The 72089-nt window shown below is 38.7% G+C and overlaps 2 protein-coding genes across 3 annotated transcripts; one reads left to right on the forward strand and one right to left on the reverse strand.

Annotated features, from left to right (window-relative positions):
• Nucleotides 1-18935: 18935 nt before the first annotated feature.
• Nucleotides 18936-31868, forward strand: shha (sonic hedgehog signaling molecule a). Its single transcript, XM_053628501.1, has 3 exons — nt 18936-19442; nt 26869-27130; nt 30807-31868. Exons 1-3 carry the CDS (start codon nt 19152-19154, stop codon nt 31460-31462), a joined length of 1209 nt encoding a protein of 402 aa, XP_053484476.1. The 5' UTR covers nt 18936-19151; the 3' UTR covers nt 31463-31868.
• Nucleotides 31869-36166: 4298 nt separating this feature from the next.
• On the reverse strand, nt 36167-56511 carry rbm33a (RNA binding motif protein 33a). 2 transcript variants are annotated; one of them, XM_053628503.1, is made up of 19 exons: nt 55979-56511; nt 55104-55200; nt 53944-53992; nt 53777-53850; nt 53382-53616; nt 51832-51942; nt 51595-51751; nt 51301-51506; nt 50194-50494; nt 49659-49720; nt 47897-48023; nt 47436-47716; nt 46989-47255; nt 46594-46887; nt 45972-46460; nt 44484-44642; nt 43706-43885; nt 43155-43243; nt 36167-42179 (listed from the first exon to the last, which is right to left on the reverse strand). In XM_053628503.1, the coding sequence occupies exons 1-19, from the start codon at nt 55995-55997 to the stop codon at nt 42131-42133; spliced, it is 3246 nt and encodes a 1081-aa protein (XP_053484478.1). In that variant the 5' UTR covers nt 55998-56511; the 3' UTR covers nt 36167-42130. The 2 variants fall into 2 exon arrangements, with proteins under 2 accessions (XP_053484478.1, XP_053484477.1); XM_053628502.1 differs by having other exon boundaries at nt 51286-51506; nt 55979-56510.
• Nucleotides 56512-72089: the final 15578 nt, after the last annotated feature.

The following is a 72089-nucleotide window of genomic DNA, read 5'->3' on the forward strand; positions in this document are numbered from 1 at the left end:
GTGATGCTGTGTTGAAGCAGTGCATCTCTAAGACAGTGGAAGCAATCTCTATCATTTATGAGGTTTACGGTCTCACTACACCTTAAGCATAAGAGCTCATTCCACTAGGGGGGGTCACCTCCTCAAAGGCTTTGTCCAAAAGGATGTGTGTGCTGAGGTGGGGTGGTCTACACCACACACATTCATTCCATATTACAGCCTTGATATACATTCCACCACCCAGACATTTTGTCTTATGTGGAGAATCTGCTGTAAAAGGAAACAAATGAAAACAAAAACTCTGGATTTATATTGCAATTTCGCATTGTGTTTTTCTAAAAATATGAACAAAACAGCACTTGAAAACACGAAACAATCCAGAACCAATCCCAGAACAAAAGACATCAAACATAACCCACAATACAATTTCAAAATGGTGTAATGTTCACTTCCAAATAATTTACATATTCCTTTTATGTACTTGCTTGCGTTTTCAAACAAATTCTCGTATTGCAGCTTAAAGAAACAAATGAACCATCCACATGAACTGTGATTGGCAATCGTTTCTTCAAATGGACTTCTGAGAGTTAAAAAAAAGACGACCTAACATAATCAAACCTAAGGCTCAATTCATCGTCTAACTCTCAGATGAGCTAATCGAGTGCTTCCTACATTTCACATCTCATAAAACCCTGAAAACGAGATCGTCTGTGCTGAACTTCACTGCACTCAGAAAGCCACAAGAAAGTGCGTCAGTCTGTAATTCCAGGAGGTACCCCTGCATTAGATCCGCTTGGAAATCACATCAAATGCATCTAAAGCTGATTAAAGCACAATGGAAGACAGGCAGAACCAGGAACTCAAATTGTCTCACTGAGCAGTAGGGTCTTCCCAAACTGATCATGGAAGCTGTGTTCACCACTGGAAAAGATACTTTCTGTGTAAATATCATTTATTGGACCATGATGGAACATGACTGGGTCATGATTAGACAATTATTTGGTGATGATCAGGTCATGAATAAACCATGAGTTGATCACAATTAAACCATGACTGTATCATGATTGGGAAATGATTGGACCAATTAGGTACCAGTTGAACTATTATTAAAAATTGATTTAGCCACAATTAAACCATGATTGTACTCTGATTAGACCATGATTGGGCCACGATTGGACCATGATTGTAATTTGACAGAACCATGATTGTACTCTGATTGGACCATGATTGGGCCACGATTGGACCATGATTGTACTCTGATCAGACCATGATTGTACTCTGATTGGACCATGATTGGGCCACGATTGGACCAAGATTGTACTCTGAATTGGACCATGATTGTACTCTGATTGGACCATGATTGGCCACAATTGGTCCAGGTTTGACTAAACTATGATTGGGCCAGTATTAGACCCAGATTAAACCATGATTGAACCATGACTGAATCACAATTGTACTGTTATTGAACCATGATTGGGCCACGATTAGATTTGTGTTAGGGACACATTTGGAGCATGATTGGGCCACAAAAGAAGCATGATTGTATGTTTCGACCATGATTGGGTCAAGACCATCATTGGGCCATAACCAGATTGTGATTGGACCATTTTAGGGCCACATTATGACCATCATTCACAATTGAACCATGATTGGACCATTGGGCCACTTTCCGACTATGATTGGGTTACGATTGCACCATGACTGGACTGTGACTGAACCACAATTGTATCATTATTGAACCATGATTGGAACATGATTGAACCATAATTTAATCTTGATTGGGCTAGGATTAGATTATGGCCATGTTAGGGCCAGGTTTGGGCCATAATTTGACCGTTTTCTGGACCACTCTCAGGCTCAAACGCAGCTTTCAAACTTCATCAAATGTATAGAACTCTCAATGAAAACAATCCCAAATGTGAAAACAACATTAGAGGTTAACTATGTACCAGAAATGAGTCCTGACTATGAGTTCCCTAACTAAAGTTACCTAAAACATACCTTTGTTCCTACCCTGAACCACTACTTCAGTATGCTAGCATAGCATTTTCAACTCAAACTGTTATTTTAAGGACATGCTTCATCCATGTTCCTGCGTCGCTGTTTTTTTCCCCCGAAAAAAGAAAATCCAGAAAATGCAGTGCATCCAGTAGTTTTATTTTTCTTAGCCTTTTCTTTCGTCCTTGCTTGATCTCTCGCTTTTCTTCTCTTTCGTTACATTAAGAGCTTAGCTGCTCCACTGCTTCGTCCGTCCACACCTAGTTCTCTTTCTGCACCGAAGCACAAGAAGCTTCCAGAACATCGTTATGGTCGTGACCCTGACAGTGAAAGTGTGTTACTCCATGGGTCAGCTTTCATTCACACACACACACACACACACACATTCCAATATCAGCATAAAGAACTATGGATTAGTTCTCATAATGCATTTCTGTTGATGGTCAAACCTGTGAACTTGAAGAAGCAGTATGTTTGCAGTGTGTGTGTGTGCGTGTGTGTGTGTGTGTGTGAAGGGGTTAGACTCGGGGAATGTGGAGCCGAGTGTGGTATTTCTGAGAATGCCAGCACCTGCATCAGTCCTGCTCTCTTTTCTGAGATGTGAGGTTTGGACATGACAGCGCCGCTGGGAGTGTGTCTGTTCCAACTCTTGACTCACACACACACACACACACACAAACACACCTTGCACGTGGAAACGCACACTCCCCTTGGTGTTGTACACGCATCCTCATCAACTTTACGTAAAGTGGACAGTTTCCTAACTAGCGTAGGTTTATTAGCAATATTATTAGCAAAATGGCACCTCAGTGTTCGATCTACAACATCATAGGTGCTGTGTGATTGGCTGAAATTACCCACATGACCATGTTCTTAGAGGTCACAAAGCTTTCTGATGAAATATAAATGTAAAAATCATTACAAAATGTTAGCTAAGTAATGATAGATATAGCTAACTAGCTAACAGTGCCATAAGGTATTATACAGTATAATGCTAGCTGAATAGATATAACTTCTGGGTGTTAATGAAGTAAATATAGCTAGGTAAACTGCTAGCTAGCTTGCTTGTTAGCTGCTATGACTCGACAAATAAGTATTAAAATGAAATGTTTAGCAGTAGCTGAGCATTACTTACAGAAACTAGATAGCTATGAGGCTAATGTAGTAAGGGAAGCTCTTAGCATCCAGTTTCGCATAATTTTTTCCCCCTTCAGCACACAGGGGGCGGGGCCTGAAGTTTGTAGGTGAATCTTTACATTCAAATGGTCTTTTTTTGTCACCTTTTCCTTTTCTCTTGCTCTCACTTTTTTCTCTCTTTCTTTTTCTTACTGTCTCTTCCTCTCTCTCTTTCTCTCGCTTCTCCCTTTTTCCCTCTACTTTCCATCATTCTCTTGCTTTTCTAGGTTTGTTCCTTCTTTCTCTCTATCTTTTTCTCTATCTTTCTCCCACCTTTCCCTGTTGTTTTCTCCCTCATCTCCTTTTCCTTTTCTCTCTTCCTTTTCCATCCACCTTCTCCACTATTTTTCTTGTCTTTTTTACTTCATCTCCTTCCATCCATCTATTACTTTTCTTGGTTCATTCTCTCTTGCTCTCTCTCTCTCTCTCTCTCTCTCTCTCTCTCTCTCTCTCTTCTTATCCTAGTTCTCCCACCATTTTTCTCGCCGATCTCCTTTTCATTTTCTAACTGTGTCCTGTCTCTAACGTTCTCTCTCCTTCCTCTCCCTCTATCGCTCTACTTTTCTATCTTTCTCTCTCTCTCTCTCTCTCTCACTCACTCCATCTCTCTTTCTTCCATTCCAGTTATTTCTCCATCATCTCCTTTTTCTTTTCTCTCTCTCTCATTCCTTGGCTGTCTCTTTTTCTTTCTCTCTCTCTCTCTCGCTCTCATTTTTCTTGTTTATTCTTCCTCTCCCTCTTTCTTTCTCCCATCTTCCTCCAAATTTTCATCTCCTTTCATCTTCTTTTCTTTTTCTTTCTCATTCTGATTTTTTTGTCTCTCCCTCTTTCCTTTCTCTTTTGAATTTTCTCTCCCTTTCTTCCTCTTTTTTCCCTTTCTCTGTCTCTGTTCTAAAGTCTTTCTCTAATTCTCCTCTCTCATCTCCTTTTCCTTTTCTGTCTGTCACTCATTTTGAATTTTAACTCGAACCCTGTCTCTCGTACTTCTTTTGCGCCATTTCTTCCTCTCCCTCCATCTCTCTGCATTTGTGTCTCTCTCTTGCGTCTATCTCTCTCAATCTGTCTCTCCATCTCCTTGTATTTGTCCCTTTCTCCCACCTTCCCCTATTTTTCTCCCTCATCTCCTTTTCCTTCTTTTGTTTCTAACCCCCTCTCTCCTTACTCTATTTCATTTTCTCTCCTTTTCTTCCTCTCCCTCCATCCTTTCTTGCTTTTCTTGATTTGATTTTTGTCTCTTTTAAATGGTTTCCTCTCTTTCTCTCTGTTCTTTTCCTCTGATTTTTGTATAATTTTCCCTCCCTCATCTCCCCCCTCTCTCTCTCTGTCTCTGGGTGAAGGGCACTAGTGTCTCTATATTTAGAGCACTTTGGTTTATTTACCTGCTCCCTTCGCTTCACAAGTGTCCTTGCTGAGCGTTCACACTGTCCACCGCCACTGTGTGTGTGTGTGTGTGTGTGTGTGTGTGTGTGCGCGCACGTGTGTGTGGAGCTTCTAGAATTTGCATTTTAATCAGAAATGCACAGAATTCTCCTTCATCAAGGTTTTTTCCCCCTCATCAGCTGGGGTGTATGTGTGTGTGTGTGTGTGTGTGTGTGTGTGTGTGTGTGTGTGTAATATTTGTCCTTTCCTAACACAAAAAGTTACGGGAGAAAAAATTGCAAGAACTTCAACGTCGCTCTTTTCCTCTTTGTCCTTCTCTCCTTTCTGTCTTTCTCTATTGTTCCTCACTTAATTTTCCTCCATGTCTCTTCTTCTTCTCTCTCTCTCTCTTTCTCTCTTTATCTCCTCCTCCATCACTCCCTTATTTCCTACTGTCTCCTTCCCCATCGGTCCTAATTTTACATATTGCTGTTTTCATTCACTCATAAGAAAGAAAGGACAGATGGATCCGAGAAAAAGAAAGAGAGAGAAGTCTTTAGGAGGAAGTCTAAGCTGCCATCTTGGACTTTTCTGGAGCTAAAATAGGGTGTAATGGATTTTGACCAACTTTGTGTGTATGTGTGTGTGTGTATGTGTGTGTGTGTGTCTGTGTGTGTGTGTGTGTGTGTGTGTGTGTGTGTGTGTGTGTGTGTGTGAGAGAGTATAGGAGGGTTTTCTAAGCCAGAACTGGGGGAAACCCACCCGTCGCCCCCTATTGGCCAAAAAGTATGAATAAATAAATATACCATCTATCTATCTATTTATCTACCTATCTATCTATCTATCTATCTATCAATCTATTTGTTTTCTTTTTCCTCTCTCTGTCTCTCTTCTCTCTCTCTCTCTCTTTCTGTATATAAGTCTCTCTCACTCTCTTTCTCTCTATAGGTCTCTCTGTCTCTCTCTTTAGGTCTCTCTGTGTGTGTGTGTCTCTCTGTTCATAGGTCTTTCTATCTCTCTCTCTCTCTCTCTCTCTCTCTCTCTCTCTAGATCTCTCTCACTGTCTCTTTCTCTCTATAGGTCTCTCCTTCTCTCTGTGTGTGTCTCTCTCTGTGTCTTTCTCTCTATAGCACTCTCCTCTGTCTGTCTCTTTCTCTCTATGTGTCTTTACTGTCTCTCTCTCTCTCTCTCTCTCTGTCTATCTCTCTATAAGTGTCTTTCTTGCTGCCCCACTCTCTTTATAGCTCTCTCTCTCACTCTCTTTATGGCCTTCCCTTTATCTCATCCTCATTGAATCATGTCTCTCTCTCTCTCTCTCTCTCTCTCTCTCTCTCTCTCTCTCTCTCTCTTTCTGTCACCACTATTACTCTTCCCGTCTTCATTCACGCTGATGCATGACTGCTGAGATCCCTCGGTCTCATCCCTCCATCTTTTCTGTCCTTTCCATTTTCCCCTGAGCGTTTGGAGTTTAATGTGGCTGTGACTTGTCTACTTTATATCCATTAATTTATCCATCCATTCATCTTCAGTGAATGCGGAGTATATCACGGGAATACTGAGCGTGAGACCAATGGGACTCATCATCTTTTTTTTTTCTTCTCAGGAATGAGTTCTTACTTTCTGGCTATAATGCAGTATATAATAATAATAATAATAATAATAATAATAATAATAATAATAATAATAATAATAATAATTTTCAACACTGCTATTGTATTTCAGTTCTCCTCATAGCTATGAAACATATCTTGGGGAACATTGAGGGGAGCATTTTGCACATTAATTTTTGACCAAACGATTACGTTTGAGTTGCTCAGCTGAGGCTCCGACTCTCCAGACTTCCTCTAAAAACTCGTTAGCTCAGAAACAGAGATTTTTTTTCGACAAATTTACAACTATGTTTAAATTCCTCCATTACGTTTAAAAAAATATATATTTCGATGCCGGCTCTTTTAAGTTAGCTCTGATTTTTTAAAACTATAATTGGCTCGTCATTTCCTCCTGTCCTGCACTGCGTCAACACACACCTTTTCACCATGACCTCAAAAGATGAACCTTCTGACCTCCAGTTTCAGAGACAGGACAAAAGAGAGATACGAACTGTTTAAAAAAATAAAGAGATTTTTTATTTTTCTGTATAATTGGGTCTGTGTATATACTGTATGTATGTGTCTATAATATATATATATATATATATATATATATATATATATATATATATATATTATGTGTGTGTGTGTGTGTGTGTGTGTGTGTGTGTGTGTGTGTGTATGTGTGTGTGTGCATTGTATATTATATTCTGATACCAATACTATAATTTTTAAATGTATCATTTACAGGTTGAAAACATCCACGTTACTAAAGTCGAGCCCATCTATTTATAGCCAAAGCACCAGAGTCAAGAAAAATTCAACACGTCTGTGATTGGCGAGTGTGTGTCTGGCCTTGTCATGTAGCAAGTGAGTGAGTTTTTACACACTGACCTGCTACATCTTTTGGACCCTACTGTATGTGTACAGGAATTCTTCTGAAGTCTGCATGTCTGTATTACCCATAATTCACTGCAGGCATCCTGAGCAAAGACAGGAGATATGGATGGAACACCAGTGACGGCAACGTATTTTCATTAACATTCTTTGCTTTATTCTCCTTCTTTTGAAATTACTCTGACGTGTGTGGTGCTCCACTGGTGACATTCTGACTTAATACTGCATACTGAAATAATGTGTGGCAATGAGTTATTTACACGTGGGAACTTAGTAACGTGAGGGAACAAGATAATTACGTTATAGCAACAACTTAGTAACGTCAAGGAACGAGATAATTAAGGAATGCGATAATAAAGTAATTGCCATGTCTTAATAATGTGAAGGAATTAGACAATTAATTCATTAGATAATTAAGTCATAGCCAGAACTTAGTAATGTGAAGGAATGAGATAATAAAGTCATTGCCATGTCTTAATAATGTGAAGGAATGAGATAATTAAGGAATGAGATAATTCAGTAATGAGATAATTAAGTAATGAGATCATTAAGGAATGAGATTATTAGGTCATTGCTCCAACTTAATAATGTGAAGGAATGAGATAATAAAGTCATTGCCATGTCTTAATAATGTGAAGGAATGAGATAATTAAGGAATGAGATAATTCAGTAATGAGATAATTAAGTAATGAGATAATTAAGTAATGGGATAATTAAGTCATGGCGACAACTTAGTAATGTGAAGGAATGAGATAATAAAGTCATTGCCATGTCTTAATAATGTGAAGGAATGAGATAATTAAGGAATGAGATAATTCAGTAATGAGATAATTAAGTAATGAGATCATTAAGGAATGAGATTATTAGGTCATTGCTCCAACTTAATAATGTGAAGGAATGAGATAATAAAGTCATTGCCATGTCTTAATAATGTGAAGGAATGAGATAATTAAGGAATGAGATAATTAAAGAATGAGATAATTCACTAATGAGATAATTAGGTCATTGCTCCAACTTAGTAATGTGAAGGAATGAGATAATTAAAGAATGAGATCATTAAGGAATAAGATAATTAAAGAATGAGATCATTAAGGAATGAGATCATTAAAGAATGAGATAATTAAGGAATGAGATAGTTAAGGAATGAGATAATTAAGGAATGAGATCATTAGATCATTGCTCCAGCTTAGTAATGTGAAGGAATGCGATAATTAAGTAATGAGATAATTAAGGAATGAGATAATTATGTCATGGTTACAACTTAGTAATGTGAAGGAATGGTTGGAAAAAATGGTTAGAGATGAGTGCATAAGGACATAAAGCTTCATGTTGCTGAGATCGGTTTTAACTGTCGGTTTGGGCCCAGCGAAGTCCAAGCCATAAGCTAAGTAGCTGCTTTTGGCCACGACTCCTGAAGGGAAAAAAATGGCGGAGAGGCATTACATCACCAGAGAGGCCTGGATCAATAAAAGCAATCGATCAGCTGCCAGACTCTCTTCTGCCTCAGTGTGTGTGTGTGTGTGTGTGTGTGTGTGTGTGTGTGTGAGCCTTGGCATTGTGCTAACCCCACACGCTTTTGTTTGACTGCTCTCTGTGAGAGATTGCAAGGTGAAAGGATTTGTCTTTGATAAATGTCGTCTCTAGTTAGCATTTATGTTTGGATGTTAGCTATTAAAACACATACAGTCCATTATTATTACCCATAATTCCCTGGGTATTAGCATAAATATTACATACATACATTTTAGCAGTGTGAAAAAAAATTGGTTCCCAGTGCCACATATATATGTAATACACAGCTACAGTTCATTGTGCTAACTCTTATGCTAACTCTTATTCTAATTAGCATATCAGATAGTAAAATCAAAAGAAAATGAAATTAGCTAGTCATGTTATCTGTAACACAGAACTAGTGGTTTTATGTTGGGATTTTTTTAATGAGCAAATGTGCTAGCCTGCTGTTTCATATTTTTGCTTCCCTGTGTCAAGTTTTAGCTGATCTATTTTAACCGCTAATTAGCATATTAGCTAGTAGGTTATGAATACTGTCACGCATGAAATAAAGTTAGCTATGTAACCTATAACATATCGTTAGTAGTTCTTGCTTATCTTCCTTCTCTCTCAGGGTTTAGCTGTTTTTTTTATGCTAAATACTAATTAGCAGATAAGCTAGTAAGCTAGTTCAAGCTATCACTGCTGAAATAATATATAACTAGCGGTTGTATGTGGTTCCTGTTCCTATACTCTCAGTGAGGCTTTAGCTGAGTGTGATTTCACTACAGCTCTGTCCTGTATGCTAATAGCTCATCAACAAATGTGCTAGCAATCCGTCTCATACCCTACCACATGAAAGAATGTATGAAGTTGATTAGCAATCACACATGAAATAAAGTTAGCTACGTAGCACAGATATCACAGCTTGATGTTTAGCATCTGTCGAGCCCTTTCTTGTGTGCTAATTGCTAATCAACTCTCAAGCTGGCATGCTAATCATACTGTACCTTAAGTTGTAGCTAACCGCTACATACGATGTTCTCCCTTCCAGAACCCCGTCTTTGTAAAAATGTTAACGAATGGTAGCACGTGTTAAAGCTAGCAGCAGTCTCATCAGAATCCATGGATCTTTCACACTTTTTAGCCCTAAAACCTCAACAAACAATATAAAACCAAATCATCAAGGTATCCGTCAGCCATAAAGCGTGTTTCTCTGGAGGATGCCTCTTTTTTTCTTCAGCATCATAAACGAGTGTGTAAGGTCAATACGTCGCTTTTGAAGTTCTCACAGAGCATTGAACCTTAAAAGCCTGTAAAAAATAAAAGGAGGGAAAAAAAGAAGAAAAAAAAGAAAAAGGCTTTTCATTTTGAGCACATTCTGAGGTGTTATTTTGTTTTCCTTTTTCTTTCTCGGCTTCCTACTTTTGATGACAGCATTTTATCTTCTCTATCATCATGACTCCAAATTAGAAACTCCATTACTAAGTGCTGTTTTCCTTTTTTTTTTTTTTTTTACTTCAGTCGCTCAGGTTGCTTGTGCTTAGATCCAAATTGTGGCTAATTCTCATCTCATATGCTAACTGCTAATCAGACGATTAACAAACAGACTGTTAGCTAGCTGCTAAGTTGTGATGCTGCTTGAGAGGAAACATATTTAGCAACTAGTATAGGTGGGAAATCTTTACCAAGTTAAAAACTGAATATTAAATAAGAGCCTAAATAAATCCTGAGGTAAAAGTTAAAGTATATCTTTGTACTCTTTGCTCAAGTTAAAAATGAGAAAAGTATAAATGCTTTCGTTAAATTTAGTAAAGGTATGAAAGTACAGGAAGCACGCTGATTTTAGTTCCTGTACACTTGTGCCTCTTTCACAAAGGGAAAATGTTAGCTAAGGCTAACAAGCAACAACTTTATTCCTAATCTCTAAAATGTTAGGTAGCATGATAATAACTCTGCCCATACAAACTAGCTGAATGCTAATCATGTACAAACTACGGTGATTAATACGAAGTGTACGTAGCAGCAGATAGATTACAGTGTTGTCGCATGCTAAAAAATCTTTTAATGGATGTACAAATATATATGACTATTTTCCAAAAGTATTAGGTGAAAGAAAAACGGTGATGAGATTTTTTTCTGTCCGTTAGCGTTTTCTGTTTCCGTTTCGCCATCACCACTAGCATAGTTGTAGCCATCTTGTGAGTCTGCCGTCACTCACTTTGCCGTCTTCTTGCTGGCAGATCGTAGCAGCGCTCGCACTCTGACAGTTTCTGACAGAACTTTGCCGTCAGCCATCTTTGCTCACAAATCGACTCATAACCAAAGAATTGTTTCGCAATGTGCAATTTTTGTCAGCGTGAAGCCTGGGGAAGTTACTTCACAAATGTCTGGTACTGTAGCTAGCAGAATTATAAAAAAAAGCCCCGGTATGACTAGCGGCTAGCACATAAAATGGCGCTCTACTTCTCTAGATAAGTTCAATGTAGCTGTGAGCAATGATGTGAGCTGCTATTAAGAATTCTTAGTTGAACATTCTTTTTTTTCATTAAAAATGGATAAAGCGAGCACGCTCACTAGACGTAGCACGTCAGCTCTCATCGTAAGGACTTCACTTTGTGCCGGTTTGCTTTTTTTTCCCCCCCTCTCTTGTCACCGCAATTATGTTTTCATCTGTTGCTAAAGTGTCCATCACAACAGCGACTGGCGCTTTGAAGTCTCTCCTTCTTTTTTTTTCATCCTCTCTCTCTCTCTCTCTCTCTCTCTCTGTCTCTCTGTCTTTCACAGGTGAGTCACGGCGTTTTTGTTGGATTTTGTACAGCAGTGTGCGTGACTCGGTATCACTGCCCACACAATACAACGCGGCTAATACCCAAATAAACAAATGACTCTTTGACGGTGGTGCTAAAGGCCCGGACGTTGTACAGCGATTACCCTCGTTACTGAATTAAAGTGAAATACGACCGAAAGTTTCGTTGATACAAAATAGCACGAACAGAAACATGCTAAGGATCGACATATGGCAAATTTAACTCCACGATTCACTCGGAGTTATATATTTAGCATTTCTGTTCTCATTGATAAAACATTTTTTCCCATCCTTTTTTGGGTCATAAATGTTTGTAACGCCCACCTTCATTTTTAATTTTTTTTTTTTTCTCAGGTTTTGACCCCTTTGAAATTTTTATTGTGAGGTTTTAAAATGTCACCTCAGAATTAAAAAAAAAAGGGAGGAGGGAAGTCATGGTGAAGGCAGCACCCTTACAAACCCCACCATACCAAGTGTGTTTAAGTAGAGGGAGCGGCCGAGAGGAGCAAATAAAATGCCTTTGCACACTGCCAGGCTGGGCTGAGCGTCAACTTCAGGTATGATTGTGAAATTCCCCACAACGGAAACATGGCATCATCCCTAACACCACTCCAGGAGTTTTGGTTAAACACCATGCAGCCCTTTAAGAAATAAAAAAAATCACATTGTATGGCATATTGGTATTGCGTAATCTCCAACTGGGCCCACCTGCAGGTTGAAAGCCGTGCCCTCGCTCCTGTTTGTCAGTCAGATGAATAAGAAAAGCTTGGCTGTTCCCAGCAAAACACACCTGACCTGGTTAGGTGCATGTCTGTGTGTTGTGTGTGTGTGTGTTTTGTGTGCACAATTAATCCGCCGCTGTAATTCATCATGAAAGGCTCGCAAAGCTCCAGACAGCAGCGTGGGGAAGAGCCTAAAGCCACAGGTGCTCTTATGCTTTACAATATTCCACCTTTCCGAGTTACCCAGAATGCCATCGGACCGAACACAATCGAAAACAAAAATTAAAAAAATAACAAAACCATGTGACTTGTGACAGAGATTTTCCTCGGAAATGTACCTGGAGGAAATACAGAGGAATTTGAAATGAAATGGAGGTTTCTAATATAGCTTATGTAGCAGCTGTAGAATAGTATTATTATTGTTATTATTATTATTATTATTATTATTATTATTATTATTATTATTATAGTTTTTCAGAAAAAAATTCTCACTCTTGGTACATAACATGTAAAACTTTAATGCATCGTCGACTTCACACCACTTACACATGCTAACCTTGGAGGCCCTGAGTCATAAATATTTCATTAAAGTTGCATTTACATCTTCGCTTTGATCCTCCCGACTCACTGATTCAGTTAGAGTCACCCTGTTCAACACCTTGATTCCGTTTGTGATTGTAAATTAATGTGACACTGTGACTCAGTTTAACACTGTGATTTGATTTAACACTGTGAATCAGTTTAACACTGTGACTCAGTTAAACATTTTGATTTGATTTAATACTGTGACTCAGTTACACATTTTGATTTGATTTAACGCACTGACTCAGTTTAATACTGTGATTTGATTTAACACTGTGACTCAGTTTAACACTGTGATTTGATTTAATACTGTGACTCAGTTTAACACTGTGACTCAGTTAAACATTTTGATTTGATTTAACACTGACTCAGTTTAACACTGTGATTTGATTTAACACTGACTCAGTTTAACACTGACTCAGTTTAACACTGTGATTTGATTTAACACTGTGACTCAGTTTAACACTGACTCAGTTAAACATTTTGATTTGATTTAACACTGAGACTCAGTTTAACACTATGATTTGATCTTCACTGTGACTCAGTTTAACACTGACTCAGTTTAACACTGTGACTCAGTTTAACAATGACTCAGTTTAATGCTGTGACTCAGTTTAACAATGACCCAGTTTAATGCTGTTACTCAGTTTAATGCTGTGACTCAGTTTAATGCTGTGACTCAGTTTAATACTGTTACTCAGTTTAACACTGTGATTTGATTTAATGCTATTACTCAGTTTAGCATTATGACCCAGTTCAGGACTGTGACTCAGTTCAACACTGTGATTTGATTTAACACTGGCTCAGTTTAACACTGTGACTCAGTTTAACGCTGTGACTCAGTTTAACATTGTGATTTGATTTAACACTGTGACTCAGTTTAACATTGACTCAGTTTAACATTGTGATTTGATTTAACACTGGGACTCAGTTTAACACTGTGATTTAATTTATCACTGACTCAGTTTAACACTGTGACTCAATTTAACGCTGTGACTCAGTTTAAGACTGTGATTTGATTTACATTTACATTTACATTTATTCATTTAGCAGACGCTTTTATCCAAAGCGACTTACAAATGAGAAAATACAAGCAAAGTGATTTATCAAGCATAGAGCAATACAAGTAGTGCTACCATACAAGATCTATTAATTGAGTTCCAGAAGAAACAAAGTGTGCAGAATAGAGGTGTAAGTGCAATTTTTATTTATTTATTTATTTATTTATTTATTATGGGTTGGTTAGGTGTTCACAGAAGAGGTGGGTCTTTAGCTGATTTTGAAGATGGTGAGAGATTCTGCGGTCCAGATTGAGGTTGGAAGTTCATTCCACCACTGAGGAACAGTTAGTTTGAATGTTCTGGAAAGGGACCTTGAGCCACTCTGAGTAGGTACTACTAAGCGTCGGTTGATAATCGATAGCAGATTGCGTGAGGGAACGTAAGCCTTCGGCAGAGAGTTGAGGAAGGAGGGTGCTGTTCCAGACAAGTCTTGTAGGTGAGCATCAAGGCCTTGAATTTGATGCGGGCGCCTACAGGAAGCCAGTGGAGGGAGATGAAGAGGGGTGTGACATGGGTTCTCTTGGGCTGGTTGATGATGAGGCGTGCTGCTGCATTCTGCTGATGCTGCATTTAATATTGTGACTCAGCTTAACACTGACTCAATTTAACATTGACTCAGTTTAACAATTTGACTCAGTTTGAATACTGTGATTGATTTAACACTGTGACTCAGTTTAACACTGTGATTTGATTTAACACTGTGACTCAATTTAACACTGTCTCAGTTTAACACTGTGACTCAATTTAACACTGATTCAGTTTAACACTGTGACTCAATTTAACACTGACTCAGTTTAATACTTTGACTCAGTTTAACACTGACTTAGCTTAACACTGTGACTCAATTTAACACTGATTCAGTTTAACACTGTGACTGTTTAATACTTTGACTCAGTTTAACACTGACTTAGTTTAACACTGTGACTCAATTTAACACTGACTCAGTTTAACACTGTGACTCAGTTTAACACTGACTCAGTTTAACACTGTAGCCCAGTTTAACCCTGATTTGATTTAACACTGTGACTCAGTTTAACACTGACTCAGTTTAACACTTTGACTCAGTTTAACACTGACTCAGTTTAACACTGTGATTTGATTTAACACTGTGACCCAGTTTAACACTGACTCAGTTTAACACTTGACTCAGTTTAACACTGACTCAGTTTAACGCTGTGACTCAGTTTAATGCTGTGATTTGATTTAACACTGTGACTGAGTTTAACACTGATTTGATTTAACACTGTGACTCAGTTTAACACTGACTCAGTTTAACACTTTCACTCAGTTTAACACTGTGACTCAGTTTAACACTGACTCAGTTTAACACTTGACTCAGTTTAACACTGACTCAGTTTAACGCTGTGACTCAGTTTAACGCTATGATTTGATTTAACATTGTGACTCTATCACTCTAAAACCACGATTCAGATTACCAATGTGACTCATTTCAACATTGTAACTTGGCTCAACCCTATGACTCGATTTCACCCCGTGACTCAGTTTGCCATTTTGATTCTGCATAAAGTGCATAAACTGAAGTCATTATCTTCTAAAGGAAATCGGTACACGTCTGGAGGGAAAAACCAGAACTGTGAACAGCGTGAATCAAAACAGAATCTGAACTTCAATAGCAGTAACAATCATTTTGCTAATTAGAGGCTCAAAAGCAGATTAATAACACGTTACTCTGTGAGGTTTAAGTGTTTTATTTTTTTTTTCATGTGCGTCCATTACATTTTTATACGTGGAGTAATAACAGGTGGTTGTAACGGCAACAAATGAACTACAAAATTGTCATACTGGTTGCAAATTTTTTAACAGGAAAATTCCTCAACCGCGGCCCAAGACCTTCGTAACATTTCCCACCGTCTCTGAGAAAACACCAGAATGAGACGCATACCTCACCGCTGCCGTTTCCATGGCTTAATCTGTCACTGAAGTGGAGTGTGTGCTGTTTCAGAGCTGATCTCTCACCCAAACAAAACTCTGTGTGTGTGTGTGTGTGTGTGTGTGTGTGTGTGTGTGTGTGTGTGTGTGTGTGCAGGAGCCCATTTGGAAACCTCAAACAGACAACAAGGGGGAAGACACTCAGAAGACACCAATGGGCACACACACACACACACACACACACACACACACACTCACACACACATTGTCCTAAAATGCAAACATTCGCCAAAAGTGTACTTTCTTTTGAGTTCCACTAACGATTTTAAGTCAATTAGATGAAAACGTATCACCATTTTTGGAGACTCATCACTCACTTTTTTATATAATTAAAAAAAAAACTGCATTAATTGATTTAATGCCTGGAATTAATTGCATTAGATGATGTCCTTTAGTGGAAGTTTAATTTATACATAGCATTATATAGCATCATGTTGCACTTTATTAGCATAGCTTAATCAAGGAAATGAAGGCCAATCAGACAAAGTGTCACAAAGGACCACTGTGTGTGTGTGTGTGCGTGTGTGTGTGTGTTTCAAAATTTGTGTCGCCTTCATACAACTCTTTATTCTAATTGGATCTTTTGTGTGTGTGTATGTGTGTGTGTGTGCGCGCACAAATAACTACCATCGAATACATTATTAAACAAACCCTTTAAGTTCCTTAAAGGTTTATGATATGGAGCTGTAAAAAAAAATCTCACTTTTAATGAGTTTGTTCATTGCGAGCTTCTGTGAGTGAGTAAGTAAATGTCAGTTTATGTCTAAGAAATTCAATAATAATAATAATAATAATAATAATAATAATAACAACAACAACAACAATGTTGTAGTAATAAAGATTACTAAGTAATGAATTCTCTAATGAATTTAACAAAACTAATATTAATACTAATAATAAATGTACACATTTTTATTACACGTAAAACACGTATATTTTATTTAAATATTAAACATGATTTATTAAATATTAGTGCATCCTCATATACTAATAAAGTGTAGAAGTTTTGGAGTTTTATTGTGATATTTTCTACTAAGTTTTATTTGTATTTAGACATTCTGGGCTACGTTACAATTCTAACAAATCGAATAAAAATGTCAGATATTATAACGATTTGCAATATAGTAATAATTATAATAATTTGTCTGTAATAAAAACTAAGCTGATACACTACCAAAATTTTTTAAATAGAATTTTTTTTTTCTATTTTTCATTAATATTCAGTAGAGACATTGTATTGTTACTCAATATAATTTTATGTTACATTTATATATTTTAATTTATTTTTTGTTTTTAGAATTTTTTGGGGGATTTATAATAATGATCAATGTTAAAATTCCTATAAAGAAAAATCAATTGAACTTTATCTGTGAGATGTATTTTTAAGTTTTTTGTAATGTTTTGAGTATTATAACAGATTTTATTTTGTCCATAATAAACCATTTTCATAAATATGATGCACAGAAGATTTATTGTGATATTTTATGCTTTTTAAAGGAAATTCTTGAATATATATCTATATCTATCTATCTATCTATCTATCTATCTATATATTATACAATTCTATTAAAAACATAAAATAAAAATGTCATTTCTGTTTTTATTTCATAATAGAATTGGACAGAATTGCTGTATCATTGCGATTTATTTATTTATTTATTTATTTTCGAAAACCTGTGACATCACAACACCGACCCCAGAGGAGTGTGTCATCACTACAGGTTTCTTGTCCCAGTTCCTTGTGTCATATAGTCAAATAAAGTTCGCAGGATTTTATGACACAATAACGTACGTAAAAACTTTGCATAGATTAACAAATGGATAGAAATATAATATTTGGACACCGCATGTGCAACGTGTGGAACTTTCGCAGCTAAAAGAACAGAATTTTGTAACTTTTGCTTATTTCTAAAGATAACGTTATTCAGTAATTCACTTTTTTTCGCCATAGCATGTAACATGATCTATGCTATAAGGATTTTATGATTTTATGAGACTTAAAATATGGATATTTTACAGATTTTTTTATTTAAAGCTACCAATATATAACTAATTTATAGCTTATTTTAAAAAAAAACTTTTCAAACATAATGGAAGCTTACGAATATTTAAAACATTCTGGTTAAAGGTTTACATTAATGTTCTTCTTATTATATTCTAATATTATTTACTACAATATTAATACACAATAATAAATATTAAATATAAACAGCAATTATGTAAGTAGCTGCATTAACTGATGTTTATTCCATCTTTTTTGTTGTTACATTATTTTATGTTCTTTTATTTGGACTTATTGTTATTCCTTGATGACGGGGTGGCTATTACTCAGGTGGTAGAGCGGGTTGTCCACTAATCGTAGGGTTGGCAGTTCGATTCCTGGCCCACATGACTCCACATGCCGAAGTGTCCTTGGGCAAGACACTGAACCCCAATTTGCTCCCGATGGCAAGTTAGTGCCTTGCATGGCAGCTCTGGTACCATTGGTGTGTGAGTGTGTGTGAATGGGTGAATGGGTGAATGAGACACAGTGTAAAATGCTTTAGATAAAAGCGCTATGTAAGTGAAGACCATTTACGTAATCGGTCAATGCACTTATTTGTTATTTTATTAATATTTAAACTAATGTCACTGAATCCAGGTTCTTTAAAGAATATTATTAGCAATATTTAATATTTTTGTCTTAATTTACTCCCAGGTTTTAACATGTGCCTAAAGCTGCAGGCTACATTTATACAACCTGTTTTAAAAAAAATAAAATATCTTAAAATAAGACACCCCACAATTGCCATTTTCTTTAAATTAATGCACTTGCACGCAGTGTGTAACCTGGATGTCTAGCACGTGACCACTGATTTTATTTTAGATTTAACACACTGGAAAGTTGTAACTGGTGTGTGTGTGTGTGTGTGTGTCCCAGTGCAACCCCACCCTCAGGTTTAGGAGTGAGTGGGTGGTTGGAAAAGACACACACACACACACACACACACAAACACACCATGTTTATTCCACACAAACAGCATCTTTTCACATCTGTGTGTGTGTGTGTGTGTGTGTGTGTGTGTGCCTGCGCAGGTCCCTCCCCTCTGCGCTTATAACGCTTCAGAGGCGCGCAGAGGAGCAGCATTACAGCGGAGACTCTGCACCTGTACCGGCGAGGAGAGGGCAAGGACGCGCGAGACAGTCCCGGTGCTTCTCTCTATCTCTCTCTCTCTCTCGTTCTCTCACATACACACATACACACACACACATACACACACATACACACGCACGCACGCACATACACACACGCACACGCACGCACACAAAGACGCATACACGCGTGCGCACGCTACCGGTCCCGAAGCCGGTTGCAAAAAATAAATAATAATAAAAAAATTTTAAAGAAAAGAAAAGGAAAGAAAAAAAGAAAAAGCTCATCCAGGTGCTGCTGATTCTGATGACATTTTTTCCACTTCGGGAGAAAAGAAAGGATTTTTTTTGTATTAAAAAAAATTAAAGGCAAGAAAAAAAGAGAAAGAAAAAAAGAAAGCAAGAAATGCGTGCGCTGTTGGTGAGTCTGTGCCTCGCGCTGCTGGTGCTGCTGCCGGTGCGCGCGTGCGGTCCGGGCCGCGGTTACGGCCGGCGGAAGCACCCGAAGAAGCTGACTCCGCTCGCGTACAAGCAGTTCATCCCCAACGTGGCGGAGAAGACGCTGGGCGCGAGCGGGCGCTACGAGGGCAAGATCACGCGCAACTCGGAGCGCTTCAAGGAGCTCACGCCCAACTACAACCCGGACATCATCTTCAAGGACGAGGAGAACACCGGCGCCGACCGGCTCATGACCCAGGTACACGAGCTCTCTCTCTCTCTCTCTGTCTGTCTCTTTCTTTCACACACACACACACACACTCACACACACACACATAAAACATACATGCGGATCGATCATTCAGCACTCAGCACAGTCCGGAATTAACACGTGCTCAACCCAAGCTTGTTATTTAACGTGCAGGACGCGTTCGCGTTCAGACGCGGCGTCTAAACTCAACACGCCGAGCCCATTATAAAACAAACCTGCTCGTGCAACGCTGAATTAACACGCGAGCGTGGGCACTTGTTCAGTGTTAACGTGACATACGGGACGATTAAACACCGCACGTGCTTCCTTCAGGTCGCTGTTGCGCGCAGTTGTCAGTCAGCTCCATGCTTCATCCAGACCTTCATCTGCTGCGTTCAAATCACACAGGTGCTGAATTAACACCTCGGATGTTAAGGGTCAGGTGTGATGTAGCAAACCGGTTTCGTCCATAATAGTGTTCAATCACGTGTTCTTCTCCTAGAAGCCTTGAAGGATTTGTTGGTTCAGACGGTGTTCAGTTCGGTTCTGCTGTGGGCTACAGGTGTTCGTTCAAGCAGGAAGGATTTAACTCTGATGAAGGTGTTTATTATTATTATGAAGATAAAAAAAAAATCAACAAAAGGAAGGTGGTTAACACCCCAGCACTGTACCTGACCAACCTTACAGTTTTCATGCACCTAACACCTAACAGTGTTTAATCACTTAGTGCTGAGTTGAACGTACGCGGTGTTATCTCTCAGCGGTGTTCACTGTGTTAGTTCACGACGGTGTTATTTCATCCAAAACAAATAAATCACAGTCTTTACAAGAACGCAGCCGATGAAGATCCATTTCATTCTCTCTTCAACTGAGCGTTTACATTAACACTGTGGCATAGGAATTAACACTGGCAGTTTTCAATCAGCTGTAAAAGTCTTCAAATGAACACACACACACATACACACAGTTCTGAGTTATCCCTTCGGTTCAGGTTGTAGATGTTGTAGATGTTAACTGAGCACCGCGTGTGTTAATTCAGCACGGTGTTAGGTTGTTTAATTCAACACCGCACAAGCCTGAGGTGTGTTAAATCACAGCCTGGTGTCGAGCCAGAGCGTTAAGTGAACACTGCGGCACAGGAACGAACACCTTCAGTTTCAGATTAGTAATAGTTGTAATAGTCCTTAACGCTTTCAGGTGTTAATCGAGCACTGCACGTGTTAACTCTACACAGTGCCTCCGATTTAAAAGCCGACGCAAAGCTGGTGCGGATGCAGAGTGACTAACATTGCAGCGTTAAGTGTTTAACTCCCTCAGATTAAATGTTAAACTGCCTCACAAACTAGCACTGCAGCATGGGAATTAACACAGCCAGTGTTAACTGAACAATTACAGTTGTAGATTTGTTGTAGTGGTCTTTAATCATTTGACAGGTTGAAGGTTCAATTAACACACAGAGTGTTGGTTCATCTCTGAACAGTGCACTGTAGTGAACCCAGAGGAGCGTTAATTCGCCGTCACAGATTATTATCAATCTAAAAGAATGGCGCCGATGTGGATTAACACCGCAGGACTGGCTCTGATTGAACTCTGAAGAAGGTGTTTATTCATACACTCCACAAAAGAACGGAGACAATTTAACACCCTGCAGCATGGGAATAAACACCTACAACGTTCCATTAACACCTGAGATAGTCTGAGAATAGTCTTTAACCGTTCGGAACGGTTGTTGAATTAACGTGCACGGTGTTAGTGAGTTATCACGTATTGTGCAGATGTTGCTCCAACGCAGCATGTCTCACTTAACACTACTTCGATTTAACACTGTAAGTGTTGAATTGCATGAAGCCACGTGAACCATGAGGTGTGTTAATTACACAGTCTCTCATCCTGAGCGTTTCGTTGGTGTTTCATTCTCCTAGCTTGGGCGTTAAATCAAAGTGTTAAACACTTAAACACCATTGAGTTAACTTTACAGTGTTGAATTAACACGTAAAGTCATGACTGATCAGTGTCTGTGGTGTTTGTTTAAGCAAACCTGAGGTGTTCATTCAAAACTGCACGCTTTAATGGTACAGCAACGTGTGTAATACCGAATTAACAAAGTGTTAAATGAATTAACGGGTTTGAATGAACAACTGTCAAATTAACCATTTATACAGTGGTGTTTGAAATAATACCAACCACCTGTGTTTGGACACGACTTAACACTTCCAGAGCCAATTTAACACAATTCCACAAGTGCAGGCGATAACCCGAAAGGATAACCGAACACTATTAACCCAGTACGTGTTAATTTCCGTGCTCTAGCTCAATACTTCTTCGGCTCCATTAAACACGGGGACGGGTCGATTCATTCACAACTTATATAGTGTTGAAATAACCCAGTGTTCAATGAAACGCAGGCTGTCCAAGCAGGTCCAGGTGTTAATTAGCCGTTTTCGGATAATTGAAAGGAAACATATCGACTCAACACCGCAGGGTGAACGAAACACTGTAGGAGTTCATCCCAGCTCTGCAGTTTACAAAGCACTGACGTTTGCAATTAACGTTTTGTCTGCAGTGTTGAATCTGCTCGACACGTGTTCGGTGTTAAGTGGTTGTGTGTTGAGAACCTGCGTGCCTTTTGAGTCGCTCGGGTTTAGGAGGTGTTGAACCGCGAGACGTGTTAATAGATAACTCAAACACTCATTAACACTAATTAAACACTACAAATTTTTACAACCACCATCACTGTAGGTGTTAATTCCCATGCCGGTGCATCGCTTTTGACCGGGTAAAAAAACTGAGGCGTGACGCACCAAGCGCGCACTCCATCTCACTCCTTCGTTCTGGCAAGTGTTTTAAAATATTAAACGCACCCCGTGTGCTCGCAGCTATAATGCGAGGAGCAAGGAGCGAGATGGAGATAATCACGCCACGCGTATACATTATACACATATGTATATGTGTATATGCATGTCTCGTTTTTTAATTAACAAATCAGTCGGAGCTCCTTAATATAGCTCCAGAACGAAGAGCTGCTGAATTTCTCCAATACTCAAAGCTGCATGGAATTTTCTGGAAATTCTCCACAGGGTGCATTATCTAGGAGGATTTTTTTTATTCCCCCAGGAATTATTCCTAAACAAACTTGGAGGAAGGTCAAGCTTTGATAAATCAGCCTTGCAAGGACACACACACACACACACACACACACACACACACACACACACTCTCTCTCTCTCTGTCTCTCGCCCGTTTTTCTGTCTTTATGAGGACCCACTATTGTGATAATGACGGTATGCTAATTAATCTAACTTAACTTAATCTGTCTAATCTAAATTGGAGTTACACGGATGTTTCATTCTTTTTGGTCCTCATAAAGCAATAAAATACTTGTACACACACACACACACACACACACACACACACATACACACACACGGCACAATTACGAGGCTTAAATCTTCTTCGCTGACACGTAACGCAAATGATAACCATTGTGCGAAACTCTTTTATTGTTTAACTAACAATTACGCAGCTAACGGAGTTAAATTCGTAGCTACCGCAACAGTTACTTAAGCGTTTTACAGATTTTGGCTTAAATTCGAAATGATTGCGAAATGAAACACATATAAATATTAAATTTCTAACTAATGATTGTAAGTAATATTTTTTTCACAAAATACAAATCATTTGTAAATTCAGTTTCATTACCTGCTTAATTTATTACATCGGATTTAATTTGCTTATTTAAGTCACTTAAGTCTTAATTATTTATTTTTGTTTTTTAAATACTACTTACATATACATCATATGCTATGATGTATAAATTGTAAAAACGATGAAATCAAAATGTTTATTCTTTTTCCATTTGGCATGCATTATATTAAAGTTCGACTCCGATTGGTTGCACAACAACCAATCGGCGGGCGCTCCTTTAATTCATGCGTTTCAATTAAGTAAAGTGGACCAACAGGCACTTTGATACAAAACGACACAGTTTTATGCCCATATATGGACATCCTGATACAATTCAACCAAATATGTAATAGCGTATGAATTTAACACCAAAAAAAACAAACAAAACCAGTCATGCTGCAGAATTTCATCCGGACTTTTACGTAGCACACACCGTCGAATATGTTCTAAAACTTTATCGTTTCCATAGTAACAGCTCGTTCACAGGGACTTGCATTCATGGTATGTAATGAAATTTTATTATTAACAACGAAAAAAAACTGTTGATATGGTGAAGTTTCCTGTAAGGAGAAATGTGATAATGTAACGTTCGTGGAAGGAGTCTCCAGCATCAGCGCTTTGTAACACGGTAGCTCGAAGGTTTCCAACATCATCAGGACAGACGAGTTTACACTTCATCGCGGTTTCTCGTTATCATGACAAGCTATTATTTGTTAGCATCATCTCACACGTCTTTTTATGTCTTTCGTGTACAGTTTAGATTCCAGTGTTGAATCGTTTAAAAAAACAAAAAGTTCAACGGTGCAGAAAAGACGTCATTAAAGCGTCCGTGTTAAAGACAGAGAGCTGAACGTATCGCACACTCTGTAATTCACTCACTGCAGGTGCATTTTTAAAGTCTCTCTCTTTTTTTTGGCTCGTTTTTTTCCCTCCTCCTTTATAACTAAGGGATGAAACTAGCGTCAGGTGTGGTTTGGTCTTTTCTCAGATGTCTATCAAACTTCACTTACAGTTATTACGGCGTGTGACGCCTCCAGGCGCTTCCACTCACCTGAACCACGCTGAACACGCCCGGCTACACCATGTCCGCTTTACAAGCTCGCCGCTGTCTTGCGCCGCTCCAGTTCCCTGATCACACACCAGCTCAGTAACACACCCTGCAGGAGATCAAACGAGTGCTTTAGTCAGTCTTACCTGTGTTTTGGCTACAGGGACTAGCTAAGAGTTCCTGTGTGTGAAAATTTTGTTCCTAAATATAATTTTTTTAGTTCAACATAATTGTTTTACGTGAATTTATGAAATGTATTGATTTCAGTTAGAGAGCTAGCTAACAACAGCTAGTTTTCTATTTGCTGTGTAGCTAATACATATTCATTTATATATATATATATTTATATATATATATATATATGAGATTCCAATTATAAAACATTTCATGTCAAAATATCAAACAGCACTTAGGTAATGGTAGCTTGAGCCTAGCTTGCTGGCATAGCTAGCTTTGAGCACAACGGAGCGAAGCAGAAGTGTTCGCCATGTTTTCAAATATTTTCTGACATTAGCAAAACTGAAAGTGTTTAGCTTACCTACTTTGCATGGAAGTAGTGTTGCTAGCAAAGTAACTAGCTAGTTTAAGTAAGTTTTCCAGTACTAAGTTGTTAGCATTTCTAATTTCCAAATCAAATATCAAGTAAACGCTTAACTAATAATTAACTGATAATTAATGAGTAATTATTTATACTAATTGATTCTTTAAATGGTGATGAAACACTGGATTGTGATTTGTTGGTTGGTGGAGATGGTGATAGAACAGTGGATTGTGATTGGTTGGTTGGTGGAGATGGTGATAGAACAGTGGATTGTGATTGGTTGGTTGGTGGAGATGGTGATAGAACAGTGGATTGTGAGTGGTTAGTTGGTGGAGATGGTGATAGAACAGTGGATTGTGATTGGTTGGTTGGTGGAGATGGTGATAGAACAGTGGCTTGTGATTGGTTGGTTGGTGGAGATGGTGATAGAACAGTGGCTTGTGATTGGTTGGTTGGTGGAGATGGTGATAGAACAGTGGCTTGTGATTGTTTAGTTGGTGGAGATGGTGATAGAACAGTGGATTGTGATTGGTTAGTTGGCTGAGATACTGGTACACACTTTCTAACACACACAAAAAGTTCCACTTTTAGGCTGTATTTATCAGGATCCACTACAGTTTGATGATTTTACACACACTCTCACACACACACACACACACATACACACACACACACACACACGTTGAATCAGGTGTGTGTGGTCAGTAAAACTGTATTTTGGCTTTCTGTCACTAAGTGTTTCTTCTGAGGCGATTCTTTGTTAGCAGATTAAGAGGCGACATCCGTAGCGTCCGCGTGTCCTGCTGCGCTTCACGCCCGCTGGCTTGATTTGCGGCACACGACCCGATGAATTAATAACGAGCTCTCGGCTCCCTGCTCTTTTTCTCTTTTCACTCGAGTGCTACAAGTTCTCAGACGAGCTCCGTCTCATCTTCTGCACCACTGTGCGTTTACTGCGTCATTTTAACGACACAGTGGGGGGAAAAAAACAACCCAACCTCCATCGCTGTGCTTGTGTTTCTATGTGTGCCACATTGAGAGGATTCCTTTTTTGTTTGTTTGTTTGTTTAAAAATGATCACTTGATATTAATCACCTGCTGAGTATTTATCCGATAAGGCAAAATTGTTTAACGGAAAAAGAGCTTGTTGCTCAGTTAGAGCTAATCTTGATTATGCTAAAACAATAACTTTAAATGATCTGAAAGGTTTGTCAAATAAAGCAACACAGCGTTAGAGATGTGTGTCGCAGTTTCCAGCTCCTCGGCTGGATCTATATGTTTTAGAGCAGTGAAGCGAACGCGGATGAGTTATCTATATTTAATGGCTGCTTCCTCAGAGTGAGAGAGAGAGAGAGAGAAAGAGAGAGAGAGAGAGCGAGAGAGAGAGAGAGAGATGCTCCTTTTTTCCTGAGGGAATGTTCCTCAAGACAGGAAAATATCCACAGCCCTAAAAACACTATTGGTTTATATCTGTATGTAAGCAAAATCATTTCAAGCAGATTCACAGATCAAGTCTTATTTTCCGAACGTGAGCATACGCTCGATTCTAGGATTTTAACGTGGCTACAATCATTAAAGAGGCGTTACACTCAACACACGTTCCTGTTATGTATGCAAAGAATAAAAAACTCCGCCCACTAGGGGGAAGGTCAGCGCCCAGATATAGCTACAGTTTCGGTGTAAAATGCTCGCAATTTTACACCAATCCTGTTCTAACTAGGATAAGGTGATGCTGGTTTAACGTCCATGGAAGGAGTCTCCGGTGTCAGTGCTTTGCGACAGTCTGAAAGTCTTCAGGAAAGAGGGCGGAGTTTATACTTTATGCAAGCAGCATTTTAACTTCAAGAGAAAGAAAAAAAGAGAGGCCAGTGAGGGAATGAGCATTTATAGCTGCTGTAATGTAAAGAAAACAAACTTGTTGCTCAGATATCAAATGCAACTATAAACTGCACTCATTTTATTCTTTAAATATCAGCTGTATAGTACTTTCTCTGAAAAGAACAATGAGCAAACGTTATATAACATATTACGATATGAAATCTCAGTGAAGCCGAAACACCTCGCAGGATCAAGATGTTTTTTGTGATCGTTCACTATATATATCAGACGCATAACAGTGTCTCATTCATTGATTTGTTCCCGCTTTCCTCTCTCTCTCTCAGAGATGCAAAGACAAGCTGAACTCGCTGGCGATCTCGGTGATGAACCAGTGGCCGGGGGTTAAGCTGCGCGTGACCGAAGGATGGGATGAAGACGGCCACCATTTCGAGGAGTCGCTTCACTACGAGGGCCGAGCCGTGGACATCACCACGTCCGACCGAGACAAGAGCAAATATGGCACGCTGTCGCGTTTAGCCGTGGAGGCCGGCTTCGACTGGGTGTACTACGAGTCCAAAGCTCATATCCACTGCTCCGTTAAAGCAGGTCAGGAACACACGACCAATAAAAAACCCAGAAAAAAGATCTGTCTGTAAAACGTGGCTGAATAGATAGAAGGATGCTGAAGAGTTTTAGAGATAAAATGTGTGTGTGTGTGTTTGTGTGTGTGTGTGTGCGTGTGTGTGCGTGTGTGTGTGTGTGTGTGTGTAATTCACTTTATAATAAGAGCCGCTGTGTTCTCAGAGTTGGATGCCATGTGTGTGTGAAAAGTGTGTGTCCTGTGTTACATTCGAACAGAAGAAGAGGATTCTTTGAAAAAAATCTCGTAATAGTTTACAGAAAATTCGCTCATCGACATACACACACACACAAAAAAAAGATTAAACGAACGAAGGAACGAGTAGAACGAAACGACAAAATAAAGAGCGAGTGAAATTAATCTTAAAATGTTAAGAACGATCCATTTAAGTTTGAAAGAAAACTGGAACTATAAGTGAAAGTCGTTTTTAAGATTCCATTTCAAACCATTGGACGTGGATTTTTCTTTCTTTCGAAACGTTTTAAAAATCTGCTTTTGTTTTCATTTCCAAAATGAATAACTTCTCTTATATCAGTAGCTTCAAAACATTAAATAAATCAAACATTTCCTCGTCTTTTATCCTTTTAACTTTATCCTCATCTTCACCCAAATCCTTATTAGCCCGATTATTACGTCTATTCTATCGTTATAAGCCCTGTGATTAGATTCCCAGGAGCAAGTCTTCATAGTGTATATGTGTGTGTGTGTGTGTGTGTGTGTGTGTGCGATGGAGATTAGTGAGCTTATATCGCCCCACTCAGTCTCTGTGAGGGAGAAACTCTTTATAGGGAGATCGACTCAAATGCAATATACATCCATTTGGCAATGGAATTATTTATTTGTTATTTATGATGATGTATTTTTAATAATTAATCTTTTTTTAATAATTTCATTAGAATTCTTGACATTTTTAACAATTTCTTTTGCAGTATAACAAGTGAATTTTATTTTAAATTCATTAATAAATGTAATTATTTCAATAGGCTTAAGATTTTTATCCAGTGTAGAAAAAGGCTACTTAAATGTATCTGTGATAATTAACAATGCTTTAATGTCTTTTTGTGTAGTATTTTGTGTAATCTGGTGTAGATCTGGTGCGTCGTTTCATGGCTATGGAATGCAATATCATTTTAAACTAAATGAATTCATACTTAGACAAATTGTCATTATAATTATAATATTATAATATATTCAAATCTGTCCAAACGTTTGTTTTTTTTCCCCTCTCCTGTTCATTTGGGGAAAAATTGACCAGATAAATCCCATCTCCTCTATTAGCACGGCGCTCATGTTTCAATCTGTTTGAAGACGAAATCCGTGGATCACGATTCCAAACACACGTTTTGACATATTTCTTGAAGTCCGTGTCAGTCTGAGGTCACATGCCTTTAGAAAAAATAGGAGGGTTTCCGTGGCCCGGGATCTGATGAGAGGATTAGGGTTTTTTTAAAAAAAAAAAGAAGAAGAAGAAGAAGCAGAAACCTTTAGCCATGTTTGCTGAAAGTGTGATCCGAGAGACAGGAATGTGAAGAGAGAAGCATGATGGGAAATAAAAAGGTGGCTTTGACGTTAGTCTGCCATTTCAAACCTCATTTACATTCAAATCTCCATCAGCAGAGAATTGGGCAAGAGCAAATACCTATTCTTTCTTTTTTTTACCAGGCAGTCTGTGTGTGTGTGTGTGTGTGTGTGTGTGTGTGTGAATTGTAACCCAGACGTTCCTGCACCTGAGCAAATATGAGCAAGTTGCTGGGAAAAAGGCCCAGAAGTGTCCCCTCCTTTATTTTCCAAGAGCTTCGTACACAAACTGTAATTAGAATGACAATGTCGCCTCCTTTATTGGAGCTTTTTTTAATTAGAGCCGTCCGTGCCTCTTCCCGTGAACACACACTCACACACACACTCTCTCTCTCTCTCTCTCTCTCTCTCACACACACACACACACACACACACACACACACTCACAGGCTCTTTGGGAAGATTCTAACCGAATTCACACAAGCTGCTGTGATTGATCTTGTTTGCTGAAAGGCTGTGTTCCAATATGCGCTGTATTCCCTTTGTCTCATTGACTACACACTACACAAGACGTTTCTAAACACAAAAATACTTTCATCTGTTTCTCCAGTCACTAAATAACTCCATTTCTGAATTCTGATTTAGAGCAATTAACATTGATGAATTGACAGCATATACTTAACATCGGGGGGACCCGTCAAATTAAATCTTGTTTTTAACTTAGACTCTGGAATTACCAAAAACTGCAACACATTTTAAATCAACATTTAATTTTAAAAGTGTCTAATTAAGCATATTTAACATGTTGAAAATGTTGAATTAAAACCACTGAATTACTGCAGTTTATCTTCAATCTTGTTGAATTAACACTAGCATAAAACATGAATGAAAGCTTTGTTAAATTAAGACTTTAAATTCAAAACTGATTCATAAACATATAGAACTAGAGAACTCATGAATTAAAACATGCTGAATTATCACTACTTAACTTAAAACATGCTGAATTATTCATATTTTTAAAAATTATACTTTAAACATGTTGAATTATTAATATTTAACTTTAAACATGCTGAATTATCAATATATAACTTAAAACATTTCGAATTATCACTACCTACCTTAAGACATGTTCAATTATTAATATTTAACTTCAAACATGTTCAATTATCACTACCTAATTTAAAACATTTTGAATTACTAAGATTTAACTTAAAACATGTTGAATGTTTAACATTTAACTTAAAACATGTTGAAATATCAATATTTAACTTAACATATGTTCAATTATGAATACTTAAACATGTTGAATTATTAATATTTAACTTAAAACATTTCAAATTATCACTACCTAGCTTAAGACATGTTCAATTATTAACATTTAACCTAAAACATTTTGAAATATCAATATTTAACTTATATGTTCAATTATCACTACTTAAAACATGTTCAATGATTAATATTTTATTTAAAACATGTTGAAATATTTAACTTAACATATGTTCAATTATCACTATTAAAACATGTTGAATTATTAATATTTAACTTAAAATATTGAATTATCTATATTTAACTTAAAACATGTTGAAATATTAATATTTAACTTAAAACATGTTGAATTATCACTACTTAAATTAAAACATGTTGAATTATTAATATTTAACTTTAAATACATTGAATTATCAATATTTAATGTTTTAAACATATTGAATTATCAATATTTAACTTAAAACATGTTGAATTATCCTTACTTATCTTAAAACATACTGAATTAATACCACTTAACTTTAAACATGTTCAATTATCACTACTTAGCTTAAAATATGTTGAATTATCAATATGTAACTTAAAACATGTTGAATGAGCAATATTTAATTTAAAACACTGAATTATTAATATTTAACTTTAAACATGTTGAATTATCAGTACTTAAACATGCTGAATTAATACCATGTTTTGTAAAATACATGGTATTGTAATACATAAAGAAGTGATCTTTACTTCCTTATTTTTGTTGATCCAACAACTCCATTAAAGATGTAATAAGCATCTCCAGCACATAAATAAACGTTATTAGTAATATGTAGTAACATTTGAGTAAATATGTTTTTATTTATCTCTCTACAGAGAACTCTGTGGCAGCAAAGTCGGGTGGCTGTTTTCCCGGCTCGGCTCACGTCCGCCTGAAGGATGGCGCGATGAAGAAAGTGAAGGACCTGAAAGTGGGAGACGAGGTCTTGGCAGCAGATGAGTCTGGGAACCTTGTCTACAGTGAGTTTATCATGTTTGTGGACCGTGATGATGTCAGGAGACGAGTGTTCCACGTCATCGAGACCAGGAACCCGCCGACAAGGATCGCGCTCACCGCCGCGCACCTGCTGTTCATCGTCCAGAACTCTACGCTGACCGAGATGTTCGCCAGCGACATCACACCGGGACAGGAAGTGATGATACTGGATGAGGGAGGACACAGTCTTCGTGCAGTCATGGTGGATCGGATTTACGAAGAAGAACATGAGGGATCCTTCGCGCCGCTCACAGGTCATGGCACCATCGTGGTGGATGACATCCTCGCTTCATGTTACGCTGCTGTACAGAACCAGAAGCTGGCACACTTATCGTTCGCGCCTGTCCGCCTTGTCCACAAGGTGGCACCATTTTTGTTCAACAGATCAGTCCAGAATGATGGTGTGCACTGGTACTCTGACTTTCTGTACCGAATCGGGACACGGATTTTAGGCGAAGCTGCTTTTCATCCAATCAGCATGGAGGACAAGAGCTGAAAGACAAAATGTCTATATATATGTATATCAAAGACTAATGTAGGACACAAGACAATGTTAGAATATGAATAAAGAGAGACAAACAGGCCCCCTTTCCTGGAAGAGGAAAAATAGGAGGGATATTTATTATTTTACAGACACCATCTCAAAAAAATGGAAAAAAGAAAGAAATGGAGCCTTAAATGTGTCCTGAATAATTTATTCACACGTGAACTCCGGCTGCTGATCTCTCTCTCTCTCTCTCTCTCTCTCTCTCTCTCTCACACACACACACACACACATATATACAGGATTGTGTTTCAGCATGTGTGTACCATCCGGACGTGCAGAATCTATTTTTATATACTTCAAGAAAGAAAGAAAAATGAATGAAAAATGTTCTGTGCGACTAGGGCATGTGCTGAACAGTTCTTCTTAAAGGCATGGGGGGGGGGGGGGCTTAACTTAACCATTGTGTAATTGAAGCTAGCAGCCATGTTAGCCGATGATTAGGCTAACTCTAATTGTTTCTATTAAAGCCAGTATTTTGTGCTAAGCAGTACGACGAGCTGAAAAAGCGAAAAGAAAAACTAGTAACGTCACATGACATCTCAAATTTAACTTAAGCCCTGCCCTTTTTGGACAAGCTACTTCAGTCAAAACAGATGCTCTCATTTAAATTTCTACAAAAGAAAAGACTTTAAAATGCTGCCTCATTAAACGGTCAAAAAAATGGCCTCATCCCAAACAGCGGCGTTATTTTTCACACGTTATTTTATCGGCACATGCCTACGTGCGTCTGACTGACTGACTGACTGTTATATATTTTTTTCGGGATTTGGGAGGGTAGGGGGGGTTGGGGGTCCATAAATTATATTTTTATACACAGAATTGTAAATTAGATTTTGACTGTTCGCTCGTTGCCGAATCACTTGAAATAGTGTAAATTATGAGAATATATTTTAATTTAAATAGTCACAAAGAGTTTCTTCATGATATTATCCTTCTTATTTTTATTATTATTATTATTATTATTATTATTATTATTATTATTATTTTACTATTATCATCATTATTTTTCAGTGTTTCTCTTGTCATTGCTCATTTTTGGAAAACAGAACTGCACATTTTGGACATTTCACTCTCCTAACCGCAGAGTTACAGACTGAATTAATACGTAACTCATGTAAATTTACTAAAATGTATTTTTTGCCTCCATTTTTTTTGTAATAGGTGAATAGTTTTATAGGAATAAAATGTAGCAGATATGCACAGGCTCAATGTGTCAGGAAATGTATAGAGATGATTATTTATATGTTTATATTATAAAAAAAATGTGAGAAAGAAATTGTGTGTTTCTGGAATTTTTTTTTGTTGTTGTTGTTATAAGGGTTTTCTATTGCCAAACTATCAAAAAACAAAACCCACAACAATATTACTGAATGAGTTAAGATGCAATACTGATACAGCTCGTGCTTCCTGTACACAGTGATGGATGGACAGACACATTCCAATGATCACTGATAAGTTAAATCCATTTTGATGGATGACTAGACTGTTGGGTGGATAGATGGATGGAAGGAAGGATGGGACGATTATGGATATGGATGAATGTATAGAGTAGGGATAGTGTGTTGGATGTATAGATAGAAGGATAGGCATATTAGAGAGTGCTGGATGGAGGGATGAATGGATGGGTAGACTATGGATAGACTGTTTTATAGCCCATTGGATGAAACGAGGGATGGATGGGTGGATAAATTACTGGATTATGAATAGTCTGTTTAGAGGGATAAATAAAGAGCTGGATAAATAGAGTGGTGAATGGATTATGGATAGAATGATTAATGGATGAATGGATGGGTAGATCATGGATAGACTGCTGGATGGGTAGTTCATGGATAGACTGCTGGATGGATCATGGATAGCCCACTCGATAGACGGATGGATGGATGGATGGATGGATGGAGGAGTAGCTTTATGGATTACAGATAGATGGATAGACAGACAAAAACAACTGCTACCTGATGCAAACGTGTTGTCTACTTGTCTATATACACTGATTAGCCATAACAGTGAAACCACTGAGAGGTGAAGTGAATAATATCGATTATCGGGGGGATAACTCTACTACTAGGCAGCAGGTGAACAGTCAGTTCTCGAAGTTAACGTGTTGGAAGAAGGAAAAATGCTCAAGCGTAAGAATCTGAGCGACTTTGACGAGGGCCAAATCGTGATGGCGAGACGACTGGGTCAGAGCGTCTCCAGAACGGAAGGTGTTGTGGGGTGTTCCCGGTACCCAGGGGTTAGTACCTACCAAAAGTGAACCAGCGACAGGGTCGTTTGGAGCGAAGTCTAGCCCATCTGGTCCGATCTAACAGAAGAGCTACTGTAGCAGAAACTGCTAAAAAAGTTAATGCTGGCTCTGATAGAAAGGTGTGAGAAGCTTGCTGCGTACGGAGCTGTATAGCTGCAGACCGGTCAGAGCACCCATGCCGACCCCTGTCCACCACAGAAAGCTCCTACAATGGGCATGTGAGCATCAGAACTGGACCATGGAGCAATGGAAGAAGGTGGCCTGGTCTGATGAATCAGTGTGGAAGTGTTCTGCTGGGAAAGCATGGGTCCTGGCATTCACGTGGATGTTACTTTGACACGTACCACCTACCTAAACATTGTTGAAGGGGCGTACGAAAGGATAACGCACCCTGACACAATGAGAAAATTGTTTAGGAACAGTTTGATGTACATGACAAAGAGTTCAAGGTGATTTAAAGGATCTGCTGCTAACATCTTGGTGCCAGATACCACAGCACACCTTCAGAGGTTTTGTGGAGTCCAAGCGTTGACGGGTCAGAGCTGTTTCAGTGGCACAAGGAGAGGATAACCTACATGATATTAGGCAGGTGGTTTTATGGCTGATCGGTGTATGTTTGCTCACATACCAGCCTACTTACACCTCTCTCTCTCTCTCTCATGGTGTGTGGGTGTGAAAAGTATGTGTCCTGTGTTACATTTGAACAGAAGAAGAGGATTCAGACTATATATATTGAACACACACTACACACATACAGTTTTTTAAAATAAAAATAAAAAAACAACAATTAATAAAGTGTAAACAACTTTCAAGGCAAATGACGGAAGAAAAACAAATCCAAAAAATAGGGATGGAATAAAGAGTAAAATAATAGAAATACTGTATATTAATAACAGAGGAAGAAGTGAAAAATTAGAAAAAGGAGAAGAGAGAGAGAACAAAAATTTAAATAACCTATAACAAAAGACGAGAAGTAAAAAAAAAAAAAAAAATGCATGCTGTCAGTGTAGTGGGTTTGATACTAAAGGAAAACATGGTTCAAATCTAAATCAAAGTAAATTCAAAGCATCGCTTTGAGACAAAATCTTTTTTTATAGCGTGTGTTTTAATGCTGATACGCAAACTCGTTAGCTGCTTAGTTCATGTGTGTGTGTGTTTAGAAAAGAGGTTTGAAAGCTTTTGAACTGTGTTGCAACATGAACAGAAATTCCACGGCCACTTCTCTCCAGCAGCTCTTCATTGTGTGCATGGGTTTTGTTTTTTTTGACCTTGCACGCTTTATGCCAATACACACAAAAGCATCCAAAAAGCATAAAAGCATGAGCATTCCTCGCCACACAGGTAAATAAAAGCGGCAAAATCCTGCAAGCGGCGTTGTGCCTGAGGAACAGACAGAGAGAGAGAGAGAGAGAGAGAGAGAGAGAGAGAGAGAGGAGAGAGAGATTGTACAAAAATAAATAAATAAGAGAGAGGGAAAATGCATTGAGGCAACAATAAAACCCTAAACCTAAGTTTTTATTCCGTTACTGTAAACCCTCTGCTAATGCAAATAAAGTTTTACTGAAACGAGACAATTCGATTTTTATTTTTCCTAAAACTAAATTCTAAACTATCCTGGCTGATTGACCACAAGTCTGGAGTAATGAGTCATATAAAGAGCTTCACAATCTGATGTATCTAATAAGAAAGAAAGACGAAGGGGGAGAGGGAGAAAACAAAAATAATAATATACAACCAAAATAAGAAAAGAAATAAAAAAGGAGAATGAAAGAACCAAAGAATTAAATCAATCAGTAAAACCAGAGAACAAAACAAGAAGTAAGTAAAAAAGAAGGAAAAACCACGAGCGAAAACGAGAGAAAAAAAAACGGAGAAAGAAATGAAACTAGAAATAGGATAAAGAGAGAAAAAAAGAGAAAAAAAGAACAAAAAGGGAGAAAACGTGAGAAAAAGAAAGCAGACAAAAAGGAATGGACGGAAAAATATGAGAGAAAAACGAATGCAACAAAAATGAGATGAAAACCGAGAAAGAAAAAAAAAGAATGACGCTCATGAAGAGAAAGAGAAGAAAGACGTAGTAAAAAGAAGGAAGAAATGAACTAATTTTAAACACATCTGATGTCCACCAAATTGTATAATATGAGGAGGAGTCGGGGAAGCAACACAATTCCAGCACAATTACCATAACTCCAACACAATCCCTTTAATCCCAACACTATTCTCATAATTCCAAGACAATTGTCATACATAATTCCAAGGTTATTCTCCTAATTCCAACACTATTGTCACAGGTCAGTTTGGCTAATTGTGTTGTCTGTCTGTAAGATTCACTTTTGTATCTGGAAAACTGAACACCTCAAGTTGCCCCTGCTGTTGTCTAGATGAGAAAACACACACAAATACACACACTTGTTTAAGGTAGTTTTATTGCTTTTGGATTTGTGTTTACATTTAGTTTGACATTTACATGATGACAGAAAAAGGATGTGTACACACTGACACGTCAATGACAGCGGTTTAGGAACACACAGTTTACTCCACACAGTAACGAGTGATCACATGACTTTTGGCGTGTACAGTACATTGTCTCTTATACGCAGCATTTCCACAACAACAGTGCAGATGTGTGTGTGTGTGTTTTTAACAGACAGACAAATCGCTCGGAGCTCTGAGCGAGTGTGTGAATGTTCGCTTGGGTGCAGCGTCACTGATCCATGGTAAACAAACTAAGGAAATCCACACGTCACGTCCTCCCTGCTTTAAAATAAAAAAATTTTAAAAAGCAGGTCATGTGAACATTAATGTTGCAGTCAGTGTGGAGAAGCCGAGCCGATACGCCGATACAGAGATGAAAGGATGCATAGATTTCTCTATCTAGGGTTTAGCAATACTGCTAAGAAAGAAAAGACAGAGATAGAAGGATGGTGATTCTGTTCATCCACCCTGGACCTGTGGGAAACGTAATCGCATTAAAAGTTAAACTCGATCGCCGGAAACACATGCTGTGGACAAACCCATCATTAGTTGGACAGAAATCTCTATTAAAGGTGCCGGTTCAGCGGTTAAAGGTGCAGTATGTAAAGTTTACAACCATTTCTAACACTTTAATAATCAGATTATTTCCAAGACACCGTAAAAAAAAAACTGTAATTCACAAAATTTCAAAACTCTAATGGGTCTTACTGGCTCTTCATATCAAGTTCCCTATTATATTTCTCATTAAGCCTGATTCGACTCATTAACTATGATTTTTTTTTTTTTAGTTGTAGGAAAGCTTGGCGATTGTTTTTTTGTTTCAGTTGTCACAAAGGTAGCAGAAGGCTTTAAAAAATATTAAAAGGTTCCAGAAGTTTCTGAGTTCTAATCCACTGTAAGACCAGTGTGCTTAGACTGGACGCTGCTTTGTAATCTGTAAATTGATTAAAAATAAATAAATAATATAAAACCATTCATTCATTTCATGGTACTGACAAAAAAAAAAAATTCTGGCCCAGAAATTAGCTCTGACCAACCCCCCCCCACACTTTCTTTTATTTAAAGGAAACTTGAGCATAATTTTAACTACTGTGTGAGGATTAAGGTTTTTCTTTCAGTTCTAATCTAGCAAACACGCGGATGGCTTTAAAAATGACACGCTGCTACCTTCCAGAAGGTTCTGAGATCAAATCCACTATATAAACAAAACCAAATTTAGAAAGGATATCTGCTTCATGACTGATAAAACAGATAAAATAAAACATTAAGGTGACTTGACAAGTTTAAAAACAAACAATGGCTGATTTTGCATTTACATTTTTTATTTATTATTTAAAAGGCAGCTCGAAGATAATTGTAATGGTTGTGGGAAGTCGAAGGTTTGCGGAAGGAGATGTTTTAGATTCGGGTGTCTCATAGGCAGCAGAGGGCTGTAAAACTTACACACTGCTCCTTTACGGTTCTGAGCTCAAATCGACTGAATGGCTCTGTGCTTAGACTGGCTTCTAAATCAGCATTTAAGAGATATTAAAAACACATTATTAGCCCAATTTAGCCAAATGAATTAGCCATGATGAAATGTCAGACATAAATAAAACGCTTTAAAGTCGATCAGCTGAAACTCTTGGTGGCTGTTGGAAGCTTTTGCACGGGAGCAATGAGGCTAATATTTTTAGCTAAACACAGGCCTAAATCCCCCCCCCCCCATCATCATCATTAGCCTTGTTGCTGGAAAGCGAAGAAGCTAACACTGGACACCAAACATGTCTTTAGCTGATCGACTACATCTGGGGAATTGTCGCTGAACCGTTCCTTTAAAACAAATACAGGGGGGAAAGAAAGAAAGAAAAAAAAAAACACACCCCTTCGGCAGTCTCTGGAACATCTAACCTGCGAAAAAACACAACAGAGACTCAAATTAGTAAAATATATCAAAGTCGCCTAAATGACGAGCAGATCCTACAGAACGTTCAAATAAATAATTGAATCACATCACAGTACGACAAATACAATAAATAAATAAATAAATAAATAAATAAATAAATAAATGAAACTTCTAACAAACTTCTAATGAAGTTACTTTAAGGTTCAATATGAACCCTGGTTTCTTTCTTATAAGATTTTTCTGTTTTGTTTTTAAAATCTTATACACGTATTAGAAATGTGTCATGTGACACGGGTCGGCACGGCCGATACGCTTTGAACGCGTGAGGATTTAAAAAAAAAAATTTAAATCCATATACATGAAGACTTAAAGTGCACTTTAAATCTGCAGGTCAAAATGTATAAATATAAATAAACAAACAAACAAATAAATAAATAAATGTGACATGAAATAAAAATGAGCACAAATTCAGCATGCACGTACAGAACGATAATCATGTATAATCTTACCAATGTTTATGAGAATACCTGTGGACAAGATAATAATAAATGACCGACATTCACTTAAGCTACTTAATATATCCATGATCACTTTTAACTAAAAACTTAAAATTAACTTATATATATATATATATATATTTATATTTTATATAGAGCAAATCAGGACGTTTGAATTACCTCCCCCACCCCCTTAAAAAAATACAAGTGACATAACCACACTTTAACCATAGCAACACTCTTACCAGTCCAAGCTAGTGTTGGCTAACTAACTATTACTATGTATAATGGGAACAAAAACACACCTCAAAAAATTTATTAAATAAATAAATAATACTGCTAATAATAATAATAATAATAATAATAATAATAATATGCCAAACGTGAAAGCAGCATTCACCTCTAGCTTGTTGGGTTTAAATTTTTTCATGAGAGAAAAATATATTTCTTTATATTAGTGTAAGCTAAAAAAAAAAAAAAATTTTTTTAAGAATTTAAGAAGTAACTCAAAAAAGTGCCTAAGAAAAAAGTATTGAAAAAAGTATTCCCCCTCCCACACACTTAAACCCAAAACACATGGATGGAGTAGTTAAGATGGTGAAATGAGGAAGAGAGACATTTTTTCCACCGTCACGCATACACAAAACCTTTAAAGTGAACCGCCTGCACGTATGTATCGTTACATTGCATACACATGACCATAGTTTATTCTTTTGATCTTTTCCTTTTTTTAATCTTTAAAACGTCTTCAAATAATAAGCCTGCCAAAGATAAACCTTTGGCTTAAGCGTGCTTCTTTAAACAGAACGTGTAAAACGATCCAACAACGATGCAATGATTTTAGTACAAAAAAAAAAACAAACAAAAAACAACTAAATCAGAGTTATAGTCCGGGGGGGGGGGAGGGGGGGGGAGAAAAAAAAAAAAGTCACTTGCTGTTACAGTTGGTATTCCTCAAACGTCTAATTTAGCCACATCTTATGTACATGAGCGTGAGCGCTGATAGCGGCTGCTCCCGACACGCAGTGACTCCTGGACAAGCATAGAATAGACAATTAATGAATAATTGATGCTAGAGGAACAAGGCGAGGGCGGCTTCTATGGGAATCGAAAAGATCGAAACATAAAAAGAGGCATTCGTTCGGATTAAATTGATGGAAATGGCACGGTGATGTAGTGCAAAACACATCCATCCTTTTAAAAACCACAGCCTGAGGAGAAAAGACACTGAGCTGCAATCGCCCACAACGCTAGATAGCAATAAACACTAGCTAGCACGCACTGAGTAAACTGTGAAAGTGGGGGGACGGGGACGTAATGAAACATCCATCTAAGACCGAGGAAAACATCATAACTCAGGATACGAAGAAGAAAATACTGACGATGATCACTCACAAGGCTGGTCAGCAAAGCTAGCGAAACGATCTTTCAATCCTTGAACGGAAAACGAATGAAAATGCGATTCAAAACAAAATCTCGTTGCGGCCCGGTGGAAAAAAAAAATAATAAAGACTGATCTATAATTACCTCAAAGTAGTTCGCAATGCTAGCAAGCTAATCCCTCAGACTCGAACTGAGAAGCTGAGTGAAACTGAGTAGTAGCACAAGAAGCAGATCATTTATATAAAACAAAAAAAAAAAAGAAAAAAAAAAAACAGCGACCATTTAATGTAGAATATAAAATAGGAAGAGACAGAAAAGATTAGAGAAAGAAAGCCTGATCTGTATGCTGCTAGAACGCTAGTTAGCAAGGCTAGCATGACAATCCTTCACATTTGGGAAATGGAAGAGTGCACTGAAGCAACAAAGTGGACAAATTGATAAAAATGGGGACATTTTTACCTCAGGAAAAAACACAAAAACAAACCCCTAACCTCTTAAAATCACCACAAATTGATCTAAACAGGCTAATTAGCACAGAGCTAGCATAACAATCCTTCAGACTGAGACACAAAACACAATGCTTGGATGTAACAAGAGCTACAAACTGAATGGAAATGAAGCAAAGTGCACTTTAGAACTCAATCTTATTAAAATCTAACGCTCCGGTTGCAAATGAAATGAGGGAGTTGTAAATATTATACACTTAGCATAAGCTGAAGAAGGGGGGAAAAAATCAAAGCGCTGGGGTGAAATTAGCAGAGCGTTAGTGGAAAATTCCTTCAAATTGAGGAAACATGCTGAACATTTGGGACGGAACAAAAGTTAAAAAAAAAAAAAGTAATGTGTTTTATTGTATCCTCTTTATAACGACACGGAGCAGAATAGACTTGTACAGGCTAAATAGCGACACCGCAAACAGTGCTAGTATTTAAAAAAAAAAAAAAAACCTAAGAGAAAACACACTGAGGTCTCAAAATCTAACAAACAGAAAAGAAACCACGGCTAAATCACGCACCGGTTAGCAAAAATTTCCGTTTGCGGCTTTGTTGCTGTTAGCTTATCGAAAATGATCAAATGCTAATACGCTAGCAAGCATGTTCGACCAGTCTGGAAATGCTGCAGTCTGACTGAAAAAGACGAGGCGACGAATTTCTCAAATATACGACCATAGGCGTTTTATGGAACACAAGCAGGACACAGAACCACCGTTGTGTTTTCACGATTTCATTTAAATGTATAAACCTTTAAAAAAAAAAAACACAACAACAAAAAAAACCCACCTTACTGCTAACATTCCACTGAAGGAAATCGAGACAAATTAATATTTTATTCTTTCTTTGTTTATTTTAGCTGTTGTGGAAAACTAGCCATTCAAGAGATTACGTTGATAATAAAAATATATATTTAAACTGCAAATTGGACCTCCAAATAAAACTCTGATCCCGTATTGCATAATTGTGAGAAAATGTGATCGTACTGGGATGAATTGTTCTGAAATACGAACCACAGCTACTTCCATACCACCTCAAATAAACATCATTACGCTGTGAACGAATGGCTTATAAACGTTTCGACTCGCACACTGCCCTCTAGTGGCGGCAAAAAAAAAACTCCAACCTGCTTTTCCATCTCAAAGAAAGAAAGAAAGAAAGAAGGAAAGAAGGAAAGAGAGAAAGAAAAATCTTGTCCAGGAGTGTGTATTTAAAAAAAGTGTAAACGAGGACGGGAGCGACCGTTATCGAGCGTCATCGTTATCGACTATGCGGGTTCTCATAAAAACAGCCTTCCTCTCGTTTCACTTACTGATCAATCAATCAGTCAAAATAATAATAATAATAATAATAATAAACGGTGTCTCTTCAGTCAGAGCTGCTTCCCCACTTTTGAAACAGTTTAGGGAATTATCACTCGAGTGGATAACACAACGTAGGGACAGCTGCTCTCAGTGAAACCAGGGATGGATGAATAAATCCGAGTCGTTTGTCATTTTTGTTTGTTTGTTTTTCCCACCATCAGTTCCTCCGAAACTTGCTTTAGTGTTTTGAGAGCTTTAGAGTAAAACGCAGCCTCGATTCCGGGAGCTCGCTCCGATCTCTCGGTGTTTACGCTGGTCGTTCTCTCGTTCCCGATCCTCAGCCGTCAATGATGGTCACGTCGATGTGGGACAGATCGATCATGTGCCTACGTGATCATAACACACACACAAAAAAAAAAAACTTAGCCGCTAAGCCGTTCACTTAAGCGACCTGCAGCAAACAAAAACGAACCCGACGAGTCGCAGTCCATTAATAACGGCTTTTTTTTTCCAGTCTCAACGCAACAGTCGAAAAATCGTAATTTGTGAGGCGAGAAAAAATTGCTTGACTAGCTGTTCTCGTAGAAAGCGTGCGAAGTGGCCGGCGTAGTTTAACCGCTTTCTAATTAAACTCCCAACAATTATGATTTTTTTCATCATTAACGAACAATGCTTTCATCATCATGCTCTTTTTTTTTTTTTTTAAAGCGTTTATAGTTACTTTAACGTCATGGAACCATTTCTTACTCACGAAAAGCAGCTGCAAACCGTCGTTCCCGCTCTTTTTTGTTTTCTCTCAAAGTTTTTTATTTAAAAAAGCGCATCTTGCCGTGTTTCTGAAAGAGTAAGCATCCTGAATAAGTCCCGGTTAATGTACGGCTTTACCGCTGACGCTGGAGACTCCTTCCGCTAAACGTTAAATAAACGTCTCCTTTCAGAACAATCGACGTTTATACGCTTAGGACCTTGTTAGTACGTTTATTATTAAATCGTAGATTCGGCGGAGCATCTGAAATACAAGTCCGCGTGCAAGCTGTTGCTATAGAAACGACAATGTGGCAGCAAAGCTCATTAAAGTACCGTTAAAAACGATTTCGAAACACGTGTAGTGCCATTTTTAGTACTGCCTTCCTGATTGTTGTATTTAGCAGGCGTCAAGTATAAGTTTATTTAACGTTGCACGCACGTTGATAGATCTTATGTTGCATTAACGAGCTCTCGTTCGTTACGGCTTTTACAGAAAGCTTACAGGCTTACAGGCAAGTGGCCAGTACAAATGAGACTGCCGGTTCACAAATAAAAAAAACCCACGGAGAACAAAAACAGTAAACCGGAGGAAGCTCCGGATCAACCACACTCACCTGTGGAAGCTGTGCTGGAAACTCAGCGCGTGCTGAGGATTCGCAAACGTGGCGATGGCTTTCCTCTGCTGCGGCATCATCTTAAACGTCTACGGAGCACAAAACACTTTTGAACTGCAATATTCACTGATACAGGAAGAGAAACTTCTGATTTACTCTCCACAGTGATTTAATAAAAGGGTATTTGGCCACAAGACGGCGCCACTGCATTACGACATAGCAGACACTCGAGTCTGGACACACACACAGAAAATTGAGCGACTAGCGCCACCCAGTGCTCTGAAGTGTTACTGCATCATGTAAACATTTAAAATGTTTAAGATGGGCTTATTCGATCATCTAAACCATTGGCACAACTGGAGACTCCTTCCATAAATGTCAAATAAACATTTCCTTACAGTATCAAAGATTGTGATTTTCTTTACGTCCCTGTGAAGGAGCTGTTACTATAGAAACAATAATGTTAGAATGAGTGCATTCATATGGTCCTGTTACTGAAAATAAATCAACACCTTCTGACCAATCAGAATCCAGAATGATCTGTGTTGTACCTGGACAGGGCCAATGGAGTTGAGCAGGTTTTTGATCTGTTTCTCGGTGGTGGAGGACGACAGGCCGTCTATAGACACCGTGATGGGCTGAGACTCAGCGACTCGGGTACTCGGCCTGTTCTGCGGCGCCACCCGACCGCCACGAGCACCACGACCGCGTCCTCGGCCCGAGACCACCACCTGCCCAGTGACAAGACACGCAACTGAGGCCTAGCCCACACTAACTTGTTATCTTTCAGATTCCTGTCTGACCTATGACCTTTAAGTCATTTTCACCATTTCAGTTTGGACAAAAACACACTTTCCTACACTCTCCAATGCGGCTTATATACCAACCAATTACATTTCCTAATACAGAAAACAATACTGTGATATGTTTCGCCATCTTGTGGCAATCACATGACATGAAAACTGCTTGACTATCTGTTTACTTATTTGTTTGATTATGAAATTATTTAATTATTAGTTAACCCCCCTTCCCCCCACCCATTATGGAGTATAACTGAATAAATTAAAATAAACACAAGAAACTAGACACAAAATCTGTACGAGTTGTGTGTGTGTGGTTCTCTTTTTTTCTCCTCACTCTCTCCCTTTCTTTCTCAAACTTCTTCACCTTTAAATGAGTTCTACTGTGCACACAAGAATCAGCTTGTATTGCTTGTTAATTGTAAACAAACTGTAAACTGCTTGTTAATTGTAAACGGTGTCGATGTGTCCCCGGGGCTCTTCCGAGTTCTTCTGAGGCAAGTCAAATGCAGGATTTTTTGGGACATACCCGGTTACTCTGGTTCACGTCAGACTGCTGCTGCGGTAATTGTTGTTGTGGTCCAGCTGCTGCCACCGTGACCTTCCTGACGGCACCCAGTCTCTGCTGAGGAGCGGCTCGACCAATCACCTGCTGTGGCTGATTCTGGAGGGGCGGAGCTTCCTCTCCCTGTGGAATAACGATACGTCTGCTTATTCTGCTTGTACACAACGTCTGAGGCATAACCTTTCTTAACGTGTTTCTTGCAGCATTTACTTTGATTTTTTTTGCTTTATTTTTTTTTACATCGAGTTCCTCCTTTTATTTATTAACTGTGTGATCTTTAATCACCGAATCTAATTTTCTTACTTCTTTGTCTCAGTTTCTTGCTGTAGGTGAGCGTTCGGAAGGAAAACTATGACAAAAGACTAACAATTCTGACCCTGCCCTGAAGAGGAGTGAATCTATCCATCCGTCGCTCTCGCTGAACAAGACGCTATCACGCTATCGCTCTCCCGCCTGATGTGCTGACAGATTAATGCAGCTGAATAGAAAATCCAGAGCTGCTTCTCGGATGCTAAACAGTATTATTCCCTCAGCCGCGCCTCACCCTCTTCCTCCTCCTCGCTGCTTTTGTGAACATTTCATTCACTCTTATCGCCAGCCATAAGCTCAAAAGAATATCCGTCTCTTCCCCCCTTCCTCTTGCAGGTATTATAACAGAGATACCTGCGACGAGGAAGAAGATTAATTGTGCTCGTCATGGGATTGACACCTATTTTAACACGGATCAACGTCACACGGCTGCGGACGGAGAAGATAATGTCGTCAATCCATTTTCGAGGACGAGACGAGAATTCTCCTCTTTCGCGGTTAAGACGTTTATATTTACGAAACAGAAACCATGACAAAATTTCACAAACGACACATTTTTATGGTCCCGAATTTACGGCAAAATGACTTGAAGACTCGCAGTCCTTCAAGGCGCTGTCGAAATCTAAATGTCAAACGGCTCACTCTGACGAGTGCCATTTCGGCGTTTAAAAAGGTAAAGAGCGTGCTCAATTAGAGTCGAGTGCCATCGCAGAGGCTTTATGGATTTAACTCAGTCAGAACGACTAAACTCTGACACTCGTTCGCTTTGTCCAGACACAAAGAAAGAGTCCGGACAGGAAGGAAGAGAAAATTAAAAGGACACAGCGGGATGTGAACTTTACATCAGGCCTCCGTGTCTCACGGATGAAGTTTGACACTTGACTTTTTTCCTAATATATTTTACAGACCTTATCATTCATATTATGGCGTGTATTTTTTCCTGGTAGCCATTTTACTACACCACAGTGCCCTGCATAACCACTCCGCACATTTTGTATTGTTATATTCTGGAACTAAAAGGGACTGATGCTACCACCACAATGCTTCACAGTAAAGACAGTGCTCTCCAAGTGACTAGTGTTTTTTGTGGGGGTGGGGGGTGAATACTTATGCACTGCAACCTGATGATAAATGTGTACTCACGCCCGTTAGTCGTTTAACAACTCGCACTTTTTGTGGGATCTGAGGCGAGCCGAGGCCACCAGAGTTAACACGCTGCATGACGGTCCTCTTCCTCACGGTGTTAGCTTGCATCTGGATCGGTGGGATCTTCTCCTCTGGAGGCGACGTGACGCCGATGTTGGGACTCTGGAGCGGTGGGACGAGTCTCTGTGGGTTCTGCACGCTCTGCTTTTGCTCTATGCTGGGGTTCTGTAGGCGGGATTTAACGCCGTTGGGGGTGGCTGACGGGGGCGATGGGGTGGTCTGGGGTTGAGTCGGGGTGGTTTGGGGTTGCATGGGGGGTGTTTGGGGTGTTGCTTGGCCCCCGAGGCGCTCCAGGAGCTCCTTTTTACGCGCACCGGCCTGCATCTGCCTGCGCATTTCCTTACGTTTAAGGATTTCCTCACGCAATCGCTTCTGTTCCTCGATCTTCAGCCGGTACTGACGGGTCTCCTCATCCTCTTCCTCATCCTAACAGAGATGATTAAAAAGATTTACATCATTTCAAGGCTGTGTTTACCTACCTAGGGTCATTTGGCACCATGTACCTGCGCAGGCGTGTTTGGCTGTGTTTCCCTGCGCAGGCGTGTTCGGCTGTGTTTACCTGCGCAGGCGTGTTTGGTGTTTTTTGTACAGGTGTGCTTGTCTGTGTGGCTGGCATTTCGTTCTTCATCTCTGAAGTGCCTGGAGGCGGGGAGGTTTTAGCAGAACCACGCTCTCGTCCAATGGCTCCTCCCCCAACCCCCTGCCCAGGCCTGGCATTCTGAGTGACCTTGATCATGGGCCTCGGCTGAGGGGGGCGGACAGGGGAGTTGTTGCCGGGGGCGATGGGGAGCTCGCGCAGGTTACTGTTGCGCTGAGGGAGGCTCTGGAGCTGCTGCATGGATGAAGGAGACCCCTACACACACACACACACACACACACACACGTAAATCTTAAGACTACAAATCCCCAATCTGGCGTCTTATCTCTACTTTTTTTTTTAATATCTTTTCGTACCATTCTCAAGCGACCCATGTTGTTTTGTAGGCGGGGTTTCATCTGTCGAGGTCCACCCAGAATGGGCTGACGGAAGGGCGGGTGAGAGAGGTGCATGATGGGATGCTGCTCCCCAGGCTGGCCCTGGTGTTGATGCTGGTGGTGCTGATTATGAGGAAGAGGAGGAACTTCCTGTCTGTGCTGCTGCTGGTGGTGGTGCATCGGGTGATGATGCGGAGGTGGGGGAGGGTCGTGGTGCTGCTGCTGAGGGTGTGACTGCATTAGGCCCTGTAAACAAACACACACACACACGAATAAAGAAAGGATTAGAACTGAATATATAAGTTACAATTTAAACAGTGTCTGTAACAGAGAAAATTTTTGGTTTGAAAAAAACTGTTTCCTCCCTAATTGTGTGTGTGTGTGTGTGTGTGTGTCTGTGTCTGTGTGTACGCGCGTGTGTGTTACCTGCATGCCGAATGGCGTGTGCTGAGGACTGAAGGGGGCGTTGTGCTGCTGTGGAGGAAACGGCTGCCTGTGTCCCATGAAGCCGCGGGGCGCAGGCGGGGCAGGAGACTGTTGAGGAGGGGGCAAATTGGGGCGAGGAGGAGGAAGGTCTCTCTGGAACATTCCACCGCCCGGGGGGCAGAACCCTGGCCCCGGCTGAGGGAAGGACAGAGGGAGCATGTTGTTCATCAGGGGGGCGGAGCCTGGGAGATCGAACAGGGGCTGCGCTGGAAAACGTGGCTCTGTGGAATAGAGTGTATAGCGTTATTCTTGTACATTACCCATAACCCCCTGCAGGCTGAGAAATTGCCAGTCGGCTTAAAGATTATGAACTAAAATGTCTCGTGTGATTAACGTCCGTGTCAACAAGCTAGTGAAGAGACGTGACACTGTTTGGGACATAGCCACGTCCTCTAGTTTACCGTTGCTGTAGAACGGCTCCCTCTCCTGGTGTGGAGGTGGTGGTGGTCCTCTCCACTGCTCCTGAGGCGGGGGCCTCTGAGGCTGGAGGAAATTACCCTGGAGGTGCTGCTGGAAATCCACAGGGCCCTGAGAGGAAACACAAGCCGAACGGCAACGACACATGAAAGAGGCATTCGAGAACCCCGGTATGATTCGAAACGAGTCTATATTGTAAGAATATACTGTTGTGACAGCAGTTGAGAGAGTCAGGAAAACGGTGACATCACCTCATCGCTACGGAACGACCGCTGAAGTTTTCAGAACGGCTAAAAATAAAAAAGTTAGCTAATAAAACCCGTCCTGAGATAACGATCCTCTAATCTCTCTGCCGAATACCAATCCCTTCATCACTGACTCTTTTATTCTCTTAAATAAATTACACTTTGCTCATGAAGAGCCGCACCACGCCGCACCTCCTCTCAGCTCGTTACCAATAACTTAAGATGCGATCAAGCTTTTAATCCAGGCAAAGGTGCGCTTGGAGAAAAAGTTACTTAAGGGAAAGTCAATCAGCTGGATTAGCTACGCAGAGCAAGGAAGAATGGTGGACTTGGGGATTCAAAAAAAGGTCAGCGGCTCAAACACAATGGGAGCTTAAAGACGGTCACAATGCCTCGCTGCGTGATTTAAGAAAAAAAAATAAAAAAACACGCTAATCCTCAGCAAATACGCACTCAGATGGTCAATATGTGCCCTGATATGATCTGCCTGAGAGATAAAACAAATACAGAAAGACAAATGGTGGCCATTTTGAGGAAGAGGTGGGTTAGCTCAGGTGCCGAGGTACCTGACGTTTCTAACAGCGATTTGCATAATGTAATTGAATCTAGTAAAGCAAGTTAAATGCAACTACGCTAATAACATTACATAAATACCTGACTATTTCATAGAAAAATCTGGAATCTTCTGAATATACAGTTTAGAATATACGGGAAATAAAATTCACACAGGATAAAATTCAAGTAAATATGTGGCTGTTATTAATATTCACAAAGTCAGTGTTAATATTCATCAGAGAGCTGATATTGAGCTGAGACATCCCGGTATGATAATCGATGGTAATCAGGCACCCAGAGGGCCGACAGAGCTGCTGCTGCTCTGCATTAGCATTTTAAATAATGTCCAAATATGGAGGGAGAAAAAAAAAAAAAAAACACTGCAGGAATATAAAATACAAAAGTTATTACACCTATCCAAGCGTGTGCGCGCAGCTTAATTAGTCATTTCTCAACTAATTCATTTTAACCGATGTTTCAATCCACGGCATATCTCTGAGGCACACATCCATCCGTCCGTTTGTTTAAGCCGTTTTGTTTACATTTCCTGCGGAAACACCATAATTCCACTTTTTCTACGCCCTGAATGCTTTGTCAGTAAGTGCGAGATAACTCGCAAACACAGTTATCAGGTTTCAAGATGCCGTAGTTCCGATTAACATTTCGCTTGTGCATTTGCGTGACCGTGTAAACCAGGGTTACGCCACCTGTTATCTATTGCCTGGTATGAGAGTATTTATTACAAATAAAAGAGAGCACGATATCGGATATCAGACATAGACCCCGATACCACCGTCTGTAGTGAAAAGGTCGCAGCGCAGACACCACCAGGGGACGCCGTATGCAAATACTCAGGTACTCTCATACTCAAGTGCGCACACAGTACTCCGTTTGAGACACAGCGCTTGTGCGTTGTGTTATTGTGAGGTGACGTGTGCTCGCTTACCGGGAATCTCTGAGGGCCGAGGCTGGGTCTGGGCTGATTTGGAGCGGGCGACATCAACGGAACTGTGAGAGACAAACAACTGATATACAGTTAACCATACCTAAATATTCCCCATACACAGTATAGTAGTAAAGCCATGCCTACTTAGTTGCCCTCATTTGCATATGGTCTTAAAAAAATCAATTTCTAAATATGGTGTACTAGTAAAGCCCCTCCCACTCAGAGCTGCTCTCATTTGCATATATTGTCTCAAATATACTTATATAGTCCCCGTACACAGTGTAGTAGTAAAGCCAAACCCATTTATTTATACCCATTTATATATATATATTTATACCCATTTATATATATATATATATATATATATATATACACACATATATACACACACACACACACACACACACACACATATATACATATATGAATATATTATCCACACATTGTGTAGTTTTACACCCACTGCCACGCTCACTCAGAGCTGCTCTGTGGATGAAATGAACCGGGTGAATGAAAGAACTGGGAAGTTCTGTACCCTGGACAGGTGAGGAAGACGACGGGCCTCTGAAATGCGGGTTGATGTGAATGTTCTTGGGCTGCTGCTGCTGCTGCTGGTTGGCGTGTGCATGTGGAAGTGCGTGTCCGTGTCCGTGTGGGCGTGGTGGGTGCAGTTCCTGCTGCGGCCTCTGGTGCTGTGCCGGCGACCGCGGAGGCATCAGGGACTGCAGGGGCTGCTGGGGGATCGGGATGAGCGGCGTGGGGAAAAGACCGGGACCACCACGTGGGATGGAAGGGCGGGGCTGAGGACGATGGGACTGAGGATGAATCATTCTGGGCTGAGAGAGAGAGAGAGAACAAGATAATATGTATTAAAATAGTATATACCATGTATATTATAATGTCTAGTATTATATATATACACACAGACAATTTTCTTGCTAAATATTCAGCTGGAAACATTTCTTTATGAAGTTGTAGCTTTGAGCTAATCCTTCTGAAAGATTTTTTGCGAAGGGGAGAAAAATTCAATTAAACCGTTACGCATCTCTGAAGTCTGTGTTGTATGTGCGTTTTTTTTAATAAATAAGCAACACGCTCCCAGGAGCAGACATGACACGGCTTTCCTCGTCCGTAAGAGGAATTAAAAAGCATGGGGGGACTTTTTTATTTAAAAAAATAAATAAATTAATAAATAATAATTTTAAAAAAAACACGTGGGGATTACACTCCTCGATGGATATTTAATAATAAAATAAGCAAAGAGAGCTAAATCCTTACACAAAGTGCAGATTTAATTTGGCGTAATGCTTTTTGATGGACTCCTGCCGAGTCGTTTGGGGTAATCCGTGTATCAACATGGATAAGAGCGAGAGTTAAGAGCTAATTGACTTTTCTAAAGCAAACCCGCCCCGTTCCGCTGAAGCAAGTGAACCTGAAAGGACAGACGTGTACGAATAGAGGGTTAACACATCGCGAATGTTTCAAATGCCTTAAAAATTAGAGTTCTGACACCTGGAGACCAGAGTGTTTCCTCTGAGAGAGTATTTTATGCAAGAGTTCCATGACCAATCAGAGTCCAGAGTTTAAGTTGAACAATGGGGTTAGTGTTAGGGGTTAGGGTGTTAACCTGCATTAAGTTCACCGGCATCAGCGGAGGTCTGGGTTCGTTCATCCTCCCTCGTCCTGCACCTCCGTCTTTACGGAAACCCCCCATAACGAATGCGGGAGGTCCTCCTCTTCCTCCCCCTACTCCTCCTCCTCTCCCTCGTCCACCAAAGCGACCTTGTTTCCTCAGCCATTCCTTCTCCTCAAATTCCATCAGGTCCGCTTTAGCCTCTTCGGTCAGTTCTAAAAGAAATATATATATATGTATATATAAATGAGTAACTCAAATGGTCAATAATAAAACGACGGATAGTTTCATTATTGGACGTACCCAGCGTTTCCGGAATATTCCGCCGTTTGCTGGTGGTGTCTGAGAGACGGACCACAGTGCGGTCTTTGCGCTCGGTTTTGAAGCGCAGACGCTCGGATTCTTCATCGTCCTCTTCGTCCTCGTCGGATTCTTCCTTCGTGTCGGCCTCGGCCTCCATCTTAACGCGCGAGTGAAGAAATTACTCACTAGAAATAGCATGCATTATAGTATGTACATTATCGCACAGTCATCTCTCACCTCTTCTGCTTCTGTAACCTGCGAGACATCTTCGACTTCCTCCTCAGGCTCCTCCCCCTCCGTCTCAGTCATTTCCTGTTGGTCATTCTGCACTTCCTGCGGCTCCTCCACCTGCAGGAAAAGACCAGAAGGCAGCGCCAACTTCAAGCAAAAAAGTTTGAATTCACCGTGCTCATTTTTAATCATTAGTGACGATACGTGTCATACTTTTTATCCATTTATAGCTATATTTAATGCTGGGGAATGTCCGTGAAACAGGACGAATCTGCGTTTGATGATGATGATGAAGAAAGCCTGCACGGGTGCAGACGAGGATCGGAATGAACATGTTAACGTCATGCGTGGAAAAAGGAACAGCGCGTGCGGGTGTGCGGCGACGGGAGATGGAAGAGGGGTGTTGAATTAGCATAACAGTGGGGATCTTGGTCACATTTCTATGCCCCATTAGTATTCCTGCCTTCATTTGAAAGTCAATGAGATGTAAATATTCGAGACGATGCACTGAAACACTGAATAAACACACACACGGCTACAGTATCGCTGACCAAGTCGTCTTTACATGTACAAGCGTCTCAGTGACAGGCACATCACCATGCAGGTCTCATTTAAATGTTTACACGTACACAAAAAAAGTATATATTTATATTTAATTATATATTATATACTGTATGTTCATTTACAAAATATCTTTCCCATATATGTGTTGAACTAATGTGTGTAGATGTTCCGACACAAAAACCATCGGTTAGGCAACCTTGTAAACAAAAATATATCAGACCAACACACACACACACACACACACACGTACATGGTGTGTGTTTATATGCATCTAAAATCCTTTGCATGGGAGACGAAAACGTCTTTCAACACCCTACACATCCCAGAAACCCTTTCACCCGTCCTGCCTGCGTTCGATACATACACAAATAAATAAATAAATAACGTGACGGGAGAAGAGAAGGGAACAAACTCATCAATCATCTGGCCCGTGTCGGAGTTTAAAAGGCTGGGGTTAATGATTTTTCAACCTCTTATCTGATCTAGTCTGAGGACATGTCTTTTTTTTGACGTGGCAGGACAAAAGAGGTTTGGAATGAAACGTCACGGGGGGGTGGTGGTGGAATACGGTGTTCTGTGTAGATGTGGCTTACCGTCAAGAAGGAAACATGCCGGAATTAGAGATAACAGTGCTTACTAATATTAATGTTTTTTTTTTCCTGGTAAATCTGCTACTCTGGGGATTCAGCTGCATGTACGACAGCCGAAAACAGGGGTGGAGTTAAAAAGCAGTTTTTAAATAATCATTTAAAAGAGTATTCAGCTCTACCTACTTAACCGTCATTGACCAAAATCTTGCCAAATTTTTGATAAAATATTTTTTTTGCCTAATGCATCGTTAAAATCACATGCCGCAAAATCGGAAAAGTTTACTTTCTCTCTTGAATTTGATGACCTTCGCTCTATAATCCAAGGAGGAGTTCAGATTCCTTACCAAACCTAACAGCCCTTTCCCCTTTTCTGCAATGAAAAGGCAAACAGGAAGTACTCACTTGAAATTCGTCGTCCAGCGGCTCATTGATCTGCAGGTCCAGCACTTCGTCTTCATTTCCTCCTGTGTTGTACTCCATTCCCTCTGCATCCCCATACTCGTCTGCCCTGTACCCCTCCTCCTGCTCTCCCTCAGGCGCACCGTACTCCTCTGCCGCGTATTCATCTCCTTCCTGGAGCTCGTACGATTCGCTGAGACCCAACGTCGCGTTCAGGCTCACCACTGCACCCTGCGCACTAACCCACACACAATGTTTACCAAAAAAATTCAATAAAACGTCCAACAATGATTAGAGTTTTGGTTTTTTGGGTGTTGCTGAGAACCTACTGCTGTGCAAGCAGTTCCCTTCAGCGAGCACTGAGCACTTCACTGTTTAATAGCAGATTCGTATCAAACCTGGTGTTCTGCTCTTCCTCATCACTTTGCAGCAGGTCGTCGTTCAGCTCCTCGTCCGACAGCTCTGATGGATTCTGCAGGAGGATCAGAAACCATTACCGTTGGTCGCTGTGTCTGTTCTGTATTTAACGCAGGCGTCGTTACACTTACAATAACAGCACGTTTACCTTCTTGGATGAAAGCCAGTCCTCCTCAAGCAGGTCGCCTTCCAAATCACTGTCGAGTGAGAAATCAGGTTAGAAATGATTTCCATTTTAACCGAACACGCAAATCTCCGAATCGTTCTCGGTCTACGATGGAAACCAGAGGATGAAAGACGGTGCGCGACAGGTAAAGACATCATCAAACGCGGGTTTTCTATATGTTTCGCAAATGCTAAATCAATTCCTGAAAAGTCACCGAAGGAGGAAACTGTCATCATAAAGAGCGCTAAAGGCATTTTATCATCACAATTTTTTTTTTTGCATGGAAAAAGTATATATATCAAAATTGTTCAGTGCCCTCAACTAATATTGGCACCCTTGGTAAATATGAGTAAAGAAGTGTGCTGAAAAATTGTCTTTATTGTTTAACCTTTTGATAAAAATTTTTTCACAAAAATACTTTGCTTTCATGGATATCAAACAATTACAAACACAACACAGGTTTATCCAAAAAATTTATATATATATATATATATATATATCTTTGTTAAATATAGGTGTGCAACAATTATTGGCACCCCTATGAATTCATATGAGAATAATATATTTGAAGTGTTTTCCCATTGATATTTTAAATTGTGTGTACACCTGGGTGACCAGGAACAGGAAATTGCTTCCTTTCACAGGGGTATAAATATGAGGTAACACACAGGTCAAATTCCCTTAGTCATTCATAGCAACGGGTAAGACCAAGGAATGTAGCTGTGATGTGCGGCAAAACATTAATTCTACTTTTAATAAGCACGTTTAGTATATTTTATACTGTGGTGTTCATTTTGGTCACTATTATTATTATTTTCAATACATTTATATTTTATTACATCTTTATATATTTGTATCGTTTGTTACTTTTTTGTCAGTGCTATTTTTAAAAAAATATTATTTTCCTATTTTAATATTATTTTTGACTACTTTTTTTTTTTTTTTTAACTTAACGCTGTGAAGCACCTGGAGCTCCATTTTAAATTGAAAGGTGCTATATAAAAAGCATTATTATTAGTAGTAGTAGTAATAGTACCTTACTTTCAGTTAACTGAAACAGTCCACTCGGCATAACTCGTGCAGTGAAACTTCAAAATACCTTTAACACATTACTAATGATTCATAAACAGGCGTTTGCTCACCTGTCCAGATCATCATCATCATCATCATCTCCTCCTCCTCCTCTCCTCCTCCTCGACCTCTCAGCTCCCGGTTTATCATACTCATGAAACTCCTCATCTGGAATAATCAGACGCAACAGTATGTACTCCTGAATCGGTAGACACTGAATCTGCCGGAACACTTCAGAAAGCTTAAAGTTACGCCTTTACCACTGACTGTTGCGGAGCGCTGACACTGGAGACTCCTTCCATTAACGTTACATACACATTTCTTTATTGTAAAACTTCACCACATTAGTGATTACACACAGTTTCCTCAACAGAAATAATGAATTCTGTATCGCCGAATTAATCACGTCTGAAAGTAAGGAACTGGTTCATTCTCTTCCTTAGTCCATATGTACGCTCACTACACAGGGCATAAAAATAACATCTTTTTATATATATATATATATATATATATATATATATATATACACATACACACACTTTAATGCATTATTTAGCCACTACAGAGCCTTTACTTTACTGGATAGACCCTACATAACAAGAACAGTCAACTCTGCTAACTAAAATGCCTTCTTCAGCGAGTGAACTGGTTTAAATTGATAGTTTTATGGATTATAAACTGCATAAATATGGACTGAAGCCGGAAATGTACGAAGTTATACGAGACGACATGTACAATAGATTTACCATTAGCTAACCCAGGCAAACGCTAATTTGGGTTTAACCCCATAATAAAACGCATGCTTAGCTTTTTTTGGACTCTAACCTGATTATCTCCGTTTCTATAAAGCGTTAGAAACCCCGTCATGCTAACCAGCTAGCAAAAATTGCTAACATACTCCGTCTCATTACAGGTTAATACACTTTACCGCTTTATTATCTCATACCTCGGGCACTGGCCGCCATCACAAAGGACGGCAGATGTCTTCACGGTATTTATTTCCTTTAAAAGGTGGATAAGTGCATTGGAACAGGTGCTAGCGGGGTGTTTTTTGGGGGACTCGAAGGGGTAGTGAGTGTATTTATGCAAAGACGAGGCTGAAGTCATACACAAACATGGCGGACCGGTCCGAGTAGCGCGTTGCATTATGGGTGCCTCGAAAGGCGGAAGTACTGAATTCAAAATGTCCTCTGATTTATTTGTCCGTTTCTGAAATCGCACCTAGAAGTTAAAAAAACAAAAAACAAACAAACAAACAAAAAATCCTACAATAAGAGCTTTATATGTTGACATATAATTTCTGTTCCCACCTGCAATGTCAGAGAAGTCTTTTTAAAAATATATATAATGGAAAAGAGTATGGTACTTACAACAACAATAACAACAAAAAAGCTTTTTCAAGCTAATTCATAGCTTTTACAGAGTTAAGCAATTTCTTCAAAAATACAGTAATGGCACTGACATAAAGTGTTCTTTCTGTGATTTCACCCCATTACTTATTTATTCTGGACTTTTAGGTAAACTCATAAAAGTATGGGAAGACATTAACTTTCATAGTCAACTATATTTGTGGGTGTGTGTGAAATTTGGGGAGTTTGTGTAAAGTCAGGTTGGCTGAGGTCCAAAGGAAACACTTATTTTTACTACTATTTTTCTTCCATTTTAGCCTTCTTTTCCACTGAAGCAAAGGTTAGGAAAAGTAATAAAACATCTATAATATCTAATATATCTAAGAGTCTATATCCTGGTGAACTCTGGGTGTGAGGCGGGAATACTCCAGTCCATCCCTACTAAAAAAAGAGAGAGAGGAAAAAAAAGAAAAATAATAGAAACCATTACAGAAATTCTAATGGTTTTAATGGTTATACTAGGAATTGTATTGGTTTTAATGGAAACTATAATGGTCCTCATGGGTCTCCACTGGTAATGTGTTGGGTTCTATTGGTGGCATGTTTATGTCTTGTGGAAACCAATACAAACCATTAAATCTTAATAAAATATGTCCCAAAATACATTTGTTAATTGTTTTAATGGTATTTGTAGTGGAAACCAATAGAATGCCTGTAGCGGTTTCTATTGCGGGGTTTTTTTTCAGCAGGGATTGTAGGGCAGCACACTGATTTATATCTATGGGCAGTTTAACTTATTCATAAATTTTCAAAAATAAAACTTGTAGCTTTTATATCCATAAATGCAAATTCACAAACAAACCCAATTTTAAAGTTTTTATGAAAGAAATGGAGTTTTGCATTGATACAAACAAAGAAGCCATTAAAACGTTACCAGCCTCCTCAGAGCACAGCATTTTTTGTTTAAACTGTTTACATTTATGTCCTTTTTTTTATTAATATATTTGACTCATTGTGTGTTTATTGATACTTTTATTAATGGAATGAATCACTCTGATCAGTAAGTGTTGCTTAAAATGAAAAAAAAGCACAAAATTTCCAAAGAATTTGATTCCTTTTTAAGTTTGCATTGTGAGAATTTGTGTCAAGAAATTTCACCCGTCCCATTAAAAACTGATATGTGCAAGGAATATTCCTTTGATTTCTATGAAAATAGAGCAATATGTCGATTGTTAAAAATCAATGAAAAACTCAATCTTAGATGGCATAGATTAATTACAAAGCTTTATATGCCATTATGGATGACATGGTGGCGCCGAGGGTAGTGGTACCACTTTCCACAGTTAGATCCTGATGCTCAGACCAGAGTCTGTGTGGAGCTTTACATCCGTCTGAGTTTCCTCTTGGAACTTAGGTTTCCTTCCACCTTCAAAAAAATTATTATTGGTGGTTTCACTCCCGTTGAATCTAACTCCTGGACGCCATTGGTTTCGCATCACGTCAGTCTCCTGCGCGCACTCGCTGTGCCCTGTGAACGCGCGTGGGCCGCGTGCACGCGCAGACAGCGTGCCCGACCGGAGTCTGTCTGGAGTCTGTCTGAAAGAAACTGAGCACAAATGTCGCTGATGGGACTTTCGGGAGACTCGGCGGAACTTTATAAATACACAGGACCCGACAGCACGCGCAGACTTCTGAAGTCCCTGAATCCAATTTTCACTGTAGCGCATTGAAAACTTTTTAAAATCTCTTTTAATTCCGTGACGTTTCTTTCATCAGACAGTTCATTTTAAATCACAGGTAAGAGCACGGATATGGCGCGTGGCCGTGTTTAACGGTAAAACGAAGCTGGGAGTGGTATTTAGGATAAACAACAATAATAACACAACAAATACACACTGTGTCCGTTATAACAGTGTTATTGTTGCAGGCTGTTGTGGCTAGCACGCGCGACTTATTTGTTACATTTCTCTGTCTTTAATGTATGGATGCTTTGCGGTTTTGCCGTTGCTTAGTAACGTAGTCACGGAGCACTTTTAAACTTCAACGGACAAACGGTCGAGCCCGCCCTCTTTGAAGCGCGCGACCACCTTTTGTCCTCCCTGATGCGGCACAGGTGATGACGCACCTGCGGTCACGTGACCGCAGTTCTTCGTTCATTTATCAGCACAAAATGATGGCGTCTCTCTCTCTCTCTCTCTCTCTCTTTCTCTCTAGATACCTTTATTTTAAAAAACGCAACACGCTTGCTTATTGTGGAATTAAATATGGCTGCTCCTGATTGGTTGCCATGTGACAGTAAGTCACGCCCACTTTAGTGGCTTTATACTTTTTAAAGTATTTAAGCTTTTAAATTGAGGGTTTTAAAGTCTAATAAAAGGAACAGAGCGCCTGTTTTTTGGATTATGTAACGTGTTTGCCAACATTACAGACTAAATATATATATTTTTAAAGAGACCTATTTAACACCCTTTTAGCCTGCTATCACCTCAACATTACTATTGATTGCACCACAATTCTGTATTCTGATTGGTCAGAAGCTGTTGATTCATTTTCTATAGTCAGTAGTTCTGATACTAGCACTTTATATTAATGTGCCAGTTTTAATGGCTATTATAGGCCTATAGCTAGCTATAGCTATCGTTCACATTCAATCTACGGCTAATGATGAATGGAATTAATTATTGTAGGCTATGTTATTGTCGATTCGGTGAAGTTTTCTATAAGGAGACGTGTGTATTTAATGTTTATTGAAGGAGTCTCCGGTGTCAGCGCTCAGAGTTTGGCGTTCGTCGGTAACACGACAAGCTGCGTTCATTTCATTTTTTTTGTCTTATTAACTTAATGAGAAAGAAAAACAAGAGAGTCTGGTGAAGGAAATTGATGTTCGGCAATATTAAACGTAACTATAAATGGATAAAATGTACGAGGAGTTGGCACATCTCTGTGGTGTAAGAGGAATAAAACACTTCAGGACATCCCGTTATTTAAAAGAATCGACCCTAACGTCGATTATTTTCCTATAACAACAAAACACACGTTATGTAAGTGGCATGTAAGATCGCCTCACTCTTCTTTTCAAGGGCGCGCACAATCAGGAGTGTCCCACTGTGTTTTTATATATTTAATCGGACAAATCAATCACGACTTTCTGTTATTATTTGTTATACTGTCATATTGAATCGCGCTTTCTAACTGAGAAGTCTTGTTATCTGTCGAAGATTGTGTTCGTACTGTGGTTTAGGGCACTAGATAGGGCACGAGGGATGGCGTGAAGGAGGGGGGGCGCTTACACCGAACACGTATACACATTCTTCTCGTCAAACAAAGAAACAAAGACCAACAACAATACGGAGCTGTGTGTTTGGAAGTTAAGCTTTAAAAAAAAAAAATTCGAATCTAAATAAAAAACCGGCTCTGTGCACACACACTTCATTTTGTTTATTCACACTAGGTCTTAATTCAAACCGTCATCTTTCGAAGTTCTGACACAGACTCTGCAGTGCGGATTCCCATTGGTCCAAACTCGGCTTGATTGGCAGTGTTTAAAATCTCGCCACACACCCTTTCTGTTTCTCGTTATTATTTTCACAGTGTTAAATATTTTGTAATAATAATTATTATAATCATAATAATAATCAAAACACCAGTGTGGATGTGTATTAATTGTTGAATTCTGGATTCTGATTGGTCAGAAGGTGTCGGTTCATTTTCTTCACCATTAGTTTATATTAATGAGCACGCTCCTTCTGAATTCAAACACGTTATCGTTTCTATAGTAACAGCTTTATTTAAGATTTATGGAAGGAGTCTCCAGTGTCAGCACTTTGTAACAGTCTGTAGATTTTCAGCGTTTTCTCAGTAACAAGACAAGTTTTTATAGCAAGTGTTTATAGCTGCCATAACATAAGCGAGAACAGGAATGACCTTGTTTCAAGGACATTTCACAACATTAAATGTAGCTATAAACGGATAAATATGTGGTATAAGAGGAATAAAAAAATAGTTATTTAAGTAAGTCATTTCAAAGGAATTCGGTCCAATCTGGCAACGCTGGTTATTTGGTGTGTGAGGAGGCGCTGTGAGTGTGTCTGAAATTTGCTGCTTCATGTTAGAGAGTGTGTGTGTGTGTGTGTGTGTATATTCAGAGGGTCCATATTGAGGTGGACATCTTTGTTTACATTAACTTCCTTTTTACTTCATTCTTTAAACCTTCACTTCCTGTAAATATAAAGAAGTTGGCGCTTTTGGTGCACGAGGAGGCACCGTGTGTGTTTTTTCTTTTCCTGCAGAACACTACAGGTTTCAGAATGTGACATTTATATAAATATACTTTACAACATAAAATTGTACTATTTATTAGTGCTACTTTTTATTACATACAGTCATACTGTAGTTGTTGCTAATTGAATATCCGAATATATAAGCAGAATCGAAAGCAACCAAAAGGCTTGTTAGAATTTATATTTATTAGAAACGTGGAAATATATGGAGATTTTCCATTAGGATACACAACGGTGTAAACGACAGCGGTAATCGTTATTTCCTTAGAATATTTGAGATTGCAACGATTCTGTGAATTGAGGGAGCAAATAATTACGCTGAGGTTCTTTATCGTTATTAAATGACACTGTGATCCCGTGTTGCTTCAAACGCAAACATGAATTTAACGTTAATCTTTTAAATATGAACCTAGCTATTTATTAGCAAGTTAGTCGTGTAAACACGTATCTAAACACCTGATACGTAAACATGTGTCAGACTAATACCTATTTATGTTTCAGATCAATTATGCTTATGAACCGCCAATGCAAAAACACGTATTCATACAGATTTGTTTAGGAACGGCTTGTCAAAAGCTTTATTACATCCGCAAATGTACATGTAATGACTGAAGATGATCACTTTAAGGATATTTAAATTCTACGGCTACGTGTTTAATACGTCAGTGTTTCTTCACGCTATGTTCATCCATTCGATTTATTTAACAAGAGCAGAAACAAGATATTCGGCACATTACGATGTTTATTATTGTGTATTTAAGTGTTAAAGTGTCGCTCCGTTCACTGAAAAAGCTCTCCGGTGGTACCTCGAGTGTGTGTGAACTCTGTGTGTGTGTGTGGGTGTGTGTGTGTGTGTGTGTGTGTGTGTGTGTGTGTGTGTGCGGATCAAGCCAAGTGGACGTGTTCTTATATCCCCTCGTGAGACCCCGCTGTCCTCAGATGCCCTTTATATACAGTACACATCTCCTACCGTTTATATCATAGCGAGATGGTCACACGAGGACATGTGTTTTTTTTCCGTAAACGACTTCCTGTCTGAATTTGTACAAATTTCAGCCAGCAAGAAATGGTGATAACGGAGAGAAATAAAATGCAGCATTGAGGTCGTTTTTCATTCCGTTTGATTTTCTCCTTGTAGGTTTTAAGCATTAAAATAAAACAAGATGTCTCTAATTACAAGCATTATTATTTTTGCAATTTAATGTCGCGTAATTATAATATGTAGAAAATAAAACAATTTAAAAACATTTTTATCTGCTGCTGATATTTATGCCTTTTTTTTTCTTTATGAATGTTCTCAGACGGCGTTCAGCACCCAGTCTGTTTCAATTCATAAAGCTTTTGTCCGGAAAGTGTTTTTCGCTGTTTTGCGATATAAACATCAGCCGTTTGTTGAGCGTTTTCTTTTTATTATTGAATTACGTTCATTTTCCTGAATTTGATGTGTCAACGTTTTAAAGATTGATGTTCAAGTGTCACGCTAAATGGACATAAAAGTAAAATGTGTAAAAAAACAAAACAGAAAAATATGCAAATACGTAAACACGCACACACACACACATACACACACACACACACACTCACACACACTCACACACACTCACACACTTACACAAATGCGTCACTTTACACCCGATCAGCATTTTGAATCCGGACCTATACGAGATTTATAATATTTAAGTAAAAATACCTTTATATATTCTTGCACAAAAAAAGCAGGCCGTGTACACAAAGTGAAAAATCTCTTTGAGCACATTTCGCATTAGATAAATAACAGTATGTTAAGTTGTCATTTTCGCTAAACTGGTGAATTAGTAGTTTATATTCCTCCATTGCTTTGTGTTACTTTGATTTAAAACTAAAACATGAATCCTGACAGAATTTTGAGTTGATTCATATTTTTTTAAAATGTATTTTCTTACAATGAAATCTTTTACTCGTGACCCCCCCCCCCCCCAACAAACTCCGATCATACACTTTACTGAGAATTAAGAAATGATCAGCGTCGCTTTATTACACGTTATTTTTTTCTGTCAGTTTGTTTGGTTGTTTGCAATGAAATCCGAAGAAGTTGTGCACACATTTTTTACACAAAGTTTCAGCTACAATTCTGTCAAACTGTGTGAAATGTGTGCTCTGTGTGTATGTGGGGGGGGGGGGAGGTTGGGGTGTATTTATTTGACTTTTTATGCCACATCTGACATCGTGTGTGATTGTATTTTTTGCTCGTCTGACAAGCCTCAGCAACCACTGAAATCTTAACTCTGTGTGTGTGTGTGTGTGTGTGTGTGTGTGAGAGAGAGAGAGAGAGAGAGAGAGACACTTATACATTTTGGCATTCATAGACTTTATCATCACAAAATTAGAATAGTAGAATATATATATATATATATATATATATATATATATATATATATATGCAAACGCTTTGACAATTTACTGAGCTTTTTCATATAATTGAAAACATTGCATAAAACAATGCATAAATTCTATATCATAATATAACTGAAACATCAGTGAAATACTTACATAATTAAATATTTTGACTTACATGATATTTATTTATATATATATTTATATTAGTTATTTCATTGTTGAGAGCGTTTTTGCTAAAATGGATTTTTTAACTTAAAAAGAAAGAAAAAAAGTGATAAAAGTAAAAAGCTTGGTTAGATAATGCATAATTTGCTAACTTCAGTAAAATTATTTAAAATTCAAGATATAATTTTTCTTACTGGAAGTTTTAAAGTCACATAAACTCTACTGATGATATTTTGAAGCCCCAGTGATATTAAATTTGCCTTATATTGCGTAACTGGTTATACTTTTATTATTTAACTAGAGCTTTTAATATTGCAATTAATATTTCTTTGTATTTGTAATATTTGCAGGCTGATGGAGGTCATCCTGGAAATTTTCCCCTGGTGCTGTGGCACACTGACAGTAAGTAGAACAAAGTTATTCCGAGCTAAATTAGCACTCTAACTGGTTATTCAGAACTGAGGAGTCCCACATGACTTTACCAACCAAGCAAGAGTCAGCTAAGCGGACGTTTTGATCATGTAAACACAAATTAAAACTTAAGAATTAAAAAATATATAACATTTTATACCATCAGCGTTAAATTAATAGGTTTGGTTGTATTATTACAGACACAATTGTACCCCTATCTTAAATGAACTGCTTCCTCACATTTGCACCATATGTCATAGGTGCTTAGCTGAAGTTTGCTAAATCTCCTTGATTGCCCTTCAAAGCCACGCCCACCAAAACATGCACACACCTGAATGCCAGTACAAGAGGTGGAGCTCGATTTATTGTCTGTATCTACAAATTTTAACTTCATATGTCATTTATATTGTACAACAACGCAGCTGAATTCTGGATTCTGATTGGTCAGAAGGTGTTGATTAACTCACAGGGACTTCACATAAACAGATTTTTTTTAAACATGCGTAATCTTTTATATGTGAAGGTGAAGTTTTTGTCTTGAAATGTTTATGAAACATTTATGGAAGGAGTCTCCAGTGTCAGCGCTTTGTAACAGTCAGAGGTTAAGCTATAACTTGAAGTTTTCCGATATCACAGAAGAGAATAGCGAGCGGTTTCTCAGTTTCTTTTCCAGCTGCGTTTTTTTTTTTAAGAGAGAGAATAAAGAGAATAAAGAGAGGCTGGTGAGGGGAACGACGGTTTATAACTGATGTAAGAACAGAAACTATCTTGTTTCACGGATGTTCCACGACATTAAATGTACCTATAAATAGGTCAAAAAGTATGAGGTGACATTCTTTAATAATTAGAAAATTGTAATTTTATGAAATTGCTGTTGTGTAAGAGGAGTAAAACACTTCAGGATGCGCTGCTATAGGCAAATAATTGACTTCAGGATGGTAACAGTAAATCCGCTTAGTCCTGAATCACATCAGCAAGTTTTAAAGAACTTTTGCAGAGAAAAGATTATCTTCTTAAAATAAAAACTTCATAGCTCTAGTGGAAAAACTAAAGTAAATTTAGACGTTTTCACATAAATTTAGCCTCAAATTTTCAATCTGTCATGTAAGAATAACTTTTTCCTTTAGTTCAATTTTGATATAATTTAATCTCCCTTTTAAGTTTAAAGGTGAAATTTTAGTGGAAAGTGATGCGGCTGATGATAAAGTTAGCTTAACCATGTTATTTTAAGGACGAGTATGAAAATTTGGGTATGTATGTATTTATGAAAATGATTTTTTTTCAACTGCAGCTTTGAAGTTTTAAAGCTAAAGCAGTAATTGTCCGATACCAAACATGCCTGATCGATTCAGTTTGAGCTACAGGTTCATTGTGTTCATATGTTTTATTTTTGGCCAAAGTCTTCCTAATGGGTGATGTTCTACAAGCGTCTATTACCTAAAATGATGGAAAATCTGATCCTAAATTTCAGGCTAATGTCAGCCCATCTTTAATATCTTTAATACATTTTTTAACCAAGCATAAATACTAAAGATCTGACCAACCTGATAATGAAAATTACAATAAAATGAATAACATAGGGATTTGTGACACAAACTCACCTGTCAATTAACCAAAATGAAACTGTCTGTATAAAATATAACACTTTTTCTGTTTTTGTTTTATTACAACCAACAAAATATAAGATTATTAAACCTATTTCTGTACATTTCTAGTAGTTTCAAGCTTGAACTTTTCTTAGAACAATGTTCTGCCAATAGAACAAGATTATATCAAGCTAGAAATTAGTAACAGAATGTACAAAAATAGGTTTAATAATGATCATTTCATTTTATTAGAATCCTATAATTGAAAATACTAGATATTTAGATTTGATTATATTTAAGATATTTACTTGCTGAGATGCCATTTTTTGCAGTATACAGGTGAACATGGTAATTAACAAAAACCAATAGATATCACATAATATGATATCACAATTGATAATCATCAGTTGATTTTCTTACAACTATTTGTTGTATTGGAAGTTTTTTTGAAGTAAACATGCATACATTTGCATACTTAAAATTAAAATATTTATTTTACCGTAAAGACATTAAAGAGAGAGACCTTTGTAAAAAAAAAGTTTTAAAATTTTGTTGGAAAAATCATTTGTTTATTGCTAAATCAAGAAAATATGATGTACTGTTATTAAACAGTACAATTTTTCAGTATAAAATTGAACATGAATCCAAAAATAATCAACCTTTTGGAAATGTTCCTCTGTACTAAGCTTCAGAATAGGGACAGGAGTTAACGTGCAAAATTTCATGTAGGTTTTTAGTGCTGAATTTAGAAACAAAAAGATTTTAAGGAAAGCATATTCAAAAATACAGTGTTTTAATTTGCTCCCAAACTACTTAGTTTGTCTTATAAGGTTTATAAAAGAAATCAACATGTATATCATAATAACAGGAAACAACTTTTTTGCACTGATATAGACTTATGACGTGATGTGCTTGCGAAGTGGACAGAGCTTAAAGCCTTCATCAAATTTGCTAAGTTTCTCCTAGGTTCTGACATTTTTATTACTACAGTTTAAGAGAAGAAATGTTATCCAAAAATCCAATATAAATGTCTGATAAAAATAGTTGTTTCTACATGTTGTGTCATGTCTTAAACATAATGAAATGGAGTCAGAGTCGTATTTTCATGTATGTTTGTGTCATTTCATGTTGAAGTAAAATTTTGTAAAAAAAAAAAAAATTCTCTACAGTTCAACAATCTGAATTCTGTGAAGGCAGCATAAATATTTATTTCTTTATTTATTTTTGATACATCTCTATTTTCTAAATAAATTAAAAAACTTTTGTGAGCCATTTAATTATTTTTAAAACGTATATTTTAATGACTTTTTAATATCAGGTGGAAAATGTTAGATATTTGATGGCGTTCATTAAAATATAAATACCTACAATTCACTAGAAATGTGTTTCATCAGATTATTTGGAGTGAATAATCCTAATGTGCAGATTGTCTGATTAACAGTCTGATTAGTCTTGCAATTGTATGAGGATAATCACGTGTGAATGAGATTGGGTCCATCGACTTTCCTCACATGTGCTTATAATTTCACTATCATTAAATCTTTTTGCTATGACTTCTCTCTCACTCTGAAGAAAGAGAAAGGAAAAAAAGGAATCAGGGAATTAAAAGGAAAAGAAAGAAAATGTTATAATCAATTTCAAATAAAAAAGAAAGAAAAGCAGTTTCAAATTCCAAATGATTTGTTTAATTTACATCACATTTCAAAATTACTTTCCTCATGTTAGCGAATACTCAAAATGTTCGTCTTCTCATTTATTTCTTTTTCATTTTTTAGTGACAAATTTCTTCCAGTTATGTTTATGATTCGAGTTTACTCTGCAGAACTTAATAATAATAATTAAAAATAATAATTAATAGCAGCTATAGGTAAAACACTTTAAATCTGTATAGCATAAGTTTGTATGGACATTACTTTAATTCGTCAGATATTTAAAAAAAAAAAAAATCTTATAGCTATTTTTTTTTCCAGCATGGCCATACTGTTTCATTTAAGCTAAAAATACTTTAATCTGTTAATCTGTTTAATCAGCGTTTGGATTTTGGAGTTAATGGATTGTATACGCATTTGAAAAACAATGTCTTTTTTACAAGCATGTACGTATGTTCTTATTGAAAAAGCGTTGTTTTTTTCACCGATGAGTTAGTAGTTATCATATTCATTCTTTTTCCTTTTTATGTCTCAGACTGTTGAATTTATTTATTCCATATTAAATGAATTCTTTAAAAAAGAATTAAAGCTTGTTCAAAACTTTCTTCCCTATTATTATTCTATGTTAGATTTCTAAACATAGTTCATTTCTCCATAGTTTTTGAATACCCACTATTTTGGCTTTTTGTGATTTTACGATGCGAGAAGCTGGTGTGTGATATTAAACCCCACATGAAAAAAGGGTTGCCAATAAGTGTGTGTGTGTAAGAGAGAGAGGGGGGATTTTGTGGCTTATTGTCCAGTACTTCGCTGCTTCACTGACTCAGGTACACAGTGTTCCAGAAGATTCTTTGCGCTCTCGAGTTTCCCATTAGCCATGAAATCTAAATCAGTCCTGCGCTCCTTCCTTGCTTTTCAGCTTTACAACTGCTGTGAAGATATCTTCAGTATTTATAGCTACACAACGTCCAACATTTAACCACACACCATAAATTCATACAGAATTCATTTATACATTTTGGGAATCCATCACATCATATCATAACTATGATAAGTGATAAAAAAGGACAACAAGGCAAGCGGTTATAAAAAAGTCTACGGATACTTTTAATTTGTGTATGGTTGCGTTTGATGTTGTGGAACATCCGTGAAATAAGTTAGTTCCTGTTCTCACTTACATTCTAGCAGTAATAAACATCCAGTTCCTCACCAGCCACTCTTTTTTTTCTTCTTTCATAGAGTTAATAAGACAAAAACAAAAAAGAAACACAGCTTGTTGTGTTACTGAGAAACCGCACAAAAGCGTAAACTCCTCTGTCCTGAAGATATCCTGAAGAAAACTTACAGCTTTACCTCTGACACTGGAGACTCCTTCAATAAATGGTAAAGAAACGTCTCCTTAAAAGAGAAAAAAACCTTCACCACATTAACAATTGGACACAAGTCTAACTTGTTACTGTAGAAACAGTCCTGTAGAAATTATGTTATGGAAAATTGATCAACACCTCCTGACCAATCAGAATCTAGAATTCAACAACACTGGTGTGTAAATGTTTAGAAAAGAATAACTGGACCATGAAGAAATAATTACATTTTTGTTTTTTTCTGGTTTTTTTTCAATTTTGTTTTGTTCCTCACTTCATCTGTGTGTAGAGTTTTGAATAAAACTCAAGGACTGCCTTCAGACTGTGTTCTTGGGCACTTGAGTACATCTCAAGGTAGAATGGTTGGGAATCTCTTTTGTGACTCTGATAGTCTCTGGAACTTTCCTAAACTATAAGTGAATCTTGGAAAAGCAGTGATCCTCAGAACTCCACCAGGTCTGGGATGTTTAAAGATGGAGTGAAATTGTCTACAAAGCTTTCGAGTGGCACAACAGAAAAGCCTTCACACTATCGTCATGAGATCGCAATGATGCCACGGTTACCATGGCCTGGGGTCCAAGGGAGCACATTTGGTCTTTGCTGACTGAGTTGGAGTGCTAGGGTGTCTCGGAAGACACGGCCACACAATGGTAAAGTTCACTTTGAATTTTTGAAAGGTCTTGCTCAATTCCTCTAGGTCTCTTTCGGGCTGTTCTGCAGATCCCATACTTCATATTTGGTAATACATGAATCCAGTAAGTGGGGCACGGTGGTTAGGACGTTTGCCTCACACCTCCAAGGTTTGGGGGTTTGACTCTCACCTTCTCCCTGTGTGTGCGGAGTTTGCATGTTCTCCACGTTCTCCAATTTCCTTCCCCAGTCCACAACATGCGTTGTAGGCTGATTGGCATTTTCAAGTTGTCTGTACTGTGTAAATGTGTGTGTGATTGTGCCTTGTGATGATTTGGCACCCTGTCCAGAGTGTCCTCCGCCTTGTGCCCAGATTTCCCTGGGATAGGCTCCAGGCTCCCCCAAGCCCCTGTGTAGGAAAAGTGGTATGGAAAATGGATAGATGGATGAATTCAGGAAACGAGGGCATGGTGGTGCAGCAGGTACCATTGCCACCTCACAAATCCAGGGTTCGATCCTGAACGTCCCGCCATATCTGCGTTCCCTCTGTGTTCTCCGGTTTCCTCTCACCTCCCGAAAGCATTCTTGAAGGTGAACATTCCCAAAATTTCCTAACGCCAGGGTAGTACGTCAGCAGTTGCTCATGCTGCATCACAAGGTCACACATAACACACTCGGAGGAAAACGCTATCTGCACTCTTCTGCAAACCTGATCTCACAAACACTCACAATTGTTCAGCATGTGCTCTGATTGACAAGGGAGAGAGTACCGCCATCCCTCCCACCCAGTGAACGCAGCCAATTTTACTCGCTTGGGCTCCTGGACATGAATGGCTGTTCCTTTGTGGCGCGTTGGATTCAAATTCATGATCTCTCGATGATACCTCGCATTTCTGTTGCATTTCTTAATCGCTGTTAACTGTAGATGAGTTTTCAAAAGTGTGTGAGGCTGTGCAAGGGACCGGTATGCCATCCAGGGTGTATCACTGCCTTGCACCCAACAGGCCTGATTGGGATTGCCTTCAGTTTCACTGAAATCCTGACCAGTTAACTGCAGATAAACACACACCAAACCAACAAAAATATATTTAGGAGTGTATTTTAAAACTTGCCCCTGCTGATCATACTATATTTTGGTTGCACCGTTGACCAAAATGCAAAGGTACCATCATTTGCGCAAGTCCTACTGTGTTCCATCGTTCTGTCCCGCTGAAATATATTAGTTATCTCTCGCAGTCTTGTCTTTATTCTGACATTTCTCCGAAGAAGTCTTTAGAGGATGGAAGTGCTTTCATGCCCCAGGGACTCCTTTCTTCCTTGCTGCTTGCCTCGCATGATGGCTTGAAGTCAACTCTTCAGGTCTCTCTCTCTCTCTACCGTTCAGTCTTCCCACTGAGGACGCACGCACGTCTCAGGGTGTGTTTTGGCAAGCGTAGCTGCTTTTCCTTGAAACACGTACAGTACACTTCACCACAACACAGCGGTGTTGAGGGAAAACACCCCGGGATACAGATATCGCTGTGGGGGTGAGTCATACCTTTTAGCCCTGCCCCAGGAGGCTCACATGAATCGATCATGATCTACAGAACTCGTGAATCTGCGAATGCATGCGGTATGCTAACACGCAAAACTGCGATTAAACTAGCTTCGCTAATATAACAAGGTGCTCTCGAGCCTGCAGTGTTTTGGTTCATTACATTACAGACACCATTCTAGTTTCAGATGAGACGTACGTACGCATTTAAGGTGGACAGATTTCTAATTCTCAGACGCATGCCTGATTTATTTATTTATTTATTTCCACAAATAGACAGGTCTGAGATAAAACAATCTGTATCATTCCGTTATTGGGGAAGAATATTATTTCAATTTTTATCTTCTTTCTCATTTTGAAAAAATATCTCTCCACATCTTTTTGCGCTCTTCTTTCTTTCTTTCTTTCTTTCTAGTTTGTGCACCTTCTTTCTTTCTTTCTTTCTTTCTCTTTTATATGCTTTTGTTTTATTCCTTATTTCTCAGTATTCAGTGTTGTCTGAGAAACGAGTCAGTTCCTGTTCTAACTTATGTAAGAGCAGCTATAAATGCGGCTAGGAAATGTGGAGGAGTTTGTTTGCAGAAGCGCATGACACAGCTGAACACCTGTACGCACTGGCAGATACATTCAGTTGAGAGATTTCACTTCAGACCTTCAGCACCTTCCTCTGGTCACCATGTCGCGCAAATTAGAGCCGAACATGACACAGCACTCCAATTTGTCCATTCTAGAGCTTTATTTTACCTTCTGCTCATCATCTGTTTGTTTCTCTGCTACTTCCTGTTCCTCTGCCTGTCCTGTTTCTGGTTCTACATGCTAATCATTGTCCTGTTTGTGGTTCTACACGCTAGCCATCGTCCTGTTTGTGGTTCTATACGCTAATCATCATCCTGTTTGTGGTTCTATACACTAATCATTGTCCTGTTTGTGGTTCTACACGCTAGCCATCATCCTGTTTGTGGTTCTATACGCTAATCATCATCCTGTTTGTGGTTCTATACACTAATCATCGTCCTGTTTGTGGTTCTACACGCTAGCCATCATCCTGTTTGTGGTTCTATACGCTAATCATCATCCTGTTTGTGGTTCTACACGCTAATCATCGTCCTGTTTGTGGTTCTATACGCTAATCATCATCCTGTTTGTGGTTCTACACGCTAGCCTTCGTCCTGTTTGTGGTTCTACACGCTAATCATCATCCTGTTTGTGGTTCTACACGCTAATCATCGTCCTGTTTGTGGTTCTATACGCTAATCATCATCCTGTTTGTGGTTCTACACGCTAGCCATCGTCCTGTTTGTGGTTCTATACGCTAATCATCATCCTGTTTGTGGTTCTACATGCTAACCATCGTCCTGTTTGTGGTTCTACACGCTAATCATCGTCCTGTTTGTGGTTCTACATGCTAATCATCGTCCTGTTTGTGGTTCTATACGCTAATCATCGTCCTGTTTGTGGTTCTACATGCTTATCATCATCCTGTTTGTGGTTCTACACGCTAATCATCATCCTGTTTGTGGTTCTATACGCTAATCATCATCCTGTTTGTGGTTCTACACGCTAATCATCGTCCTGTTTGTGGTTCTATATGCTAATCATCGTCCTGTTTGTGGTTCTACATGCTTATCATCGTCCTGTTTGTGGTTCTACATGCTAATCATCATCCTGTTTGTGGTTCTATATGCTAATCATCATCCTGTTTGTGGTTCTACA

This window comes from Ictalurus furcatus, chromosome 7 (genome assembly GCF_023375685.1).
Source record: "Ictalurus furcatus strain D&B chromosome 7, Billie_1.0, whole genome shotgun sequence".
NCBI classification, from domain to species: Eukaryota; Metazoa; Chordata; class Actinopteri; order Siluriformes; family Ictaluridae; genus Ictalurus; species Ictalurus furcatus.

Excerpts from the sequence above, each read along its gene's own strand:
- rbm33a (XM_053628502.1), bottom strand. Across the intron at positions 51,507-51,594 it reads GAATATTCCGGAAACGCTGG|AACTGACCGAAGAGGCTAAA; the intron begins GTACGTCCAATA and ends TATTTCTTTTAG. Across the intron at positions 50,495-51,285 it reads TGCCGGTGAACTTAATGCAG|CCCAGAATGATTCATCCTCA; the intron begins GTTAACACCCTA and ends TCTCTCTCTCAG.
- shha (XM_053628501.1), top strand. The coding sequence starts at position 19,152 with ATGCGTGCGCTGTTGGTGAGTCTGTGCCTCGCGCTGCTGGTGCTGCTG. Across the intron at positions 19,443-26,868 it reads CCGACCGGCTCATGACCCAG|AGATGCAAAGACAAGCTGAA; the intron begins GTACACGAGCTC and ends TCTCTCTCTCAG. Across the intron at positions 27,131-30,806 it reads CCACTGCTCCGTTAAAGCAG|AGAACTCTGTGGCAGCAAAG; the intron begins GTCAGGAACACA and ends ATCTCTCTACAG.